Source organism: Panthera pardus, unplaced genomic scaffold, assembly GCF_024362965.1.
Source record: "Panthera pardus isolate Hobbes unplaced genomic scaffold, ASM2436296v1 HiC_scaffold_17, whole genome shotgun sequence".
NCBI classification, from domain to species: Eukaryota; Metazoa; Chordata; class Mammalia; order Carnivora; family Felidae; genus Panthera; species Panthera pardus.
The window spans coordinates 77916371-77988459 of NW_026526732.1; the positions used below are offsets into that span (position 1 = coordinate 77916371).

Below are 72089 nucleotides of genomic sequence, written 5' to 3' on the forward strand. Positions count from 1 at the left end.
CAGACACTTTTCCAAAGAAGACATCCAGATGGCTAACAGACACATGAAAAGATGCTCAACATCACTCATCATCAGGGAAATACAAATCAAAACCACAATGAGATACCACCTCTGACCTGTCAGAATGGCTAAAATGAACAACCCAAGCAACAACAAATGTTGGTGAGAATGTGGAAAAAGGGGAACCATTTTGCACTATTGGTGGGAATGTAAACTGGTGGAGCCACTCTGAAAAACAGTATCAAGGTTCCTCAAAAAATTAAAAACAGAGCTACCCTATGACCCAGCAATTACACTACTAGGTATTTATCCAAAGGATACAAACATGCTGATTTGAAGGGGCACATGAACCCCAATGTTTAAAGAAGAGATGTAGCAACAATAGCCAAATTATGAAAAGAGCCTAAATGTCCATCAACTGATAGAAGCATAAAGGAAATGTGGTATTGGGTTGCCTGGATGGCTCAGTAGGTTAAGCCTCTGACTCTTAGTTTCAGCTCAGGTTATGATCTTACAGTTTGTGGATTTGAGCTCCACATTGGGGTCTGCACTGATGGTGCATAGCGTGCTTTGGATTCTCTCTCCCTCCCTCTCTTTCTCTTGGAAACAACAACAACGCAAAAAAACAAAAGAAGATGTGGTGTGGAATACTACTCAGTGATCAAGAAGAATGAAATCTTGCCATCTGCAATAATGTGGATGGAACTATAGTATATTATGCTAAGTGAAATAAGTCAGTCAGAGAAAGATAAATATATGATTTCACTCATATGTAGAATTTAAGAAACAAAACAGATGAACATAGGGGAAGGGAAGGAAAAATACAATAAAAACAGAGAGGGAGGCGAACCGTAAGAGATTCTTAAATACAGAGAACAAACTGAGGGTTGCTGGAGAGGAGGTGGGAGGAGGGATGGGCTAAATGGGTGATGGGCATTAAGGAAGGCACTTCTTGAGATGAGCACTGGGTGCTATATGTAAGTGTTGAATCACTAAATTCTACTCTTGAAACCATTAATACACTATATGTTAACTAGGTTGGATTTAAATAAAATTAAAAAACAAACAAATAAATGTATGGACATGCAGCATATGCAGTTAGTTACCTGGGTGGTCTGGTTTGAGAAACATTGACAAAGGCATCTCAAGTAGCAACTAGAGCTGCTCCCACTGGAAGTTAATTTTCTACAATTAGGGACTCATTCCTTTGACTCTGTAGATCTTTTAAGAGTTTACTGTTAAAACACAACTATAGTTTTTGCCTGTCACCTACCGCAAAGCAAGACTGGTATCTGACAGAAGGAGGGGAGAGAAACGCATTTTTACAACTGGATCTCAGGAAGAAGAAAGGTGATGAAACAGTAAACTGGCTATCTTTAAATGGCAGAGGAGGTAGGGAGTAAATGCTGGTCTCATCTAGCAATTTGTAAATGGGTGTTTGTACATATGGGTCTTAACATGCTCATAGACTGTGGGTGTGCATATAGGAGTGTGTGAAATAAAAAGTATTATTGGATTCAGCCTTTCGTCAGCAGAGTATAAAGGCTTCCAGTTAAGGGTGTGGCTTATAATTAAAGGATTTCTGGGGCGCCTGGGTGGCTCAGTCGGTTAAGCATCCGACTTTGGCTCAGGTCATGATCTTGCGGTCCGTGAGTTCGAGCCCCAAGTCGGGCTCTGTGCTGACAGCTCAGAGCCTGGAGCCTGTTTCAGATTCTGTGTCTCCCTCTCTCTGACCCTCCCCCGTTCATGCTCTCTGTCTCAAAAATAAAAAAATAAAAAAATAAAAAACAAAAAAACCAAAAAAAAACGTAAAAGGATTTCTGCATCTGCTAATTGCCTATGACATGTACCCTTTCCAAGGCAAGTTGCTGAGTTTCAGTGATTTTAATATAAATCTATTTCTCATCAGGTTAAAAATTTATCCTAAATAGCACTTTAAATCCAAGCTGCTCAAGTAGATATGGTTAGAGATATTTGCTAAGATGATCTTCTGTAAGAGATGTATTATATCTGATATTAGACAAAATAAAACATAAACATGACATCTTACCCAAGGCGCTGTATATTTTTATTACTCACTGTGGTAACAATGCAAGTTTTTGAAGAGTTAGTTGTATCGTGTTGACTTTATATGTTAAACCGAACAGAGATTGGTTGTGTGTTGTGAAGAAGTTCAACAAAGTTAGAATCGTTGCTTCAGAAGACCAAGGGACATTCTCTCTTAGAGGGAATGAAGAATGAATAGATATACTTTACTATTTCCTCCCCCGTATACGTATTTTTTGTAAATATTCTGAATTTGCTTATAATCACTGCTAGAGATATATCGATGACCCCAAAAAGTAATATCCAGAAAAAATGTGAGAGAAAGAACTACTGGTGGCCATCAGGTTACATTCCAATTCTTTTTATATGTAGACTTCCAAAAATAATTTCTGGTTATCTGTCATTTTCCTGTTTTCCTATATTCATGGTACAATCTTTTTATATTTTTACTCTGCATAGGTTGTAAATAATTTTTTAAAGAATAGTCAGAGTACAAATATAGGAATGTAATAGTTAAAATGAAATAAAATATATCACAGAACTCTCTCTTCTATCATTACATCATTTTTAAGATGACCTCTTCTATTTCATGTATCTGGAGACATCTTTATGTTGATGAATCCCCTCTTCTTTTTGCCTCCACTGTTAACACCTTCATTTAGGCCAGTGGCTTCTCTGATCACTATGCAGAGTGGTATGCCACTTTATAGTACAATCTAATATATGCATATCTCTGTGGATATGCATAACAAACTTGATGAAAATGTCATGAAATGATAGGATGGCCTCATATTTTCTATTATACATATATTTCACAGATATTGCTGGCTAAGACTACTAAAATCATTGTGTGATCCTAAAAGGTTGTGACCCACAGATTGGAAAACAGTAATCCAAGCCAGTATCATCATTTGTCCAGATACCTGCAGTAGCCTATTAACTGGTTTCTCTTTTTTCCACTTTTTTCTCTTCGATTCCCTATTCCATATAGTAGTAAGAAAGACCTCAAAAGGTAAATTAGATCATGGTACTCCCCTGCTCAAAGCCTTTAGTGGCTTCTTACACTTATATTAAAAGCCAAACTCCTCACAGTGGCTTTTATGATCTAGCCCTTTACTTTTTCCACAGAATGATCTTCTGTATTTTCTCCCTTCTTCAATATGCCTTGGCCCCACAGAACTTGTTTCAGTTCCTCTAGGACACCAAATCCTTGCCTTTCTGGGTACAAGCTGTTCCCTCTGCCAGAAACCCTCTTTTCCCAACTTCTCATGGCTAGCTGGTGCTTGTCCGTTAGATCTTGCCTTATTTTCTCTACAGGGAAGCTTTCTGGACACTCCAGATGAAGTAAGTCATTCCTTACTATCTATTTCAGCCTATTGTTTAAAAATTTACCACAACTGCAGAAATGCAGAAAAAACATGGCAGCTAGAGAACGTTGGCCAAGTACCAAGCAGGTTGGGGTGGTGGGAAAAAGACCCAGAGCAGGAGATTGCACATTTTTAAGGGCTAGGTTGTATTCGTCTTAAAATCAGGAACTTGGACTTTGGAAATGTGACTTCATGTGAAGCATCTTTTCTGTTATTACTGCCTTTTAATTTTTGTTTAGTATTGAATCACATTACATTTTAAAATGCTACATGTCACTGTTTCACTAAGAAGAATGAAGAAAAGGAAGGCTGTGACTACATGTAAGTCAACAAATTAAAGAGAGGCTGTCTGGTGACAGAGGTAGAGTGAGAGGCCCTAGAGAAAGGCAGTGCTCAGGTACAAGGGTCAGAGGCTGCTGGTGGGGTCAGCTCCTGCCAGTTGAGGGTTATTCTTGACTCAGAACTTATTTACAGGGTTTTATATGCTGTTTTTAATAAGAACGATATTTCTATCCTTGAAATATCTTCCCTAACTTTGGAGACCCTTCCTGTTATGGAAATCATGAATAACTTGCCAGATGTTTTTGAGTAGTCCTGTTGAAGGGGCACTATAACCCTCTTTGTCCTAGGGATTGAAAGTCCCTATTTCTATCCCAGCAGTTCCAAGTCTACAAGCAGATATTTGTACATGGTATAACCCTTCACCAGCAGCCACTTGGGAGGATGGGAATGCAGGATATACCTGCTTTTGAGTTTTTGAGTTCAGGTGGTACTTGGAATCAACTAAATTTCCCTGGGCCTCCAAGTGGATGCCCTGAAAAAGGATTCCCTGAAGGCTGAGACTATCATTTGAACCCCCAGGGGCCTGGTGCTTAGAAGTACCACCTGGTCCCTGGACTCTCCCTCTGCCACTGATGGTTTCCATTTTTAAGAATTAGGTTCCACTCCAGATCTTGGGAAGAGTTAGCTTACAAGGCACCAGGCATGCACTAAGGTATATTTATATGTATTTTCTCATTTAATATTGCCCAGCCTGCTCTCCCAGCCTGGCCCTGTATCACATTCTTCTGTCTATTCCTTTTCACCTCAGTACTAGGGGACCATTTCCCCAAAGCTATGATATGAATGTACATGTTCTGAGGGTGTTATGATACATGTCTTTCCAGTCCCCCATAATTCCTCAACAAAGATTTGTGATAATATTTTACTCACCCCACTTCTCCTCCTAGGCTCAACCTTGAAGAGAGTTCACCATGGCCCACATGAAGCATGGGATGCTTTTAAAGAGACTAGCTCTAAGTTCTAATAGAAAGATTCTATGTCAAGAAGTAGGGGAAAAATATCCATCCCTAGGGTTCCTGCATCCAACTCTCAACCACTTCACTTGAGAATAATCTACTCAGCTGTTTCCATGTTAGCCATTGACTTTCCCAACCAATAAATAATAAGGAAGATGTGCATTAACCAAGGCAGCCTTGCCATAAGGTTAAAAGAACCTGGAAAGATGATCTCCAGTGCTTCTGGACCTTTGGAACAAATCCAGTTTCTTCCTGGGCCAAGTTTCTTTGAATTACAATTTATTAAAAACAAAATGAACTGGCTATTTTGGGCTAGAGTTTGAGGTATTACCTAAATCCTGATTGAAATGGCTTGTGAAGTTCTTTAGGAACAGCCTTTTCTTGTTTTCTTTCTTTCTTCATTGTTTTTGTTTTGTTTAAAATAATTATCTTATTCTTGAATAATGTAATAGATAAGAGCTGCAGGAAACCATTGGAAGTTCAACATCATTTATGGGATTGTGAGGATAATCCATTGACAGTGAGAGCAATAACAAGATAACAGACTTCAACTGGCAAGAAACAGCAGATCACTGCCTGCAGGGGATGACCAAGTCAGAAATTTGACTGTTTCCTGTGTTCGGATAATGTAATCTAACACAATTGTTGAACCAACTTATGCTATAATGATATTATATTTGAAATGTTCTACTTAATTGTAATCAAAGTCCAATTTCCTAGTGCAATTAAATACAGTAAAATATATTGTAGGGATTTATTAGTCAAAATTGACTAAAAACAAAAACAAACAAAATGTGGCATTAGTCCCAAATGAAAGCAAGCTGGACTGAGGTCAAAGAAGAAGAAAACCATACAAATAGGTAAGAAGTCACAGTCAGAGACTTAAAACTGTTTAAAACTACAATGCTCTTTAGTGAGACATCACATTTGTCCACAGACTTTGAGAGAATAACTTACATTTCAGTTTTATAAAACTGATTATTTATATTCAGCACTTTTAAAAAAATTTTTTAATGTTTATTTTTGAGAGAGAGAGCGCACGTGCACAAGTGGGGGAGGAGCAGAGAGAGAGAGAGAGGGAGACACAGAATCTAAATCAGACTCCAGGCTCTGAGCTGTCAGCACAGAGACCGACACAGAGCTCGAACTCATGAGCTGCAAGATCATGAGCTGAGCCAAAGTGGGACGCTTAACTGACTGAGCCACCCAGGCACCGTTTTAGTCTGTACTTTCAACTAAATGTACAAAAGCCTTTAATTTTAAGTGGGAGAGTATGAAGATATCTCTGTGGGTTTGTGAATATTGAATTAAATCCCCTGTATTTCATTTCTATTATACCTTAACAATGGCTAATATGAAATGTCATTGTCAGAGGAAAATAAACTGAAGGAGGAATCTGAATCCTCTACAGTAGATGGATGACCATGCATCTTAGATTTTTTGAAGAACTAAACAGATTTAAAATATATAGTCCTTTTGTCCTCATAAGTTTATTAGTATTTTTATACCACGTAATTTAATTTTTGATTTGAGCACACAGTCATAATGCTTAAATGTTCTAAGAATAAGAACTCAAATTTTAGTCAAAACATTTATTAGTACAGAAATTAAGGGGGCTGGCTCACTCAGTAGAGCATGTGATTTTTTTTTTTAAGACAAATATTGTATGATTTCACTTGATATCAAGTACTAGAATCAGCAAATTTAGTTTTATTTTTTAATGTTTATTTATTTAGTTTTTGAGAGAGAAAGAGCAAGCCAGGGAGGGGCAGAGAAAGAGAGGGAGAGAGAAATCCCAAGCAGGCTCTGCACTGTCAGTGAGAAGCCTGGCACGGGGCTTGAACTCACAAACCAAGACATCATAACCTGAGCCAAAACCAAGAGTCAGAAGTTCAACCAACTGAGCGACCCAGGCTCCCTGAGCATGTGACTCTCAATCTCAGGGTCATGAGTTCAAGCTCCACACTGGGTGTGCAGTCAAAAAATAAGAATTTGAGTAAGTAGTAACATAACATCCTCATCAAAGTAAATGGTATATTTTTAATTTTGTATTACATGTATGAAGGCATAATTTGAAATCTCAAATTGATTAGTCTTCATACCCTACTTGATATAAAACAGAAAAGTGGTCGAAGCTTCTGAAGGATTCCCAGAAGTGTTAAAAAGCAAATAAAAGGGAGAAAAGTTAAATCCCCCATAAAATCCTATCAATCATATATAACTAGGGGTTCAGAAAAATTAGTCATCAAATGATCATAAAACTGGAAACTTAGTTTCATAATAGCATTGAGGATATTTATTAAAACTTTAAAGTTGACCACATTTCAACTGAAAACATCCTCCTAAGTAGAGTATTTTTTACTACAGACACACAGAATATATTTAGACCATTTAATCTAGATTATTTGCCAGTTGAATTTCAGATAGTCATAGTGATCAAAACTAAGGATTCATAAAAGGTAGCTTCATAGTGGCTGATAGCACTAGACTGATTCAATAGCCATGCATCTGTATTAACGAATAGGATATGAGAAAGGATGAGTGAAGGAATAGTCAAGGGAAAAAAATCAGGGGAGATATAAAACCTGTGTACACACACTCTCACCTCCCAGTGCAGCTGCATTGAACGTCCTTCCCTCTCACTGGAACTCAGAGATATGAGTGTACTACATTAGGACCGGAGGGTTGCTGAGTTTAGGCTACCCACGTTTGAGTGCAGCATAAAGTGCAGTTTGTAGAACCTCTGGTTAATTTGATCAATACAGGCATTCAAATTGGTCTTTAATTAAATATAGAAGACAACTGAAATTTCCATTTTGCCCTATTAAAAACAAAAACTTTAGCCAGATATCTGGCTGTTTAATATCATGTAGATAAAACATCTAAATAATTAGCTTGTTTTTCAATTTTTTAGTCCAAATGTTTGCTATCTTTAGACAGAAAGTGGATTATGAGTTAGTCATGATAACTCAATTTCTTTGATTTATGAAGAAAGTGTGACTCAAAATAAGACCTATCCAATAAGCAAAGGGTAATTTGGTGTCAGAAATATTTTGAAGTCATCTCTTCTTGTTGTCTAGAGTAATAACATACAAAATAGAATACATTGCAATGTACTATATAAACATGACACATTTTAAAGTAAAATATAATAGTTATTATTTAAGAGATTTTTAAAAATGTTTTATTTATTTTTCAGACGGAGACAGAGCATGAGCGGGGGAGGGGCAGAGACAGAGGGAGACACAGAATCACAACAGGCTCTGGGCTCTGAGCTGTCAGCACAGAGCCCGACATGGGGCTCAAACCCACAAATCTTGAGATCATGACCTGAGCCGAAGTTGGACACTTAACCAACTGAGCCACCCAGGCGCCCCAAATATAATAGTTATTATTAATGTATTTTTATTATTGTTGATTTTATTTTTTTAAATAATGAATTTAAAATATGGACATACTACTCTGAGTATGAAATGGACTCACCTTGCAGGTATTTCCAGTGCTTAGCAGTGTAAAAGGCACCTGTGTCACTTCTGAGTATGCTGACCTCCTTGACAAGTCCTGTAACCCACAGAAGGACACTGATGATGTTCAAAGAAATGTAAGGAAAAGAGGAAGACAACCAGACAGGTCACAAGTGCTTGCATGAAGCATTTATTTTTTAACACACAGCAAAGCCATACATTCTGAACTACCCTTCATATAGAACTCATGTTAAATAGATGGGAGCAGGATGTGGCAGCCAAATTAATGCCAGTTAAGAAAAAATAAATGTTTTTAGAATTTTAATGGAAACCAGGGATGATATGGGGACAATGAATCCCAGGCACCATATATTTTTTTCCTCTTTTAATATGCTATCTTTCTGCTAAGAAAAATTAAGAATGTCACTTGCTTTATGCTAAACACTTACTCACTTCATTGAGTAATTACAAATTTCAAAACCTGGAGGGCAGTTCTTTTATTGCCCTTCAGAGATATCTTACTTATCTAAACTGTGGCTACTTAATCATGTGTTAGTCCAAACTCCGTTTTAATCCCTAGCACCCCTGCTGGAGTTGTGGCTTATAAGAAACCAATCTTCTCCAGTCAGAAGCTTCTGTTTCAAATGTCAATAACTGTGATAGCTCTTCTTTTCTTCCCCCTACACTTTCTCAAGCAATGCCTAATTCCATCATCTTGAAGCCTTTCTTCTTATTAGGGAATTAAACTTGAATCTATTTTATCCCACGTTGCTAGAGTAAGTTTAGGTGTCTTGGTGTTCCCCCACCTCCTGCAGAGACTCTGCAGCTAGTTTTCTCACTCATATTTCACCTAAGAAACCCAGGACTTTCAAGTCAGATTTCTATTCCTAGAGTCCAGTTTGCACAGTTTAAAAAAAAAAAACCTGTCTCTTAAAAATGATCATGATTCTAGTAGCTTTAAGAAAACATTTTGTGTGTCATTTGTTGTGTTCAGTTTCTCACACTTTCGAAGACAGTGTGTTTTTTGATTAGTAATTTCTCCCAAACATCAAGATAACATTAATTATATTATTTAAATTGTAATTTCTTTCTTTGGCAGCAGAAAATTTTGAGGTAAGGGATGAAGTTAGTAGGAAAAGACTTTAGAACATAGTGATGCCCGAAATACTTAAAAAAAACAAATTATCTCAAACAAGGAGGTATTACTGAATTAATGTATGGTCTATGCATATGAGTAAATATACCTTCTAAAGCTGCTACAAATTCATATGGTAGTTATGCAATTTCTGATTTTGGCATATCAAAATGGTGCTAGCAAAGTAGGTATATAGTATTTTTAAATATCTCTAAAATGCTGAAAGCTCATATAAAAGAAATCAACTGTCAAACTGTTAACATAGGTCCAAGTTAAGAACTGAATGGAAAAAATATCAGAATGAACTAGCTATACCCATAGAAGACGGTCTTTTTTTTCCCTACAATGTACACAGATATTGTTGACCAGATTCCTTTTTATTTTTATTAAAAACATTTTTTTATGTTTATTTATTTTTGAGAGAGAGACAGAGCATGAGTCAGGGAGGGAGAGAGAGAGGGAGACAGAATCTGAAACAGGCTCCAGGCTCTAAATGGTCAGCACAGAGCCTGACGCAGGGCTCAAACCCACAAGCCATGAGATCATGACCTGAGCAGAAGTCGGACCCTTAACTGACTGAGCCAACCAGGCACCCCGACCAAATTCCTTTTTAAAAAGAAAGATAATTTATTATATTTCCCTCCTTGGACCCTTCTCAAAGCTTCACCAGCACCACAAGTAAACATTAACATTTTCTTCTGAGAAGTTAAACATTCTTCTAGTACAAACTTACAGAAGGAAAAACTCATAATACAAATGTTACTTTAGAGAATAAGGGTTTATTCATTGTTTGGTAGTTTTTGAAAATATATGTGTATTTCTAGTTTACAGTTTGCCAAATGAATGCAACTTTTGTATGTCTCTTGTTTGGAGTAAGGAAAATGTCTGGCCCGGGACTTACAACATTGATTTAAACGGCAAGCATTTCACTGCGATGTCAAAACAGGAAGAACTTATGGCATAATTAGCACTGATAGTAGAACAAGAAAATACTGGCTAGTCTTTCTGATGAAGAACTCTATTAAAGGACAATCTATATCAATTGTGATTTTAGGAGTGATGATGTACATCTGTTCACCACATTTTGCTGCTTGCATATTGCATTTCCTAAGCTCACTGATCCATGACAGTGTATAAAATTATTTTTATGAGGTCACAGACTTCAAATAAACATCCTTAAAAATAACACCTAGGAAATTACATTTACAAGATGCTTAAGAGTAGAGCAGTGATGCTTTCATAAGACATTCACAAGTGTGAACATAGTCTACACAAATGACCCTCTGTGTAGAGGATGCCTTCAAACTGAACTGATCATTTAAATCCATTAACACAGATGTAAGATTATACAGTGTGGCCAAGAGAAAGGAGTGCTGGCCTATGATTGATAGTAACTAATAACTTTATAAACTTGGGGAAAATCACCTAGCCTTTCTTCTTTTCTAAAATGAGGATGGCACATTGATCAGAATAATTTTGAAGATAAAATTACATGTTATAGAATAAAAAGGGTTGAAAGGTTTAAAACTACAAAAGTTAACCTGTTGCTTGCTAACAAGTATATAAGTAATAAAAAGTTGAGCTGCTATTCCCAAACTAATCTGTAAGTTTTATGGCTTAGGATATTTCTGGGCTTAAATAGGCCCTGAATAAAAAACATTTATTATTTCCCTGAAGAAACATGGGGAAAGCCATTCACAGCACCATTTCCCTGGGAAAACAGGTAATGTAGGTTCCCAAGTGAGTTTTAGTTTTTACATGAAGCACTCTGATTAGCTGCTGCTCTACTAACACCAGACAGCAGGGAAATCTCCAGTTTACTCTGCAATGTAGACAGGTGCATATGTATGCTTGGAAGAGGATGTCTTTCTGTCCCTTAGTGGCTTCAGGAATCACTGGGATTTGCCCTATGAAGGCAGTGTATCCAAAGAGGTGAGAGGAGGGGGTGGCTAAAATTCCTCACACTGCCACTGCTCTGCCTGGACTGCAAGGTGTTTCCACAGGGTTATGTCACTTTTTGTGGAAGGGATCAAAGAGCAGAAGCAGTGGAAGGGAGAAAACCAATAGAGAGTATGGAGAGGGCTGATATGGAAAGATTAAGAATACGACAAGAATATGGGGAGAGACTGGTTATAGGGCTGAGGGACAGAGAAGTAGTAGTCTTAACAGTAGTTTTCTGGGCTCTTCTCTCTCCTTCTGGGTATGAGCTTGGGGGAATCATGTATTTGTCTTCTTCCTATCTTCTAAGAATGGTTTTCGAAGATAGGAAGCAGACAAGGCAAAATGGGAAAGGTATTATCACTGCTACATGAATTTGGGGGCAGACTCAAACCTCACACTATGTTTCAGTGTGTACAGAGTTACTTGTAAGCTCTGTAAGGCTGCCAGCTTGCTAGCTCTCCACTGCCATAGTCAGGTCACTAGTGACTGTGGAAGAAACTCTCAGCCCATTTAGGCCACTCTGCATTTTGGCAGTTGCTTCAAGACAAAACATCTTATTTCTCAACGTTGTGTCCAATCTGAATGTCCAGTACTTTGAAAGGAGCAGAGTGGAGTTCCAATCAGTTTTAAGTCTATAAGGTAAATGAGAAGACAGGGACAAGGCAGACTCACAGAATGAAAGGAACTAGGAGAGGAGGCACACGTGTGGGTCTGCACCAAGGCTCTGCCACTTTTCACAGTTATTCAACCATCCTCTGCTTTATTTTCCCTACCTGAAAAATGGGTATGCAACATGTAAAGTTTTGAGATTTGCAGAAGGCTTAAAAGAAGATAATGTATATGAAATACTGAGGACACTGCCTGGCACATTGTAACAAACTCAATAATGATAACTATTATCAAGACCAAAATTGAATTTTTTCTTTTCTTATCATTAGACTGATCGTTACTGTCACTTTTAAACCAAGATCAGCTAACTACAAGTGTTTTCAAAAGTATATGTAAAGGTTTCTTTTAAGAATTTCAGATAGGGATTCATAGCATTTTATTGTCGTAGATTTTTTTTTTTTTCGTTTTAAATGGGGGACGGTAAATTATTTACCAAGTAGGTTCAGAAGCTGAAGGCTGGGGGAAAAAAAGCAACTCTGAACCTAAATTTAAACTAAGAGTGTTGAACTATGTTTAAAGACCTCTAAGTTATGAATATATTTGGAAAGTACAGATTTTCTCATGTGATAATTATTTTGGTTATCCAGAAAAAAATAAATGCTTGCAATTGCAAAATTTGCAAATTCGTGGAAGGATGAACATTTTTTCCCCCAGAATGTAAATATTATCTCAGTTTGAAGACAAGGAGAAGACAAACAGAAAACAACAGATGCTTTCATTCAACAGTACCTATAGAGTGGCCACTATGAATCAGGCACATATGAATCCAGTCAAAGCCTCACCAAGTACTTCCAAAAACAAGCTATCCAGATGTCCTAGTACAGGCGGTAGCAAGGTCTAGATTATGGAAATATGGAAGGTTGCTGTGAGAGGGGAATCCAACTGGGGAGTGGGAAATACTTTGATAAAGGCTTAAGGAAGTGTCAGCCACAAAGCCCTGGCAGCTTCGGAAAAGGGCACTTACCCACTGCTACTAAAATTCCTCTTTTCCTCAGTGCGGGGTCTCATGCATAGCAGGCCTCCTATGTCTGGCCTCAAACTCTACTTCTGCCTCTCAGCCATGCCGTCTACTCTTTGAAAAGGCCATGGAGCAGCTGGGCAGAGATGGGCAGCCTCTGATTGGGAGAGGATCCTCACTTAAAGAACTGGACTGCAGTGGCTGTTGTCAGGACAGTGCAAAGTGTGGCTGAGTCCTTGTGTCAGGCTTATGTGGACAACTTGGTAAAACGCACATTCCTTTAGCCCCACGGAACAAAATCCTGGGCATGCCTGAAGTACAGGTGCTTACAGCTCTGAGACTTGTTTTTATTTTTTTTTCCTTCACTTTTTAGACATAGGATTAAAATAAAGCATAAAGTAATAGCAGCAGGGTTAAACCCTTGTTTTTTGGTGCGCTGTACCTAATGCATGATTTACCCCTTTGGCCATATTTTTAGAAGGGGCAGAATTCACACTGGCCTTTGAAAGTAACGTTTTTAACAGGTCTTTTTTTTTTTTTTTTTTTTTTAAGTATTTTTGCTGTTTGTACTTAAGTCTTGGGTTCCAATGAGAAGGTACAGGTAAACTACAAATAATCCTGTTCTTGGAAATGACTAAACAGCACTCACACACAGTCAAATGGGTTGGGTGCAGGGTCTGGCCCAATCAGGTATTAGCCATGAAACTTGGGCAAGTCTCTTTATCTCTCAGTTGCTCTGTTTCTAAATCCCTCGGACATAGAATACCTTCTTTCTAAATTGAAGATTTAATGAAGTTTTTAGGTGTAAAGCCCTGAGTAGAGCCTAGAGGCGCTCAATAAATTCCTGGAACCCCACAAACTTTATCCAAATGCACCACCAATCTCATCCCTTCCACCATGGCAGTCTATAATCCTTTCTCAAACATTCTCTAAGGCTCTCTTTCCTTTATTGATAATGCCTGTCTCCTTACTCAGCTATAGAAGTGAAGTCCACCTTTTAAGATTCAGTCCAAATGATACCTCTCTTCTGGTCTTCTCTCCCAGTCCTCCTGATCCTAGTTAGCACATACTTCTCCCACGATGCAGGTAAGGCTGAACCATAATTACATGCTTGTCTGTCATGCCGGCTAGACTGTGTGAAGTGTAGTCATTCTCACATCCTCAGCACTTAGCTTCGTGCGTGGCACGTAATAACCGGTCAAACCATAAATATACACATATGTAATTTTTCTGAATGCCTGGATAGAATGGATTCACGTGTGGAAGGCTGAACAAGGGAATATACGTCCTTTAGGGAGGCAATGGGCCTGGGAGAATTGTGTGGTGGTCCTAACGTTCCTTCCCCAACCCCCTCTACAGTGCTAGGCTGGACACTGAAGGATAATGGCTTCTAAGGTGCAGTCGGTTTCTGCGCTTTGGGACACGGCTCCGCAGGGCACCGGCAGGGGGCGGCGTTGCCACGCATCTGGGTGCTCCGCGGGTAACCGTCCTCTCCCCGCCCCCACCCCCTCGCCGAGGGCGCGCAGCTTGGGCGAGTAGGACCCAGCTCCCTCAAATCTCGCGGGGCGGACTGTTCTTCCTCCCATGCCAGGCGCCCGAGATTGTGCAGGGTCCAGGGAGAGCCTTCATCTTCTCCAGCATGTTCCCCTTTGCCCTACCTCAGTCTCCCGCAGTCTTTGCATGAAGTAGTTAGTTTGGAAACAGCGTGCGGCCGGAATAGATGGCCACAAGAAAGGAAGCTTTCTAGCAAACTCGGTGGTGAGCGCGTGTGGGAGTAACCATTACACTACTTTCGCACTGCCAAAGTGACTGAAGCAGGTTCGAAAAACTCATCTTTTAGACTCGACCTGTCACATTTTGTGCAAAACTAGACAATTTCACATTGACATCTGTATTCACTTTAGAAAGGCAAACCTTAGCTTGGAACGAACGCGCTTCGCTTCCTCTGTCCGCGGGAGAACGCGCCGCGGTGCGTCCGGGCGCGCGCAGTAGCTCTTTGCGCGACACAGCGGCGGCGCGCTCTCCGCGCCGCACCCCGGGCCCGCGCCGTCCTCGGCTATTGGCCGCTCGCCCGCCCAGCCGCCCGACCCGCCGGGGCGTCCGCTCGGTGACGCGCGCTGGCCCACGCCGCGCTCCCGGCCGCCCGGAGCGGCTCGTGCGCACGAGTTGGACGCAACCTCGCGGCTCCGCCCCCGCGTCTCCTCGGGCTTGCCCGGAGCTCCCAGGCACTTCCCGAGGTTTCGAGAATCGAAACACAGTTAGCAAGCCCTTCCCCTCACTCGCGGAGACTGATTTGCATGGACGAGTGGGCTCAATAGTTCACACCGAGACAGTGTTTCTTGATTAAAAAAAACGGTCTAGCTTTATACCGATACACTGTTTAAGCGGGAGGTCGTGAGGAACCTCTGGAGCCCCATTATTAAGCTATAAGGACGCGCTGAATCAGAGAATTTTATGTTTGGCGACTTTCTGCACTTGCGTGATTTTACTCGTGATTCAGTTTTTAGGGCCACTTACAACTCTTGAGGCATTTTCAGGGTCTTCCCGTTGAGGAAAAAAAGAATAGAGAGGCTTAGGCGCGAAAGACCGTCTCTAAGTTAAGTATATGTACAAATACACGGACATATACGTGTACGTACAAATAGCTACCGGCCTCGCGCTCTACGGACTTCTTGCCGCGCCGCTCAGCCAGTCTCGGTCCGCAGGGCGGGCGGGGGCGGCACCCTATGCAGATGAAGAGGGTGTGGCGAGCGCGCAGCGCCTGGGCCCCGGAAGCGCAGAAAGGCCTGGTATAAAAAAAGTAGTGAAGACATTTCCCCGCACAACTGCTAAAGCTCCAGAGACTGTAGCGTGTGCGGCGGCGACGGCGGCAGCTGGAGCCGCCACCTCCGGGACCACCGCAGCTGAGGCGACAGCGGCGCGGGCGGGGGCGAGGGGCGGGAGTGGCCAGCGCAGGCGGCGGGGTCTAGGAAGGACTAAGTGGCTCGCCGCTGCCGGGAGCGCACTCGCTGCTCCTAGAAGTGTTGCCGCCTCGCGGTTCCTCGCTCGCTGCGCTCCTCGAAGGGGCGGCCGCCTCCAGGTGACACAGAAGGGACTCCCGCTTGCACTTTCCAGATGCATCAGAGATACTTTTGGTGCGGGGCTTCTCTGCGGGGCGCGGCGCGCGGCTGGGGACCGCGGGAGTCTGGGGAGGGAGAGTCTCCCAGAAGCCCTCGAGCCTACGGAGGGACCGGGGAGGGGGCGCGCTTTTTCCTTTTTGGGCCCCTGTCCGGTGCCGCGAGTCCTCACCGCCCTCCTTCCCCCTTTTGGCTTTTAGGACTGACCAGGGCCAAGTGGCGTTCGGAGGGCACTTCATGGCGGAAGGCGAAGCGTACTTTGCCATGGCCGAGGACGAGCTGACCGGCGGCGCTTACATCCCCCTGGGCGGCGACTTCGGCGGCGGTGGCGGCGGCGACTTCGGCGGGCACTGCTTGGACTATTGCGAAAGCCCCACGGCGCACTGCAACGTGCTAAACTGGGAGCAAGTGCAGCGGCTGGACGGCATCCTGAGCGAGACCATCCCGATCCACGGGCGCGGCAACTTCCCGACGCTCGAGCTGCAGCCGAGCCTGATCGTGAAGGTGGTGCGGCGGCGCCTGGCCGAGAAGCGCATCGGCGTCCGCGACGTGCGCCTCAACGGCTCGGCCGCCAGCCACGTTCTGCACCAGGACAGCGGCCTGGGCTACAAGGACCTGGACCTCATCTTCTGCGCCGACCTGCGCGGGGAAGAGGAGTTTCAGACTGTGAAGGACGTCGTGCTGGACTGCCTGTTGGACTTCTTACCCGAAGGGGTGAACAAAGAGAAGATCACACCACTCACCCTCAAGGTAAAGCCACCCGAACTGGGTTTGGGTCCTCGCCCGGACCGGGCTGGGGTGCGGCGGGCAGAGGGGCGTCCGTTTGATGCCACAGACCCGCGGCCGTGACGGGTTTGGGCATGCTTCTATATTTGTTTTGTTTTGTTTTGTTTTGTTTTGTTTTTAATGAGTAAACTAAGGTGCATGGACGATATTGAATGTTTTAGTTCACTTGGTTCTTCAGCGCCACTACTCTTCTGCTTCCTCCTCTGTTCTCCCTTCTCTTCCTTATTTTTTTTTTTTAACTCTTGGCTTTCCTTGCTTCAGTCTTGTCCAGAGTAGATTGATTAAGTGAAAGAATGAAATGATATGTCACTTTTTTGAGTCATTTTACGATCTAGTCTTTGGGGAAAGAGCAGTCTGAAGCAGAATGGAGTCAGTGGGCTTATTGGTGTATTGGAAAATGTGATGAGATTTCCCAGCTGCATGAGGCTGACTCGGTGTGTGAAGGATATGTGTGGTGCTTCTCCTGGTCGGTTCACGTGTGAGGGATATTGTGGGAACCCCCCCCCCACCCCCACACTTTGGTTCAAAGCGTGTTTTATACAATTAAAATTGCATGAGGAATTAGCCTCCCAGAATGTCCTAATTTAGTTCATATTGGGTTTCAGAGTACCCCTGGAGGGACAAGATTCTGGTCGCATCAGTTTCCTTAGGGGAAGTACAACTGGGTTGACTAGGGACAAGGGTAAGGGGCAGACCAACCTTCCACTGTATGCCCTTCTGTCTTTCGAGTATTGTGTGGATGTTGTGTGAATATTGTATCTATAAGACCATTTTCAAAAAATAACATTTCAGAAGTCAGACATGACAACAGAACCTCTTAGTACTGTGCTACGTCTGCCAAAAGCCTCAAACTATTACTTCTAGTTTCTTTCCCAGACGGTAAAACCACTCGTTAAATGCGTTTTTTTCTGCTTTCAGAGGACTGTTTAAGCCTGTAGGTAGTGTTTTGCTGAAACTTGACAAAACAAAAGGGAAGGAGCAAAATAATTTTCAACTGTGAAGAAGATGTATTTATCTACTTATTATTTTTTCTAGGTCTTCTCATCTTGTTTTATCTTTTAAATTGTAGGAAGCTTATGTGCAGAAAATGGTTAAAGTGTGCAATGACTCTGACCGATGGAGTCTTATATCCTTGTCAAACAACAGTGGCAAAAATGTGGAACTGAAATTTGTGGATTCCCTCCGGAGGCAGTTTGAATTTAGTGTAGATTCTTTTCAAATCAAATTAGACTCTCTTCTCCTCTTTTATGAATGTTCAGAGAACCCAATGACTGAAACATTTCACCCCACAATAATTGGTGAGAGCGTCTATGGTGATTTCCATGAAGCCTTTGATCATCTTTGTAACAAGATCATTGCCACCCGGAACCCAGAGGAAATCAGAGGGGGCGGCCTGCTTAAGTACTGCAATCTATTAGTGAGGGGCTTTAGGCCTGCCTCTGATGAAATCAAGACCCTTCAGAGGTATATGTGTTCCAGGTTTTTCATCGACTTCTCAGACATTGGAGAGCAGCAAAGAAAACTGGAGTCCTATCTGCAGAACCACTTCGTGGGATTGGAAGACCGCAAGTATGACTATCTCATGACCCTTCATGGAGTGGTGAATGAGAGTACGGTGTGCCTGATGGGACATGAAAGAAGACAGACTTTAAACCTTATCACTATGCTGGCTATCCGGGTGCTAGCTGACCAAAATGTCATCCCTAATGTGGCTAATGTCACTTGCTATTACCAGCCAGCCCCCTATGTAGCAGATGCCAACTTTAGCAATTACTACATCGCCCAGGTCCAGCCAGTATTCACGTGCCAGCAACAGACATACTCCACTTGGCTACCCTGCAATTAAGAATCATTTAAAAGTGTCCTGTGGGGAAGCTGTTTCAGACAAGATAGGGAAAATAAATTCACAAATAAAAAGGCTGAGTGACGCAGCCCTGATTAAAGATGTGTTTTGTGCAATGATGATCTGCTCCTGGTTTTAAGCTTGGCAAAGCTTGTGGATCTCTTCATAAATATGGGAGCTTGATCTCAAAACCACCCTCCTCACCCACCAACCCTCTCACCTGTTCCTCCTACCCAATTGGATTCTATCTTGAAACAAAAAGACCTGTCATTAAAAGCAACCAGGTTCTCTTAAAATGACAAGGGAAAAAAAATGCTTGATGACAATATGGGTTTGCAGTACCTGCTCCCATAGCTTTGCCATAGGGGGAAAAAATGGAGGGTTTCTTATAGCATGGAATTCACAAAAGGGAAAATGCAGAGGAAAAAAAGGTCTTACCCCAACCTAGTTTTCAATTCAGAAGTTCAGATAGTAACAATAATGGAAGAATAAAGGGTACTCCAACGTTGGGATTACTATCTGAGACTTTTAGCAAGTGCTTTCTGTGGAACCATTCTATTACACTAACAGAAACAGCTTGCTCCTAATGAACAGTAGTAGGTTGGTGCAGCTCTCATAACAAACAGCAGAACTTACGATGACACAATCCATTATTTCCAGCTGCATGCATAGCTTGCATTTTTAAAATGTGAAAATGCAAGCAAAAACAGCTGTAACAAAGAAAGTATGCTCAAGGACCAAAGATTTAACAGATAAAAATACCCAAGTAGAAGAGATATAGTAGAATATATAAAGAGTTACTATATTTGTTACACACCAATAAACATCAAAGTGCCTGTTGCCTTCTGAAAATTTGAAGTGGAAAAATTTTATGGTTTAATGATTATTTTATTTTATCAGGGACTCAAGAAGAAAATAAAACAACATATAAGCTTGTGAATGGTGGAGGAAATGCCCTATTTTTTCTTGGCAAATACTTGTATAAAGTTAACGTTGGTGTGATATTATCATAGGTACATGTGTATGTATGTGTATATTATGTGTATATATATATATATACATCATATATGTATATATATATACACACAGTACATTGACTATGGTCTAGAATAATGTAGCAAATAGAAAATGTTTAAATACTGTGTGCTTTTATGTTTTCAACAGGATGACATGAGACGTGGGCATATTGCAGTGATGAATTAAAACCCACATCTAGAAAATTAAAGCAAATGAAGGAGGAAAACAAGTAATATATTTGATAGGAAGAGCAGAGAGTATACATTTTTAGTGAGTGTGTTTTTGTTTTTTTTTTTTCCTTTTATTGTGAGCCATAGAATTCTACAAATGGGAGAATATTTGTTTGGCAGAGCACTCTTTTTGTACTGAACTGCCATTTTGACAGTAGGAACCCTTTTATTTTGTGTAATACTTGCATGCCTCCATGGTGTATAATCCAGTGGATCATGGATCAGTGATAGTCCATTTAAATCCCTGACTGCTAATAAAATTTCTGGTGATCTGAACACTACTTTATTAATATTTAAATGAATTTTTTAATGAATGCATTCTGCATTCCAGGACCACTAGAATTTAGTAAATGTGAAATTATCCTTTTTAAAGAGTATTTGCACAATTGCTTAAAATTTATATATGAGATATATATTATATATGAAATTTTATAAATTCATGCCAATATGAAACATCTTTGATCTGGTTATCACACTGCATTTAAATATTTAGTACTGTACTTAAAATTCAGTCACTTTGCATTGAATCAGATCCAACTTTATTATCTCTTTCCCAAGAGACCAGTTAAACCTTTGTGAAATGAACTGGCATCCCTATTTCAGTTCAGTGACAGCTAATCCTAAAACCATTCTTTCCCCCACCTCTTAATTCCTCTGGATGCTGGTCTCTGAAAATGCGTTTGTTAAAAACAAAGCTAACACATGCAAACCTTTCCTTTGTGTTGTGAAACAACCGCACAATTCCTCTCAACTCTAGTGGATGACTGCTTACTATGACAATTCCTCTGAAGAACCTACCATATTTTTGTCATCAAGTTCAAGAGGGATTGGGGAAGAAAATAGCATCATCCTATTGGCAGTGTCATTTGTTTGCTATCTAAGCATCACTCATGTTCAATTTTAGGTTAATCCATCTGAAACTACCTTTTGCACATCTTTCTTTGAAGCCTTAAGAGGAACTTGATGGGTCTGCTGTAGCAGCTTCCCTGTGAATTCTGTCTGAGCTGTAACAGCTACTGCACTGCCACTCACTGTTTCCTAGGGAACTCTTTCTTCTCCCATGTTGGCTCAGTCTCCCTCACTCCAGCCCTGGGTTTGAGAATTAATTTTGAATTTCCAGGCAATATTATTCCATTTGCAGATCAAGCCTGATACTTAACTGTCAGAAGCCAGAGCTCCGCCTGCTTACCTGTTTTGGATTTTCTATAAGAAAATGAAGGGAATATTCGGGAACATAGGAGCAGATGGTTATCTGTCTACTTCCTTCTTATCCTAACTATTGAGAAGTGAATCATCCACTGTATGAAAAAGAATCTGGAGATCTCTGGCTCTGCCATAGGAACAGTCTGCTGTTAATTTATGACACAGATTTCTTATTTGGAGGGGCCTTATTTGAAAATACTTTCCATTTATTTTCTGAAATATTTATGTCCTCTTGCTTTACTCCAGGGTTGGTAGCATAGTTGGAAGTGCCAACACCTGCCATTCAGATAGAACAGGCTGTGCTCAAGACAACCTTCAGCAGTTACTTTAAAACTTAGATAATTTATTTCTCTTTTGTATGTACTATAGTCTTGTGCATATGTAGTTGAACAAAACAGTGGAATAGATGTCTCTCTTTGTGGATGTGTAACCTAAGAGTTTGAATGTCTGGTGAGAGAGAGCCGTGTGTATAGGTCAGAGAAAAGAACAGCTCTCAACTCCTGATTAGTGCCTGTGATTTGCTTGCTTTTGTGTTTATCTGGCCTAGTGTGCTGTTAACTTTAAAACAGGAAGAAGTCTTGTCTTCTGGAGGCTCTTCTCACCTGTCCAGTTTGGCATGTCAGAGAAAATTTAACCTGTGACAGTGCCCTTTTAAAAAGTTGACTGGATTTGCAGTAAATCTGGTTGCCTCAAGAAGTCCTACATCAAGATGGACTTTTCCCTTCCTGACGTGGGGTCAGGTATCTGCTCACTTTGGTAGTGGGTGGACTATTTTAACGTGGCTCCAAATGATGCAAGGATGGAAGAATATCTGTGACCCAAGCCACGGAGGAAATGCAAAGAAAAGCAAACATACTGTTTTTGTCATCCCTTTCTGTTAGCGTATTGTTGATTGCTTCACTGTGCATAAAGTTGTTTTCAAAACAGTGCTTGTCAAATAAATATTGTGAACTATTTTGTAAATGAAATGTATTATGTTGAAAGCTGTCAGCAGTTCAAAAATAAGCTTTTTTTGTTGTTTGAAGACAACGTGTATTAGATGAAACCAAAAAGTAAAAAAAAAAAAATTACATATAGCACCTATTTGAATATATTCTTTCTTTAAGATTTCTTATAGCATAGCCTTTTCAGTGCCAAGAAAGAATCTCTGTGTAATATTTTGTTGTAATAATGGCTTGCTAACAAAATATATGGTTAAAAGTACAAAGGTGGAAGATGTCAAGGTAATTTGGCAAAATTTGCTGCAAATCCTTTTGCAGAATGGAGGAGGCTCTGCCCGCTGGCTGTCTCTCTCTCCGACCTCTACAACCATTGCCTGCTCTGAGATGTCCTATTGCAGCAAACTGCACCTTGGGTCACCCTTTGGAATATTTTGACTTTAGACTGTGTCACAGGCAGAAAAGGAGTTGATGGAGAATGGACTCTTAAAAACTGACATGTTTGAATCAGTGCTAGAGGGAACAGATTGTGAATTTTGTTTACAGCATCCAATATTTGGATTTTTTTTTTTCTTGTAAATAAAAAGAAGTTATTTTTTTCTATTGGTTTGTGTCTTTTGTCTTCAGTGTCTGTGCTGGCTAAAGACCATGTCCTCTGAATACCAACTCGATTCCATGAGAAAAGACAAGGCAATATTGGGAGAAGACTAGCCCTCAGCAAATTTTTGGTTAGAGCACACATTAAAATGTTCAGCTTTCAGCCAACCTATCTCTGACTGGCTCAGTTAGCTCCAAAAGAGTCTAGCTAATATGTGCAATTTTTTTTTTTTTCCTGGGTATGAACTTAGCAATGTTAAGCAGCCGCAGAAGTCAGACCTATTTGCCACCAACAGTAGAGACTCATGGATCTGGACTACGGGGCTTTAGTGGGCCTTGGTTTTCATGAGTAGCCCAAGTGGTGCAATTCAGTCATCAGTCGTTGTATATAATTTGAGCCTCTATAGTATTATTCAGACTTCACATTGGGAGAAGGGGAATAAGTATTGGAAGCTGGTAATTGGAATGAGAAGTGGAAGAAAAGCATTCTCATAGGTTACACTTTGCGTGTGTGCAAGTTTTGGGTGCAAATAAACTGCCCTTTTGACTAGCATTTAACATAATCTCACCTATTCGGATGACCAGGGGCATACATTAATTTATTAATTTTTTTCTTTGTGTAATTTTGGAGACTTTCTCAATACTAGTAGCAATGATAATTTGGTAAGCTTTGGCTATTATAGGACATATTGTGGTTTTAAAACCACTTAAAGTCCCGATGTTGGATAGAATGCATACTTGACACTACATCTATGAAAGAGATCCTCCATATTAAAAGCCAGCTTCCCTCACATATACATCATAAAAAATACAAGGTGGTTATTTGGTTTGATAATGGAATTTGTGTGTTACTCGCTTCTTCCTTTGTTGCAACCTCTTCATCCTTCTATAACTAGTCCCTCACATGTCTGTGGCCATCATATAATTCTTTCTAAGCAAAAGTTGAATAAAGACAGTATATGTTAACCTTCTCCTAGACTTAGATACACCCTGCTATTTCTAGTTGAATTACCAGGCTGCACCTAGCTAACCCACCCTTTCTTTCCTTAGGAAGCTCATTACCTAACCATTCTACTCATTTAAGGAAAAAGAAAAATACCCAAAAAAAGCAAAAAACAAGGAAATTAAAATCAGCCCTTAAATATAAAGTAAAATAAGTGCTAAAATCATCAAATACTTCAGAAATTTAGCTAATTGCCTTTTTAGAACCAAATTTGAAAGAAATGATATGAATGTCCTTCAGTCTAATGGCAAATACATTCAGGTAGGAGAGGAAGAAGAGAAATGATTTCAAAATGACAGTAGCCTTCACCTATCAAAGCCCAGTTCTTGGCTTCTAATGCCATGCTCCAAAAAAAAAAAAAAAAAAAAAAAAAAAAGGAACCAGATCTCCTTGGATGAATGGCTGAATCTAGAGATAGAGCAAAGAAGATACCAGAAGAAGCTGGAGAATCCATCTTGTAGTTCCAAAAAGCAATGATCTGCTAAAATAAAATAAAAAAGTTAAAAACCACAACGATGCGGAGCATGTCAAAACAGCACAAGAGCCAACTGAAAAAGTTTCAGTGGCCCAAGCTGGAACAATTACAGCAACAAAATAAGTAGTATTGGATTATAACCCAAAGTATAAAATATCCATGTGTTCACACAGAAATAGAATTGAATGGATAAATGGGGCAAAGAGACAAACTTCCAGTGCAGAATTCCAAATAATCTATGTAGATACTGCCCCCTCAAGGAGATGGAGCTTAAATCCCTACCTCTTAAGTGTGGGCTGTGCATAGTGACTTCCTTCCAAAGTGTACAGTATGGAAAAGGATGAAAAAAGTAACTGTGCTTTGATGTGATGAAAATGGCACTTCATCTCTGTGGTCTTCTCAAAACCCATAATCTCTGTCTTATCATGAGAAAAGCATCAGACAAATATAAATTGAGGGGTATCCTATAAAATATCAGACTAGTACTCCTTAAATCATCAAAACAAGGAAAAATCTGAAAACTGCCAAAGTCAAGAGGAGACTAAGGAGGCATGGCCAATAAATGTAACGTGGTATCCTGCAGAGGATCCTGGAACAGAAAAGGACATTAGGTAAAACCTGAAGAAATTTTAATATAGCATTATTGAAATAATATTTCAATATCAGTTTATTATGACAGATGTATCCTAGAACATTAACAATGGGGAAAGTGGGTTTTGGAAATGGGGGACTGTCTGTACTATCTTCACAAATTGTATATCTAAAACTGTTTTCAAAAGTTTATTAAAAAATGAAGACTGAGTGACCCTTCCTTGCTATTTCTTGGGAAGTGACCTTATTTGTAAAAATAATGGTGAATAGTGAATTTTTTTTTTTTTAATGTCTTCTGCACTTACATTATTAGGAGAGCATGTGAAGGAGTGAAAATAAAATGATGTGTTTTACTTCAAAGTTTTAGAGAAACTTTACCTACTAGTTTTACAGAAAAGAAAGAAGGTTTAAGACAGCTGAGTTATAGGCTGTGTTTTCCTGCAGAATAATAGGAGGAATTCATATTACCTTAGAGTTTCAAGGAAGGGCAATACTAAATATAACAACAAACCATTGTGCAGATGTGTATAAACACGGAGTTCTAAAATGAGCAAGGACTCAACTTTCACAGCCTAAATATATAGAAGACCCTGAAAAGTAGTTTAGCAACTCTTGGCAAAGGAGTAAATGATATATATTTTTTAATGCTAGGCTCCAGAGGCTAATGTTTAGTGGAGTGTGGAAATGAATTATTATTTAATGTAAATAACCACTTCCAAAATTTATCTGCTTACCTAAGCTTCTCTTCCAGCCTATCAGGTTTTCTTAAAGTACAGGGACACCTGTTCTTTTATTTGCTTTCTCAACTCAATCACTGGCATTAGAAATAGTTTAAAAAGTCTTAAAAAGTAGACCTTTAGTAATTAAAAAATTACTAATTCCAGCTTAGTAGTTTATGAAGTTAGGACAAAGCCTGTGCTTTCTTGCCTAGGGATGTGGAGCATCCTGAGTAGGAATTTATGAGTATGGGGCTAAGTTATTTCTAACCTCCATAATGGAAAGTTCCCTTCAGGATCCCCTTCTGAAACTATTGATTTTCCAGCACAGTGTGTACTTATCAGTAATGCCAAGATTTTGTGGCATCATCTGGCCATGTCATTAGAAAACAGCTGAAACCCTATTCTTTTATTTATTTTTTTCTTTTTCTTTTAGCAAAATTCAACATAACAAACTACACTAGGCACCACGGATAATGCCATTCTATGCATTAATATCATATTGCATATGTTCTGGAGTTTCTTCCTCTATATCTTTTTAAATAAGGTCAAGAAGAACATAGTTCATATGTTTTTAATTTTAAAGGGGAATGATTAAAAATGATTAAAATATCTTTTTTTAGGACTTCAATTATCAGAGAAAAGAAGAGAAACAAATTCAATCAGATTCAAGACCTAACAGCTGAAAATAGAGTTGCCAGATTTTGTAAATAAAAAATACAGGATGTGTAGTTAAATTTGAAAATCAGGTAAGCAATGAAAAAAAAAAAAAATTTCAGTATAAGTTTAGTGTTCCATGCAGTATTTTATCTGTGTTTATCTGAAATTCAAATTTAACTGGGAGTCCTGTATTTTGTCAGGCAACCCTATAACCTATATAGAATTACAAAATAAGTCTGAAAAAGATTTTTACTACAATTTGAGTCAAGGACAATTTATAACTTAATATCTAACTTTAGGTACCTGTAAACACTGCATTCCCATAGACTACCCATAGCAGCAAACCCTTTGAGACATGGTTCATTCATTAAATATTTGCTGAATGCCTTTTATGTATTTAGCCTTGTGCTGGATTCTGAGACCCAAAAAGAAGTGAAAGACCTGGTCCATTGCCCTTTAGAAGGCTAGATTCCACTTGTAAGTAGAACTTACTTGCTGAAAATTAATTTTTCAGCCACCCTGGGGTTAATTACTCACAAGGCTTAGCTCTGCATGGAGCACCATAAAGAGCCCTGTGGACTAATGGGGAGTCTAGATAAAGGTAATAGTCCTTGAAATGTGCCTTCTTGGGAGCTCTCCGAAGCAGAACTCCCTACAGGTAGCCCTGTATAGACAGGCACTGGCTATTTGCTTGTTTTGCAGCAAAGAGCAAGTGTAGATGTTTTGCAGTTTCTGCTGAGTGAAGCACAAATTCTCCCTTAAGTTCTGGACACTTGCATTCTCTTTTCAAAACCCCTGCAAAAATCTTTAGGACTTAAGTAGAATACACCTTGAAATTTTATTGCCTATAATCCTGTTTGCTGCAGCACATTAAAATTCCCTTGAATGTTTCTTATGTAACCACTTCTGGTTAACTGTCATCTTGAAGTTATTACAATTTAGTTTTTCCTGCTTTTTCCAGAGCTGTGAAAGTCCCTTTCTCCTATACTTGAAATGCACCAAATGCACCTCGTACCCCAGACTTTATCCCCTCCCCATTTGTATAAAACCAGTTGTGTTGTCATTCTGAGTGCTTATTTATTCAGAGTAGAGCTCTTACTTATAGAGCTCTTACTTAAAGAGCATTTATAACGGTCACTGTTTATGTGTTCCCCTAGACTGCATGGGGTAGGAGAAATCTGTAGCTTTCACCATTATCAAAACATTTAATAAATACTTTCTCATGCCTTTGGCTTGATACTCTATGAAGATTTACAAAGAGTTATACAAAACTGGCTTCTTTTCACTGGCATATTTAATTGAAAAGTGACACAGGGGTATGAGCAAGCAAACAAAACACAAAGCAGCAGTGAAATTAAGAAATTTGCCAAAGTATGAGTGGCCAAGCTCATTTCCACATTAGAGCATCTGCTGATTGTTCCATCTCCTTGGAAATGTCTTCCTCCAGATTTTTACATCACATTATTTTTATTATTACTATTATTATTATTAATTTTGTTGTTGAAATGTTACTTCTTCAGATTTTCCCTGATCTTGCTACTTAAAATAGAATTTCCCTCCAACATTTTTACCAAATTATTCTATAGAGGCTTTATGCTGATTTTAGATGTATATTCCCATTATGCTTGTCACTACCTGAAATTGTAGTATAAATTAATTAATTGTAATTTATTTGTCACCACAGAAAGAAATTCCATAAAGGTGAAGACTTCATCTAATACTACTGTGTTCTTTGTGTCTGAAATAGTGCCGCCTTCATAGGAAGTACTTGTTAAATTTGTATGAGTGAATAAATGAATGAGTCCCATTTGGTTCAGGATGAGAGAGAGCTCGAGTGAAATCTCTAATTGGAAAGTGTTAAAAAAGTTGTAAAAAGAGTGAAGAGTAATCAGGAGCACTGTTAGAATAAGAGAAGGATCTCAGAGATGGTCTGTTCGTTGAAAGAGCATAGAGGAGGACCCAGGTGGAGAAATCCCCATCTTGAAGCAATTTATGAACACTAAACAGTAGGAGAGAGAGAAGGTCTCCTGGGGATGTTTAGGGCAGGAGTGTTCAAACCTCTTCTTGGTTCCTGAGTTTGAGCAACTGAAAACGATGGGCTGGCTGGGGCCTACAATATGTGCGGCACAGGCAATTAAGGACAAGAGTAATAGGAAGGCCATCTTGTAGTGCCAATGGGTCTGTTGTCTTTGTTCCAAACCAAACCTAGCAGTCTTGTAAATCGAAGACTACAGTTGTCCTGGGTAATGACTGCACTCTTTTTTACCATCTGCTGCATCTTAGAAGTAGGGAATCCCTGAGACAAGTTTTCAGGATGGTGGGCACAATGACTGAGGTCTGTCTCATATTCTGAGTAAGGGTAAGGGGCCGTGAGGTGGGAAATTTGCTATTCGAAAAAGGCAAATGTATAAAAGGCAGTCTGTTTATCAGCCTTTTCTAAAAACAGACAATCAGCATTTCCACTGGCATCCTTAGCTGGTCAAGCCTCACAGAACAAACAGTCTTGCCCTGGGGCATGATACCTGCTGTGATCATTTGTTGATTTTTCAGGAGTGTCCCAATTTCAGAGTGCTTCCCTGTTGTTACAAATGGTCACAAGAAGGCTTCAGATTTTAGGTGTCATTTTATAAATACTCAACAAGTTAGCTATCTGGTATAATAAGGATCTTGGACTTCAAAAAATCATTTAAAAGTTAGTTTGAAACCTGAATTATTGAATACATTAAAACTGACTTGATTTCTCTGGATCCTGTCCTAAGTCTCAGCATACTTAAGCCATGGTGATTCTCATGAAGAGGCAGGTTGGGAGGGAGGTTGATCAAGAAAAGTGAAACAGTATGATATATTTCGTAAAAAGTACTGAGCAATTCTGAAAAAGCTCTCATGATAAAGAAGGTAGATTGGGGGCTTCTGATACAGCTTGGAGTTTTAAGAGCCACTTGCGGAAATCTATAAAAGAGGGACATAGAAAGAAATACCTTTTCCTCATTTCTGAAAAAGGACCAGAGTATATGCATACAAGGAGAAGTCCTCACCCCTCCCCCACCCCCACTGCTCCATCTTTTCAGGCCACCTAGAAGAAGGGACCTGGTATTTGTTGTTCTTACTTTGGGTCAGGATGCTTAGCACTTTACATGCACAGTCCTCCTTAATCGCCAAACACAATAATGGTAGCTGTTATTTTCCACACTTTACCGAGTAGGAAATGGAATCCAGGAGGGATGAAGGCCTAGCCATCCAGCTGGAAAGGAGCAGAGGGAGGATTCCAACGCAAGTCTTGAACTTTGCGTTCTTTGCTTTCTTCTTCTAATCTTCCCACACTCTCCACATCTCACCCTTAGCTGTGAATTGTCAGTGCTGCTGCTTCTCCCAATCCTCTATACTTAAGAGCAGGAGGAAGCATAAGCTAAGATGTGTGACCCTGAAGAGAAAGAGTGATTATAGGATGTGAATAGTTCCCTAAAACAGGCCTTCCTTATAATGTGTAATATTGGTAGTACACATTCAATTTGATAAGCTAATTATATTTTCCATTTAATCATCACAATTAGGTAAAAAGGGTATTATGATTATCTCATATTTAAGCTAAGAAAATGAGACCTAGAGAGATGGAGCTTGCACGGAAGACATAAAGGCCTTTGGAACTCATTCAGTGATTACACAGAGGGAGAGTCTGTTTCTGCCTGAGACACACAAGGCAAATTGATCTTCAGGTCCTTCTACAACCCTATCCTTTCAACCATCTTTCCAAAATGCAGGTGCATCACAGCAACACAGCAGGTAGAAGGTTCAGGAAGAGGATCAGAGCTTTTCTTATAGGATGAGATCATGTAAATTGCCTATTGTGAGTGGATTACCTTACAAAAAATAAGCATGATTTAAATTTTCAGTTGGCAGTCAGAACTCAGTAAACTACTTCATTGCTGTCAAAGCTGTTTTCTGTATGTCCTATTACAGAGAATAGGCCACTTAATCTTTAAAAAGTGATCAATTAGCCTGGCTTACGTCACTTCTTACTGACAATGCATGCTACCATCTGGCTGCTGATGAATTTTTTTTTTTTTTTTTTGAAGAAAACATTTGAAAGGAAAGGTAAAGAGTGTAATGAGATGTGCTAACCTCTTACAAAACTCTGAATATCAACTTTCTGTAACTCCTCAAATGTTCATTAGCCTTCTTGTGCTCTAAGCTTATCACACCTGTTTAGTTATGCCACCCAAAGCATGTTCCTTAGCATTTTTCTCCTCATTTTTGGCTTCTGCTTAATGATGTCATACACCTTTCTCAATATACAATGTCAACAAGATTCTTTGTTTCTTGGTAAATACTTTAGGGTCATTGTGGGGGGTGGCAGGGGGTGGGGGAGGGCAAGATCAGATCTGTGGACCTGATCCTAGTTCTGTGCTGGTGCTAATTGATAGATTTCTAAAATGTTACTTAAGGAAATATACATACCTAAGTTCCATCCCATTTGTGGCAATTTTTATTTAGTCAGCCTCAAGTTAGACAAGAACGTATATAATTTTTATAAAGTATTTCTGATGCACAGCTCTGCTCAGAACCCCTGCTTTGCAGATGCTAATACAGTAAAACTTTGGCTTACGAGTAACTTGTTCTGTGAGTGTTCTGCAAGATGAGCAAACATTTCTAATAAATTTTAACTTGATAAACGAGCGACATTTTGCAATATGAGTAGTATGTGATGCGGAACATCACATGATCACAACTGAGCCAGGGGTTCTTAAAATATGCCTTGGATTACAAGCATGTTTCTGGAATGAACTATGCTCACAAACCAAGGTTTTACTGTAGTGCCAAATCTATGTCACTTAATGTAGGCCCTCTAGAAAGAGAATCTGAAGTAGTGATTATATAATGGATTATTTGCCAGATATAATCACAAGATATGAACAAGTGTAATTCATTGAAACACAGTATGTCACCATGCTGGCGACTGACTGCATCACTGAGTGCCATAGAGCAATGCAAAAGGTGATTCAGCAGGCATGTTCAATCAGCAGCAGAGAATTCTCCATAAAGTTTGCAAGGAAGCACTGTACCTTGAAGTAGTACACAAGATAAAGGAAAGGGAGTTTATCTGCCTGGTTTCTCCCTATCTCCCTTTTTCCAGTAGTCAAGGTTCATTCCTTGGGGAACTACCTCTTCCACATTTCCAGTTGCCTTATCTGGCTCCTAAGTGGCTGTGTAGGAGAACAGGTCTCATGTCCTACAGAGTGGCACTTCATTCAATTCCTCAGCAACAAGTGAGGTGCTGACTCAGAAAGAGAGGAAGAAGGTGGTCAAGGTTTGCATCCTACAATGCAATGTTGTCACTGGAGTTAAGGAAGAGACCACTGAGGGGTTATTTCAGCATATCAAGAAGATAGAGTTGAATTGAAAGAGGGAATGGAAAATTGGGAGGATGGCAGCCTCACAGAAAGTATTGAGAAAGGAATGATTGGTGTTGAATATTGTTGATTGGCAATTGACATCTTTTCCCATCTTTCTGTATTTCCCCCTGTATCCCAGGAATTGGAAGACCAGACTCCCTTGCAGGTAGGGGTCTGGCTGCAGTACAGGTTTTGCCAGTAGGAGGCACTTGCATGAGACATTGTAGAGAGGCCTTTTCTTATGTCACTCTGGTGCCATCAAGAATGTTCCTGTAGGTGAGCTGTAGTTTTTTCAAGCTCTAGATTAAAGGTATAGTGGTGTGAGCCCAGTGGGGTCGTCTGACTTCTCCTTCAGCACTTCTAAAGATTTTGTAAGCACCTTCTTTCAGCATTTGAACCCTTTTTGATGGAAATATCTGTTTCCTGCAATGCAGTCAGGCAGAAGCACCGAGAGCAAAGTAGGCTTTGTAGGAGCCTGGTGCGCTGAGCCTCATGTTCTCCTCCTCACTTTCATCTGTCATCAGCCCAGGAATGGGAAGAGTCAGCAGCAGCAAGACTTTATGGTTGAAAAAAACATAGGGGCACCTAGGTGGCTCAGTGGGTTAAGTGTCTGACTTCAGCTCAGGTCATGATGTTATGGTCTGTAAGTTCAAGCCCCGTGTCAGCCTGTGTGCTGACAGCTCAGACCCTGAAGCCTGCTTCAGATTCTGTCTCCCTCTCTCTCTTCCCCTCCCTGCTCATGCTCTTTTTCTCTCTCTCTCAAAAATAAATATTAAAAAATTAAAAAAAAAAAAGAGAGCACAGGATTTGGGGTCAAACCTTCAGGTTTGAATTGTGGTCCCACCACCTACATCTTGTTTAACTTTAGACAAGGTATTTAACCCCTTTAGATTTTTCTTTCTTTAATGTAAAAATGGGCTAATACTAAATATCTGTTAATAATTTAGACCATTGCTATACAGACTTAAGGAGACAATGGATATCAAAGTTCTTTTACCAGCTATACTGTTTTAAATATGAAAACTTTAGAGCATCACTGCTTCAAGTAATGCATGTTGTATGTTGTCACCAGGACTGGAATAAACTTGCCCAGTCACAGAAGCAAGAGCAATTTGTTCACCATTATTTCCCCAGTTCCTAATACAGAAGTTGGCTTATGGCAGGTGCTTGATAAATATTTATGGAATGAATGAATGATAATACCTGGCAGCTTATATTGAGACTGTGATCTGCAGGTGGGAAAGTGAGAGTGGATCAATGTTTGGTCTCACTCATGACCTGCCAGCACTTCACACTGTAGGGCTGGTATAAAGCATTTAAGGAACTCAGTGGTCAGCTCCTGTCCCCTTTTGGTTGGTGATCTAATAAAGTATTTGGGAGTTTTAAGTGCATTTTCCTCAATAGATGTTTGAAGCAGTCCTCAATATATAAAGTTTTCTTAGCAAATCTTACTAATGCAATGGAAATCTAATTGTTAGGAACAAGTAGAGAAAGTAAGAATGTATACCTCTTTTTCTCTCTTGTCTGTCTCATAAAGTGGTACCATGTAGATCTTTCCATATAGCAAGATCGCCCATGGAGCTTCTCACAGAACCTGCTTTCCTTGAAAATCTATATTTCTAACAGGCTCTGTGGGTGATTTTGAGGCCTGGAGAAGTTTGGGAACTACTGATATGGTGGTTTTAAACATTTTGTCTAGTGAGAAAACATTTTTACATGATCACAAATGTATTATTCTATGACAGTTTCACAAAACAAATTTGAAGCTTACTACTAGAAATGTTATTTTTTATTCTATTTAATACTGGTAAAATTTTGGTTGTCACCCACCAAATGGATTCCCTAAGTCATGTGCATAACCACCTATATATAGTTTGAAAAACATTGGCATAAAACATTACAACTAGAATTAAGAACTGTGGCTTCTTTTTAATTGAAATATAGTTGATAGATACTACACTAGTTTCAGGTGTATGATGTAGTGATTTGACAACTCTATACAATAAGCTATGCTAACCATAAGTATAGTTAACATTTGTCACCATACAATGTTATTACAATATTATTGACTATATCCCCCATGTTGTACTTTTCATCCCTTTGACTTTGTTTTATAAATGGAAGTTTGTACCTCTTAATCCCCATCATCTATTTTGCCCATTCCCACACCCCAATCCCCTCTGGCAACCACCAGTTTATTCTCTATATTTATGATTCTATTTGTGTTGTTTGCTTGTTCATTTGTTTTTTTAGATTCCACATATAAATGAAATCATACGGTATTTGTCTCTCTGACTTTTTTTTTTTCTTGAGAGAGAGAAAGGGCGCAGGTGAGTGAAGGGCAGAGAGAGGGAGAATCCCATGAGGGGTAAATAGAGAAGCGGGGCTTATCCAAAGTGGGGCTTGTGTTCACCTGAAGTAGGGCTTGAGCTCCCTTGAAGTGGGGCTCAAGCTTAACAAACTGAAATCATTACCTGAGCTGAAGTCGAATGCTTAACTGACTGAGCCATCCAGGCACCCCTCTCTATCTGACTTATTTAACTTAGCATAATACTGTCTAGGTCTATCCATATTGTTGCAAATGGCAAGATGTCATTTTGCATGGCTGAGTAATATTCCATTGGGTGTATAAATTGTGTGTGTGTCTGTCTGTGTGTGTGTGTATTTATATATCACATCTTCTTTATCCATTCGTCTGTTGATGGACACTTAGGTTACTTCCATATCTTGACTATTGTAAATAACACTGAAATAAACATAGGGGCACATATATCAGTAAATACCCAATAGTGGAATTACTGGACCATATGGTATTTCTATTTTTAAGTTTTTGAGGAAGCTTCATACTGTTTTCCACAGTGGTTGCACCAATTTACATTTTCTGCCAATAGTGCATAGGAGTTCCCTTTTTCCCACATCCTCACCAATACTTTGGATATCTTTTTCATATTAGCCATTCTGATAGGTATCAGATGATATCTCATTGTGGTTTTGATTTGCATTTCTCTGATGATTACTGATGTTGAGCATCTTTTTGTGTGCCTGTTGGCCATTTGTATGTCTTCTTTGGAAAAAATGTCTGTTTGGGTCCCCTGCTCATTTTTAATTGGACTAGTTTTTGGTGTTAAGTTGTATGAGTTCTCTATATATTTTGGATATTAACCCCTTATTAGATCTATCAGTTGCAAATGTCTTCTCCCTTTCAGCAGGTTGCCTTTTTGTTTATGGTTTTTTTCCACTGTGCAAAAGCTTTTTATTGTGGTGTAGTTTTAGTTTAACTTTGCTTTGTTTACCTTGACTAAAAATTTTGCTAAGACCAATGTCCGAGAGATTACTGCCTATATTTTCTTTTAGGAGTTTCATGGTTTCAGGTCATGTTTAGATCTTTAATCTGTTTTAAGTTTATTTCTGTTCTTGGTGTAAAAAAATAGTCCAGTTTCCTTATTTTGCTATCCAGTTAGTTTTCCTAGCACAATTTATTGAGGAGACTATCTTTTCCTCATTATATATTTTTGCCTCTTTTGTCATAGATTAATTAACCATATAAGCATGGGTTTATTTATGGACACTCTATCCTGTTCCATGATATATGTGTCTATTTGTGTGCCTATACCATACTGTTTTGATTACTATAGCTTTGTAGTATATCTTGAAATTTGGGATTGTGATACCTCCAGCTTTGTTCTTTTTTTCATTATGGCTTTGCCTATTCAAGGTCTTTTGTGGCTCCATACAAATTTTAGGTTAATTATTTTAGTTCTGTGAAGAATACTATTGGTATCTTGATAGGGATTGCATTGACTCTGTAGATTACTCTGGCCATTGTGACATTTTGGCAATATTAATTCTTCCAATCCATGAGCATGGCATATCTTTTTATTTGTGTCATCTTTAATTTCTTTCAACAGCGTCTTATAGTTTTCAAAGTGTAAGGTTTTCACCTCCTTGGTTATATCAGTTCTTAGGTATTGTAATCTTTTGGTACAATAATAGTTGGGATTGTTAATTTTTTTTTTCAGTTACTTCATTATTAGTGTAGAAATGTAACATATTTTTGTGTATTAGTTTTTGTATCCTGCAACTTTACTGAACTCATTTATTAGTTCTAATAGATTTTTGGTGGAGTTTCTAGGGTTTTCTATGTAGTATTATGTTATCTGCAAATAGTGACAGTTTTATTTCTTTTTTACAAATTTGGATGTCTTTTGTCTTTTTTTTTCCTTGTCTGATTACTGTAGGTAGGACTTCTAGTGCTATATTAAATAAAAGTGGCAAGAGTGGACATCTTTCTCTTGTTCCTTATTTTAGAGGAAAGGCTTTTAGCTTTTCCCCATTTGGTATGATGTTAGCTGTGGGTTTTTCATATATGGCCTTTATTATGTTGAGGAATGTCTCCTTAAACCCACTTTTTGAGAGTTTTTATTATGAGCAGATACTGAATTTTGTCAAATGAATTTTCTGCATCTATTAAGATGATCATATGGTTTTTATCTTTCATTTTGTTAATGTGATGTATTATGTTGATTGAGTTAAAGATATTGAACCATCTTTGTATCCTTGGAATAAATCCAACTTGCTTGTGGTGAATAATTATTGTAACATATTATTCAATTTGTTTTGCTAATATTTTGTTGAGGATTTTTACATCAATGTTCATTAGGCATAATGAACTTTGTTCTGTGACTTTCTTTCTTTATAGTGTCTTTGTGTGGTTTTGGTACCAGGGTAATGCTAGCCTCATAGAATAAACTTGGAATCTTTCCCTCTTTTTCTGTTTTTTTGAAATAGATTGAGGAGAATAGGTATTAGCTTTTCTTTAAGAACTATGGCTTATAATAGTGTTTCTACCTTACATTTGTGTAAGAAGCAGTATATTACACATATTTTTACTTTGCTGAACACAAGAGCCTCAAGATATATATTACAGTTCCCAGTGAATGACTCTAAAATTCATTGGTATTTCTGTTATACATTTAGTTCTGTTACACATTGACACAGCTTTTGTCACTAATTAACTTTATTATTTGAGATAAGACATTTTTCTGCCCTCTACTTCAGTTGCCTCGTTTATAAATAATTTGAGGTTGAGCTGGGGTGGAGGAGTGGGGGACTGCATGAACAGAAGATTTGGTTAGTTTTATGTCTTGATCTTGACTTAAGCAATAATATTTACAGGCAGGATATATATGTTCTCAATTCCTCAAATTTAAAATTTAATTCTTTTCCTTCTGAAACAATAATAATAACAAAAATCAGTGGTTAATATTTATTGAGCACTCATTTCAGTTTAGGCATGGTGCTTAGAGCTTTATATCCTTTGTTGAATCCTCATAACAACTTTATGAGTTGGATTTCATTATTATCCCCATTTGCAGAAGTGGAAACTGCACAAATAAATGAAGTAGTTGACTAAGGATACACAATCTTTAAGTGGAGAGCAGTGGGCTTCCTCAGAGCATTGAACCACTAAGCTACACTGTCTTTGCAAGATAGTGATTCTGACCATTGCACAATGCTGTCTGCTTTCAGGAATCACCACTGAACGTGAACAACTGGGTAGATCTTATTATGGGGACTTGCTTGGACCCAGTTGAATTTCTTAAAAAGAGAATGCCTTATAAATTACTGTATTTTAACTGATACTTGTAACAAATAATTTGCATAGCTGATACCAGATTTGAGAAATTTTCATTTAAAATTTCAAGACATCTGTTTATTCTAAAAGTCTCCATTGTTTGTTAAAGTGACTTAAAAAAAGATTATATAAATAACATGCTTCCTCAAACCTTGGCACTTTTAATCCGTTCCTGACTAGTGGGTTGTCTAATCACCTGGAGCTTCAGAGCTATTATCTAAACAATTCACATACTGACTCCGGAAGTTTTCAAAGTTGGGTGAGCATGATAATCCTTTTGGGGCAGGGAGAAAATATTAGAATTACTGATTTTAGCTGAACCTTCTAAAGGGCTATATTTATATGTAATACATTAGTGTAGTCATACATTAGTGTAGTCTTACAATAAATAAGTAAGCCAACTTATTGTGTGTCATCAAAGAAGTTTGGAGACTACCCATTTAGCCATTTTTCTATGTGAAACTGATTTTCTCTACAGGTAGAAGTAAGGTCTGTGTTCCACTTATCTTTTGCTATGTAACAAACCATCCCCCAAATTGGTAGTTTAAGACAATATCAATATTTAATTTTCTCACAAAGCTGAAGTTTAGGCAGGGTTCAGCAGGGACAGCTTGTCTCTGCTCTAACACAGTGGTTGAAAGGTGGGCTGGAGCCATCTGAATGCTGTTCACTCACAGGTCTGGCAGTTGATTCTGGTTGTTATCTGGGAAGACTCAAACACTTGGAGGCAAAAATAGCTGGAGTGGGGGAAGGCAGCTAGGAAGGCAGTTGGATTCCTTTCTCTATTCTGGTAGGCCTGAGAGGAAAGGGTTAAGGATCCTCTTGCCAAAATATCATGTATGTCCAAATGTCATCATAGGTATGTGTGTTAATAAAAAATGTGTGCACCTCTCTTCAAATGTCATGTCAATAAAGATATGTATGCTAGTAAAAATATGTACCCCTCCCACCAAAATGCCATATCATTTATGATGTGTGCTCTCATAAAAATATGTACTTGTGCCATAAGCATTTTCCTACTCCTGAGTTAATTGATTTTCCTAAAACAAGAGTGTAGCCAATGGATATTTAAAATCACTTTCTTCTTTGCTCCTCCCCAACATTTCAAATAAATAAATTTATGACATATATTGGAGTAAAAACTCTTTCCTATGAATAATATAACACTAGTAAAATAATTCCCTCTTAGTAACCTATTCCACTGAGGTGGTAGAGCTACATTCTTTGATTTATGTAGCTATCATTTAAGTCATGATTTCTAAGAGTTGCTCCTGAAATTATGCTAAATTCTAGTCTCAAGACTAATAAAAGCCTTCTTTGACAGTTGATCAAGTAACTTAAAACTCAAAAGCCAGAGGGGAATGATGAACATTTGGAAGTTGTTCACAGGAGAGTCTTAAAGATGATGGAAGGGTGGAGAAATAAGATGCAAGAAAGTGGAACTTCCTGAGATGATTTAATTTTGATAGGGCAGAGTTTGCAGAGATGACTCATTTTGACTTCTGTTGACCAGAACTCTCTCCTATGCTCCACCATACACTACACACACTATCCCAAGAGATGTCCATAATTGGGTTTCTGGAGTAATGAAACTTCTTTAATGGTTTTGATTCCATCTTTGTCCCCTGCTCCCATGTTTAAATTTCATTAAATGTAGTGTTAGTGCCTTCTAGTACTTTGAAGTGTAATGCATGGGAAGCTTATTCTCAGACCAAGCCAGGAAATAGAGGTTTTATCTTCTAAACTCTTAAATAGGAAGGCACCTTGATATTCATCTTCATCTATTTAAATTGGGAGCTTAATTTTAGTTAGTTTTAGTAAAAAAAAAAAAGCATCAGGCTGTAAAAATCAAGTTTATAATTAATAATTTCGGTAGAGTTTCAAGGCTGGTTGTTAAATAATTTTTGTCATGGTTGCCAAATGATTTTTTCCATTCCTAGAATGACTTAAATATCATAATACCTTAAGACACTAAAGTTAGAAGTGATGCACATATTCCTTTGGAGCCTAAGATGCTATGAATTTAGTGGGGTTTTTTTTAGTCTTTTTTTCCATTTATTATAAGGACTTTTTAATATTCTAATTTAAAAAATGCTTATTTGCAAATGTATAGATTGTCTATAAATATACCACAATGCGCATGTGTGTGGCTTAAGTCCATAAAAGACACATTTAGTACTGTTGTATTCGCAGAGAATTTGTTGCATAGGTTCCTAATTACTACACTAGGAAGCATTCTCTTTAGGATTTGTTCCTATAATGGATTAGCTTACTATTTTGATAAAGATAGCTACTAACATAAATATTTAACTTGTGTTCTACAATATATATTATTGCCCCAGATAAATTTTCTTGAAACCATAAGTCTCTGTTGTAAACACATTTTACATAGAAAATACCTTAAATCCTACTCTTTCTTCTTATAAATCAGTTTAATTTTGTGAGTTTCTAGTTGTGACCTTATTATACAGTTGACCGTTTAACAACACGGGGCACTGACTCCCCACACAGTTGAAAATTAATGTATAACCTTGTGACTCCCCTAAAATTTAACTAATAGCCTAGTGTTGAGCAGAAGCCTTACCAATAACATAAACATATTTTTATGCTACATGTACTGTATACTGTATTGTTACAATAAAAACCTAGAGAAAAGACAGTGTTGTTAAGAAAATCATATGAAGAGAAAATCATTTACAGTACTATTCTGTAAAAAATACTGCATGTACTGAATGTATAAATGGACCCATGCAGTTCAAACCTGTGTTGTTCAAGGTCCGTTGTCATTTGGCATTGGGAGAAATTTTTATTTGGTTGGATTTCAAAAAAGTATTCCATCCAGCTGTGGTGTAGAGGCATTTGCTTAAGGTATCTTGAGTATATCTTGGGGCGCCTGGGTAGCTCAGTCAGTTGAGCATCTGTCTTCAACTCAGGTCATGATCTCACATTTTGTGAGTTCAAGCCCCACATCAGGTCACTGCTGTCGGTGCAGAGCAAGCTTCAGATTCTCTGTCCCCGTCTTTCTCTGCCCTTCCCTTGGTTGTGTGCACTCTCTCTCTCTCTCTCTCTTTCTCTCTCTTTCTCAATAACAAAAAATAAAACATTTTTAAAAAAGGTATATTGAGTATATCTTGTAGGCCCAGATTTTCTAATTCTTAGAGTCATCAAATCGGATAAATTTTGTATCTTCACAGGCCAAAGAATGTCTCACAAGTAGACACAAGGACTATACTCAGCAAAAATGTTGGATGTTTGTATCTGCTTCGTTGGGGTGCATTTAAGAGGAAAAATGCCAGTATCTAACCCAGGCACATTAATAGTTTATAAGCCACTGGAAATAATGTGGAGATGTCACAAACCATGAATACAAATCACATTCCTAGAATGTTTAGCAGAGATATCTCTCTTTGATAATACTCTAGGAATTTTTTTTTTTTTTTTTTTTTAGTTTACCATTATAGCTTGTTTTCTTTTGTTTCAGTTACTTACTTTTAAAATTATTTGGAGGTGCCTGAGTGACTCAGTCAGTTAAGTGTTCAACTTCTGCTCAGGTCATGATCTCACGGTTGGGGAGTTCAAGCCCCACATCAGGCTCTGTGCTGACCGTACGGAGCCTGCTTGGGATTCTCTCTCTCTCTCTCTCTCTCTCTCTCTGTCTCTCTCTCTGTCTCTCTCTCTGTCTCTCTGTCTCTCTCTCTCTCCTTCCTTCTCTGCCCCTCCTCCACTCTCACTCTCTTTCTCTCTTTCTCAAAATAAATAAATAAACTTTAAAAATAAAATAATATGAATTAACTTCATTAATGATCAGTTTCCTTTTTTTCTATAGCACTTAATACTCACATGGTGGTCAACCCCCAGGCAGTCATCTTGGGCACTAAGTTTTATAAAAATCTAAAGTAAGATGCCAAATAAAACAACTAACACAACCAGTTAAAACAACAGGAGAGTCCTTTGGCCATGCTCTCTATACAAGCCTTTGTGGGAGCCTTCTTTCTTCCATTTCTCAGTCTTGTGAAGTGCAAGCCATAACGATGCTCAGCTCCCAGGAAGAGTAAAGTCATAGCACCTGGGAATACAATAGATTGTCTCTATGATTCAACAAAGCTTATCCATTTCAGGCTCTGCTTCTGCTGGGACCTGTATACTGTATAATGAACTCAATGAAATCCTCCACCTGACCCTTTGGACTGTAAGATGAGACACTACTAAGGTTTTCTCTCCTAGGGCAGAAAATTGACAGAAGTACAGGTTGCTTGTAAGACCAATCTGCCTGCAGCCTACAGGCAGGTAATTCATTGAAAATTGTTAGAATTTAATGGAATAACTTTTGCATTTTACCCAGCTAATTATTTTTTTTTTATTATTTGCCCTTTCTCCTTCCTGTTTCTTTTTATTTTCCTTGAGTGGTTTTGTTGTTGTTGTTTGTTTTGTTTTGTTTTTTTAAATATACCGACCTTTTTGGGTGATTGGATTTGTTCAAAGTAGGCCTGGATGCTTTAAAAGACTGGTAAATCCTCTCAAACTGAAACAAAACAAATTACACACACACAAACTTAAAACCAAAATATGTATGAAGAAGAAAAGTAAACTATTCTGTTATACAACTATTTTTGGACCTCAGAATTATGTTCATAAAAGCTTATGGCAAAATGAGGGATGAAATCCAGATGACTGATACTAATGGAACACTTGCTTTATGCCTTAAGAATTTATCTGAAATGTTATGGGTACATTGGACTGCATTTTAAAATTTGGTACTAGGAGAATTATATTCAGTGGAAATCTGCAGTGCATCTTTTTTTGCCGAATGAAGTGTTTCAGAGGGAAGGAGACCATGCTTAATAGATCTCATTGTATCTTAACCTATCTTTCTTCTAAATCTTTTTGAGCATCAAGTTTATAATCTGTAAAATAGAGACATTAATTTATGCCTGATAGGGTAGTCAGGAGAATTAAAAGAGTGCTAGTGTAAGTTTGCTTTTTGATTATAAAAGGTCTATATAAATATTAGGAGGCTTATGTTTCAGACTGGTACCTATATTATCTCAAAGTCTTTTGAACACGCTACTGTCATATTATTTTTTGTAAAGGAGATGTCAGAAAAATTCGTGTCTAGTCCTGCTCAGTTACTAAATTCCAGGGCATGACTCTGTGAAAATTATTAGCGACTTTGAACATGGGTTGTTCACTCATTTATTCATGCAATATGTATTGGGTGCCTATTGTATGCCAGATAGTACTGTTGGCTCTGGGAATATAGCAGTGAAAGATAGAGATGGAGCTCATGGAGCAGGCATTCTGGTGGGGAAAGGCAAGCATCTAATATAATGAATACATAATAGGGTATGTGAAAAGGTGGTAAGGGGTCTGCAAAAAATAAAACAGAAGAGATGGAAAATGCAGAGGGTAGATTTTTGCTTTTTGGTTTTAACTAGGGTGGTCAGGGAAAAGCCTCACTGGTAACTTGGAGAAAGATCTCAAAAGATAAGAGCATGCCCCCTGTGCAGATGGTGGGGGCAGGGAGTTCCAGGTAGAGAGAGAGCACTGTTCATGCAGACATCTCCCAGTAGAAGTACGTCTTGTCCAGGAGGCTGATGTGGCTAGAGGCACATCAGTGTGCAAAAGTAACAGAAAATGAGGCCAAAGGTTGAGGTGGAGATGACAGCATAGGGCCTTGTAGGCCATTTTCTGAGAGGGAAAAGGGAATATTTGGAAGATTTCATGTAATTTAGGTTTTTACCCAGTCTTTTGACTGGAGAATGAAAAACAGGTGTCAGGCTTTATTCTTTAAAATCTCTTACAGTCAGGGTCCAAGATCCTGTGATGTTTGATGGTTTCTCTCCCAAGTTGCCTACTATTATTCCAGGAAGAATAAAATCTTGTTCTATCTCTTCTTGGCCCACTACTGGAACCAGCTGTTTGGCAGACCATAGAAATTAGGTCTCCATAACTGTGGGGTCAGTGGGGCCAGTTGAACCTTCGCTTTCCCATGGCTTTCTAAAAATAATTTAAGAAATTATTTTTCTTAAATAATTTTTAGTATTTCTCAGAAATACTAAAGAAATAATGATGGTATATATAAAAGACCATGGTGTATGGATGCATTATGTATTTTTTACTTCAGCGCAAGTGAAAAGTCCAGTCCAAAGAAACTTAGGAACCTATCAGAAGATTCTCTCCCCTATTCTTCCAGTTCTTCACCAAGCCACAAAAGGCTTCCCTCTGAATGTTTACATGAGCTGCCTGCCCACTAATAGGTGAAAAATTTGTCTCAATGTGGTATAATCACACGGAATTCCAAAGTGAGGAACGTGTTAGTTGGTAAATCCCATAATACTTATGAATTCTTCAAAAAGTGTTTAAAAAAAATTCTAGAGCTAAAATTATTTGCAGTGCTAGTTTTGTGAATTTATTTTTACCTGCTAACTCTATAAATTCCCCAATATATTGTTATTTGGGCAGTAAATATTTTATGTGTGTGATGGGCTTCCAGGACACAAAACTTTTAGAAGGATAGAATCTAGGATGGAGTGAAACAGCTGTTTATTGTACAATCTGATAATTGCTGATGATATTGGTTTTTTAAGGAGAATAAGATCATTTTGCCTTTAAAAAAACGTAATTAAATCAAAGCTTCCTTACTTGGATGTGAAATTTCTATATTTAGCAAGTCATTAAGTTGGGTAGAAAAATAGAAACTATACCTCAAATTGATTTACATTCTTTAAGAAAGAGAAACAGATAACTAATGTTCTCTGCAATGAATTTTTATACTTACAAAAGAAGACATTAACCAAAAGTACCAACATTATAGAAGAAGATATGTGTGGCAGTCACCAAAGGGCATTTGGATCATCTGTAAAAAGCTTTGAAATTCCCAAGAGCTAAGTTTAATAAAGGAAAGATAAGAATGTCATATTGAAATTCATAAAACTGATTGATATTCATAGTTCATCTTGTGCACATGTATAAGACAATTTCCCTGCATCATAATGGATTGAAAAGGACATGTAAGTCAGTATTAAGCCTTGAGACAAAGTAAAAACTAATCATGACATAGCTAAAGGAGCTATTAAAAATAATATTGTTGATTAAACACTATGGAGTACCAGGGACTTCTGGCCAAAAATAATCACTGTATTTATGCTGCTGGTCTGAGGACACCAGGAATCTGGGACTACTGAATATTATGAACATATTCATAAAATTATCTCCCAGGTTTATGTCTGAATTGTTCACTTTGAGAGGTTGCTTATATGTGATTAATAGAAGTAAAGATTATAACCAGACTCTTGGGAAGACTAAAAGTGATGATCAAACAGTTGGTTTTCCTGATCCTTTACTTTATACAATTTTAATTTCCTCCACCTAGCCAATTAGTGAGTGAATTTGAAGCTATTTAGACAAGCATTATTTTTCTGATGCAAATCACTTGTACAGAAAGTTAGGAGACCCCAAAGATCTGAGCCTGACTGCTAAATGTCATGTTCACAGCCACCGTGCCACTGTCCATCACCAGCATGCAAAGCCAACAAGAAGTGCAGCTGGCTTTGATTTAGAGGTCCTTTGGCAAATTGTCTCAGTTTTGAAATTCATCTCCTTTATAACAATAGTAAGTACATACATAGTGCTGTTATATCAGGCGCTGTTTGAATTTACTTAATCCTCACATTGACGCTATCTGAGGTGTTTCAGTTACCTTTTGAAGTGTTTGAAACCATCCTGAAACCTAGTAGCTTCAAGCCGTAATCATTTAATATCAATCACTATTTTGTGGATCAGCTGGGCAGTTCTGCTGTTCTAGGCTGGGCTAGTGTGTCTTCTGTCAGCTGTGGGTCAGGTAGGGAGCTTTAATACTTTCTGCTGAGTTCTGCTATATCTCTGCAGTCTCAGCTGGGACCACTGGGGCTGACTTCACTCGTTCTAGCCCATGTGATTGCTCATCATCCAGCATCATGTTCACGTGAGGGTAGCATTGTGTTCACAAGGAGGATGCAGGGACTTGGAAAAGAGTACTGGAGAGCAAAGTCCCTTGAGGCTTGTCCTTGGAACTTATGCAGTATCACTGTCAGTGAATTCTATTGGCCAAAGTGGACAGAAAGCCGGTTTGTAATTAAGGGGAAGGGAACTAGACTTTTCTTTTTGATAGGCAGAGCCAAAATGGGTGTGGATATATGGAGGAATAAAGGACTGAGCCCATTTTTCCAATGTGCCACAGGTGGTCACAGCTCTTTGCATTTTATAGGTGAGGGAACTGAGATACAGAGTTTATATGATTCAGGGTTGTGTAGATTCTGAGTGTCCAAGTCAACATTCAGACAGGGAGTCTGACTCCAGAATCCGTGTTCCTAACCCATGTGCTACATATTTATTTTGTGCGTTTCCTAGATGTCACTACTGCATGTGTCATGGATCATGGGAAATCATGCTTACTGCCTTCTTTCACATAAAGAACCTCTGACTTTCATGGCACCACCCATTTGACCCCATGCCCTGGACCAAAAGCCTGCAATAAGTAACACTTCTTTCCTCTTTAGTATTTTCTCCTGGTCTTTACTCTTAGAAAAATTATTAAGGTTTTTTAAAAGTGGGTTTTAGCAAAGTATTGCATGTTAATGTGTTATTGTCATTTAGAATACTTATACCTAAGGGTAGGAAATGTTTATTTATAGTTTGATTTGATACATTTTTTTAGCAAATTGTAAAGTACTTTTTTAAATTCTAAAACGAGCTCTTTTACTGCCAGTACATTCCATTAAGGTAGGGACCTCAACTTCACATTACTGTTATTTCCCTAGCAGTTAGCAAGTAGAAGGTGTCCAATAATTTTAAATTGAATGGAGGAATGAAGGAAGCCAGAATATTAAAGATTATTAATAAATGTTTTCTAATCATTGATTTCATCAAGGAGATTATAATAATGTTATACTATGTTTATTCAAGTAATTTTCTGTGTTTTTGCTTAGCCAGTGTCATTTCCTTTTCTCATTATGCCTGTTACATTTTATGTATGTACATGTTTGTGTGTGATGCCCTAATACCATATCCAGATTTTTAAAAAATTCTTTGTTAATTTTGAATTGTTTTTCTCTATAATTTCATATTATGACTCTCTTGATCTACATACACAGAATCTTTCTAGTGCTTGTATTAAAGCTTTCGAGACTAAGGAAACTTTCAACTCACATAGGCCTTTACAAAGATGGAGCTCACTGCCCACCCCTGCTATTGCTCTGTTGCTCTTTTGAAATTGGATCCTTGGGTTCAACCTAGTGCTATGCATTAATAAGAACCCATGCAAATATGAGTGTTGCACACCCCTTGAAGTTCTTTATTGGAAACTCTTCTCAGTTACTTGGTGAGTTGTTTGAGATGCTTTTCTCACTTTACCAATGGGAATTGAGATACAGCCTGGGTAGGCAGCTTGTCAAATACAAAATCAAGGCCAAGGGATTAGGTAGCCAAGATAAGAACTGAAGGAACCTCATTTTATAGCCCATTGTTCATGAAACTAAGTAATGTAGTTTGTAAGGAAAGAATAATATGGAAAACAAATCCTACCCCTCTTAATCATGAATTGTGTGCGTGTGAAGACTATTGATTAGAACATACTAAAAGGTTGGTATGTGGTTAGTTTGTAGAATTGAGAGTGGATCTGAATGATTATTAATAGGAGAAATGTGTCATGATTCATCTCATTAACATGTATAATTGCTAGCCAGAGGCAAATCTTACAGTTAGAAGACAAAGCGCAAAATGAGGTTACATTGATTTCTTTCTTTTAGAGATTAGAATATAAGTCATCAGAACATATGAGAAGAGCCCCAAGTGAGAAAGCTGCTTAACTATGGTTCTTCCTTTGTTGCAAAACCCATTTTAACCCCAGAATCTGTCTAATCCAGCCATTAGTCTCAAAATGTTTTCCACTAATATATTTCATTACAATGACATTTCTTGTCAGTGAAGATTCTGGGGTTTTATCAAACCAGAAGTAGTGGGATTTATTCTTGAATCTCACCAGCTTAAAAGTTCATGGTCTTTTTAACACAACGAATGCTTTCTTCTTTGACTGTTATTTTAATTATATTTTTACACAATTACACAAAAATTATATTTTACACATGTGTTCATACAGTTAGCTGTGTATTTTGCCAATTTCTTTATTTCTCTCCACAGTAAGGAAAGGAACTGAGTCAGTGTGAAGGCCACAGACCTTTCATCAGCCTTTCTATGTATGCTTCATCATCTGTGGCTCAGAGCTGAGAGCTACAGCCCTCCATGTATCTCACTGCCTGATGCCTCGATGAGAGATCAGGGTGCATACACAAAGAAGGTAAGAAAAGGCGCACATGATGTAAACAACTTCTGTAAAAAACTTAACTAATTTAGAATCCTTTTCTTTCTTTTCAGTTACAGTTTTGAGTATCATGTTAGTAAAGGCCCTAATAGGAGGGAGTGAAATGTGCTAGAAGAACTTGTTGACTGTCACTCATAGAGAAAATAAATAAAATTTAAATACAACAACAAACACACACCTGTGATGACCAGTTGTACCAGTTGTATCTGTTGACAAGGGCTTTCATCTTGATTAGCAGGGGTGAGTGTAGGGAGCACTCTAGAAATCAGCAGTTCTCTTTGTCATTTTCAATTTGTAATTATCAAACTCCTGACTGAGAGGCAGAATAATTAATGTAGTCTTTCTCAGACTTATGACAAGAAATGCCTGGAGCTCTTGTTAAAGACACAGATTCCCAGCTCCACCCAGATCCTGATGAATGGCAGCCTCCAGGGATGTGCCCTGGAAATTAATATTTTTAATAAGTTTGAAGGTTATTTGTATTAGCTGATACCTAAGCGAACTTACAGAGTTCCAAGTCTGTCATTTACTGTGTTGAGATGAAGAGTTATTTCACCAAATCTAAGTATCTGTTTCCCATTCTGCAAAATCAGGGTGATGATGGTACTTCCCTTTGGGTGCTGTTATGAACTCCAAATGACATAATGTGTGCAAAATATATATCTCAGTGCTTGGCACAAATATTGATTGTGCATTAGTTGCTCTGATCCTCTAGGTCCGCCCAGTTGGAGGATGTAATGTATATAAATGATCTAGGGAATGTTTGAGGGAAAAGTAGGTGAAGGGAGAGAAGCTCTGACAGGTTAGATGAGGGCTGAGGCATTCTAGCTTAGAGATAATGGAGAGAGTAGACTTACTCACTGGGTGGCTCAGCCAGTTAAACACCTGACTCTTGGTTTTGGCTCAGGTCACTATCTCATGGTTTCATGGGTTCGAGCCCCACATCAGGCTCCACGCTGATGGTGCGGAGCCTGCTTGGGATTCTCTGTCTCCCTCTCTCTCTTCCCCTCCCCAACTCACACTGTCTCTGTCTCTCCCAAAATAAATGAATAAATGTTTAAAAAATTGCCTTTTAAAAAGAAGAAATATTTTTGGAAGCATAAGACATGATACAGTTTAATTGGTCAATAATATTTTCATTTTATAAAGTTTCATTTGGGATGTGCTGATAAGAGGATATTAATGCTTTGTATGACCAGGTGTATCAGATATGCAAATATGTAGAATCCTCATAACATGAAATTGATTCATCTATTCATTAATTTAATACATATTTGTTGAGTACCCACTGTGTGCCAGGCACTGTTTTAAGCACAAAAGGTATATCAGTGAATAGAACAGCTAAACACTCCTGCCCCTACAAAGTTTATATTCTTGTGTATGTTGAGAGGAGGGAGGCAGACACTAAATGGAATAAATATGAAAATTATATAATGATAAGGAGAAATAAAAACAAGGGGTAGTATAGGGAATATGGAGTGTGTGTGTGTGTGTGTGTGTGTGTGTGCATGCGCATATAGTGTGTGCATGTATGCATGCAAAGTAGGGCCTTGATAAAGACTTTGACTTTAAGTGCTATAGGAAGTTTCTAAAGGGTTTCAAGCAAACCACATTTAAAAAGGATCCCTCTGGGGGCACATGGGTGGCTCAGTCAGTTAAGCGTTGGACTGTTGGTTTCGGCTCAGGTCATGATCTCACTGTTCGTGGGTTTGAGCCCTGCATCCGGCTCTGCTAACATCTCTCTCAAAATAAAGAAATAAACATTAAAAAAAAATAAAAAGGATCACTCTGGCTTCTGGACAATACCTCCCAGGAACGCAAGGAACTGGAAAGGAGGTTATGAAAGTATGAGAGGGATGATGACAGCATGGGCCTGGATGGTAGCAATGGAAGCAGTCAGGAATGGTCAGATTCTGGATGTATCTAGAAGGTGGAACCAACAAGACTTGCTTATGGATTGGATGAAAGGAATGAGAGCCAGAGAGGAGTCAAGGAGGACTCATCCTGATCAACTACATGTTGGAATTGTCATTTCCCTGAGATGACATAAACTGTAGAGAAGCAAGGGTTTAGCCTACCAGAGGTTAGGCTTTAGTCATGTTAAGTCAGAGTTACCTATTAGCCATCCAAGTGGGGAGGCTAGAAGCAGGCATTTGGATATAAAAGATCTGGATCTCATGGGAAGAATTTGGGTCAGAGAGATAAATTTGGAGTTATAAATCTGTATATGACATTTAATGCCAAAAATAAATGGTATCACCAATGGAAGGCACAGGATTCCAACAGAATCCTGAGACTTGTAAACTGTAAGAGGATGGGGAGATGAGGAGAAACCAAATCAGAAGACTGAAAGCAGCTGGTGACAGGGAAGAAAACTGGGAGAGTGTGTCCTGAAAGTCAAAGGAAGGGAGAAATCAACTGTGTCAAATGTTACCAAGACCAAGATGAGTATGTGAATTACCACAGTATTTTGCAAAGTAACAATCATTTGTGACTCCCCTGAGAACAGTTTAGGTGGAGTAGTAGCACAATGGCCTGATTAGCATGAATTCAAAAGAGAATGAGAGTAGAGGAATTAGAGAGAGTGTACAACAAAGCTAAGGGGGAAGAGTTTGGCCATAAAGGGGAACTTAGAAATAGGCAATCGCTAGAGTGGGAAGAGTTGTTTTTTTAAGATATGAAAAACAACAGGGTGTTTGTAAACTGAGGAGAGTGATCCAGGGGCAAGAAAATTAATGCCATAGGAAAGAGAGAGGTTCTAAAAGTACCGTCCATGCCCTCCTTCTGCTCAGGGCACACCCAAACATTTGTAATCTTCTCCAGTCTCTCTGTCCGTATCCTAGGCAGCAAAGCAAAGATCTTAGTTCTTAGACAAACCAGACCACTTATGATTCTCTGAAGCCCTTAGAATCCTCAATATATCTAGTCTCATAGATTTCTGTTTTGATTTTTGCTTTAGAAAAAGGAGAAAGGAAAGAAGGAAGGAAGGGGAGATAAATCATACTATATATATTTTTGGCAACTGGCTTTTTTTAACCCTCTTCTTTCTTTAATCACATTTAATTTTCATAACAACGCTTTCAGATAGGTATTATTTTCTTTTTCTAGATGAGTAAAGTAAGTTCCTAGTCATTAACTTCTTGAAGATCTCAGAGGTCGTTATGAGGAGGAATCATTTCAAACTCAGATCTATCAGACCCCAAAATATCAATTTCACAAATTTTTCTTAAATAGGAAACTTATGATAGATTCATGGTCTGATTCAACCTTGAAAACATAGGTTCTGGCCCATACTCATTTGCCTACATGATCTCATCATCCATGTAACAGATCCAGCTTTAATTATGTGTGCTTATTAAGCACTCTATGTTCCTTTTACTGAAGACATTTCTTTTAAAATTGAATATGTTTTTCTGTAAAAATTACCATCCTCATTATTCAGTAAAAAAAGATGTAATCCTATGTAGAATGTCATCTAAAGTTACCCTACATTTACTGGAAACATCTAGAAACAAGCCATTTTCTGAGACACAGAGGGAGTCATGTAATTCTGCCTTTAAGATGAGATTAGCAGAAGGGTCTCATCCTGCGTAGGCATTTTGAATATGTGTGGGACAGAAACTGTAAGAGACTGATAAGGGGCTTCTGAGACCAACAAAACTTGAGTTTACTTTTGTGTGCACTCAGATCTCCTCTTAGACAGTTCAGCCCCAGATCCCTTGGCTCCTTCCTGTTGGGATAACTCATTTCTCCATACCAATCTGCAAACTGTTAGATATGGGAATTTCTCTACTGTGTTTCGTCTCCTGAAACTCTAAACTTCTTAGAGAAGTGCTGAATCTGCTTCCTCAGGAAGAATTCTCCCAATAGTACATCTACCACTTTCTTTGTAGAGGGAGAAGTCTTTTAGGGTATCCTTGCAACAAAAACGATATGCGCTGAAATTGTTTGGTTCAATAGGTTGGTGGAGCATAGGTAAGTCTTGAAAATCAAACATATATGTCAGCTACCGATTCTTCACAAATGGTGTGTGATAGAAAAGAATGGTTGGGAAAAATTGGGCAAATGATAAGTGCTTTGGAACACACTGATTTTTTTACAGTGAAATAATGAGAGCCATGTTAGGTAGGAAAATAAAGGTATAAGTAGTCAACAGACATTTCTTTAGTACCTACCAGTTAAAGAATACAAAGAAGTTAAATGAGTGTCCTAGAATTCCCAGCCTAGTGGAGGAGATTGATATTTGGGTGATAACATAAAGGACGTAATTCTTACCAAGAGACATTACTAAATGATTATCTCCTCTAATCCCACCCCTAAAGATTCAGGGATGCTCCTGTTTAACAGTTTCACTATCAACATGATGAGATATGCTTTCATGGAGAAAAGAGACAATAGAATCATATTGATGCTTTGTTTTTACAAAAATGGAAATCAGATGAAAAGAAATCAGCAAAATTAAATGTAAAATTGAAAGTTATTTGAGCCAATCCATAGGTTAATGCCTGGAAGGATAGCAGTAGACTAAGGAACATGAGAAGAATATAAAAAAGTTTAATTAGGTAGTCTTATTTATAAGGCATTTGTGTAAAATATAAACAAATTGCTTTTACTAGAAGAAAGGAAAAAAAATCCTTACAACTGAAATTCGGCTCCATGACTCAGGTTTTGCAAGTCTTTCTTTTTTCCTAAATCAGTTTTTTCCTTCCATTGTCTCCCAGAGGTTGGGTAAAGAGGTCATCCAAGATATGTGGTTTTCTTTTCCTATTTTTTACCTTGTTTGGGAACGAGGTTTATTGGGTAGTATTCACATATTGATAAACTACTAATCTTTCCTTTGTGATGTCCTCTTCAGAGAATTCAAGATATTTTTATAAAGGTTAAAAAATTACTTTTCCTTAGACTCCTAAGAAATATATAATAAAAAATAAGAGTTAAGAAAAAAATTAATGACTTTGTCATCCCAGCTTCCAAGCTTTCATAATGTATTAACCAAAAATGTATTCCACATATTTTATGGTTACACAGTCATTGACCTGATAATTACATGAATCAATAAGTTCTTATTGTTCAAAGAGACATTTGCTTTCTTTTGATGCTTGTTTTAAACTGTTATTTCCATGTTGAATCACTATATTGCACACCTGAAATTAATATTACACTGCACGTTAACTAACTGGAATTTAAATAAACTTAAAAAATAAATAAACTGTTACTTCCACTTTCATATTGGAATGAATATATATATGTTGTATATATGTATATACACAAATGTCACCTATCTAGTAGTAGTAACATTATTATTTATTTTTTAAGGCTTCTTTTGGATGCTTAGTTTCTAATATTTTACAAGCTGGAGACTGGTCTTGTGCAATTGTTTTTTACCTGTTAAGTCATTATTTCCACATTAATAATAGGGCAAAGATATCAGGCTTCAGTTTAGATTATGACAGTACCTAATGTCTTTTCCACATTTGCTTCGACCAAGGAGAAGACTTCCTTTCTTGTTTTCCTGGGAATTTTATGAATTCAATATGTATATTTTTCCAGCTGTAGTATTTTAATTGCAATTGGAAATTACCAGTTGAGGTATCACTTTTCTTATGAAAGTTTCCTAATACTAAATCCTAGCAGTTAAAGCTGACTTCAGCTACTCAAATGGCATGATTTCTTTATGCTTAACTTAGAATTTTTAAAAAATATTTTCTTTAGTTATTTACTTTGATACTTCTGGGTCAATGAAACATTAAATTCTATATTTTTATATTAGCCACCTTTTCATAAGTGTAATTACCTTTGTGTGTGTGTGTGTGTGCATGTGTGTGCGCGCGCTATAACCCTAAATAAATGATTAAGATAAATGGAAACTGTCTTGGTTAATATTGTGAAAGTGAAACCATTTGATTTGATACCTGTTTCAGACCACAAGTGAGACTCCTAGGTTGCAAATGTTTATGTGTCCAGAAAATTCATGTTGGTAATCCATTATAGCAGCAAGTCTTCATCTTTGTTTCCTTCCAGTTAAATTGTTTTCCTATTATACATTTAATAGACTAGCTCAAACAGAAATGTAGGGCTAAATGAAGGTTGAATGCTCATATGGAATCTCTTGTTGCTTCCAAGGACATTAGCAGGGAGCATGTGTAAGTAGGACTGAGGGTATTTGTATGGGTGAACTCTGCCTTGAAGTTAGGGGAGTCACTCAGTTGCCTTAGTTCAAGTTCTTCACTGGTAAAATGGGAAGCAGGATGAAAGGAGCCTGAAGTCCTTTCTAGCTAGGGTTGGAAATGGCCTTAGTTTCTCTACCTTTCCCTACAAATAATCCATTTATTCTTCACTGACTTTGTAGTTAATAAAATCCTTTAGAGCAGCTTCTTCAAAACTAGGAGGGTGAGAGTATTCCCACCTCCAGGGAGCCAGACTTTTAAATCATCCCCATTCTGAGTATTATCTTCTTTGATGGGACTTACTGAGTAGGTCTGAGGGCAGCTATTAGATTGTAAAGTAGGCTGTAGGAGTTAATTATGGATGCTCTCACCTAGATCCTAGAAAAGAATCACCTCCATGAGTATATAGCAGTACCAACTGGTATAGCAGTACCAATTTAATTGATCCCCAAAGGAAGTTACACTTAGCATCTCTACAAAATGATGAAAAGCTGACTGAAATAGAATTTCATTGTGTCACCACTTTATTTTAAATATTGTTTGTTTCCCCAACCATGTCTGTTTATATTGTGCTTCAAAATAAGGTTGATAGACTGTTATGAGCAGTTATCAATCATGCTACACAGGCCATCCAATTTCTGTTTAGCAAAGACAACAGCTAGTAGTAGCATACACAGAATGGGTCACTATCAAGTGTGCTTTCATTTAAATTTGAGAACTGAAGAGTCCTGATGACTGTCCCCAAGGGACACAGTGAGCCAGTGGCACAGATAGGAAAGGCTCCCAGCTGTCAGTTCTAGGAGTTAAAGATGTCACTGTCTCTAAAGAAAAAGTTCTCATGATTTCTGCAGAAGACATCAAATGCACTTACTCCTTTTCTTGTGTGTCATGAAAACTGTGAACATTTTTCTTATCCATCTTTCTTAGTACATGGGTCACTTAGATGATAATGAAATTTTGCTTGCTGTCCTATGATCCTTATAAAATGCTATTTTTCTAAATGGGGATATCTAAGGTTGTGAGAGAGAAACATGGAAAATATTTAAATACTGAGAAATATTAGTCCTCAGTTCTAAAATTTAGTCCTTAAACAAGTAGCTCATTGCATGAAGGTAATCTTTGTGGTCTTCTATATGCAACAAAATATATTTTGAGCATAAAATATAAACATGAAGTAATATGAACTCATTAAGAAGAATAATCATAAGAGAAAGTTATATGGTGTTTATATGTGGTTATATAAGATTGATCATGTTGTGCATCTGGCTACATATCTGAGATATACAGAAATTAATGAACAGGGTTCTCTATTACAATTAGAAGAAAGGGACTAACTTTGTATTTAGAAATAGTACTCAAATTATACTCTAGAATAGTTTCAGGAGTATTATACCATGAATATATTAGTGTATCAAAAGTTTTGAAGAAACTTTGAGGGAAAATGTACTCAACTTCTATTTAATTTAATTTAATTTAATTATTTTTTCTCACATACAATTTTAATTTTTTCTGTTTTTTGTTAGTTATATAACAATTTCTTCTCCCTCAAATGAATCTGAAAAGTTGGATAGAAAAAGAGTAAGTTATAAGAAAATTCTATAGAATTTTGGAAAAGATAAAAAAAACTGCTTTACCTTCCAACTTTAATTAACGGTAGCATATGATTTTAAGCTTATCATGTACTAATAATGAGGTTTTTAAAAACTTCATCTTGTGGGAAATCCAGTCCAAAAAGAAAATAACAGTTTTAAAATCCAGTTCAATGGTAAGTGCATATTACATTATTGCTCAGTAGTTGGAGAGTTCAGACCTTCCTCTTGTGCTGTCATTGGCTTTACATCTCCATGCTAATGCATCCTCTGAAAATCTGCTTGCTTCATTTCTGCTTCAAACATTATCATCAAGGACAAGAAGTTTAGAGTCTGCAATTTCAGGTGATTATGTTTATACAGTTGGGAGAATAGTGGAATAATCTAAAAAACAGCACACTGTGTATGTGCGTTGACTCTTACTTCCGTAGTGAATGGATTTTTATGCTCCTAAGATGTCATATTACTGTCGTCAGACCCTAGTCATCCATTGATAATGACAATTGCATTGATTGCTTTAGCATCAGCTGACCTCCTATGACTAAATACCTTCATATAGCAGACAGTTCATTCAAAAAAAAAAAAAATCAGACATAGAAGTGCTGATATTCTATTTTCTTTCAATGCCCAAAGTCCCCACAAATTTTAGATTGAAATGTTGTCTTGAGATAGAGCTTTGCTTGAGATAGAGAAATGGAACTTTGTTCCAGATGTTTAAATAGTCTTTTTAGGCCTCATGATTCTTTCCGTAGACACTTATTTTTATAAGAGCCACTTAAGCAGTTTATGATTGCAAGTATAGCTTCTCCCAGCTCAAATTTAAGGCCTGTCTTTCCCCCAGGACTTTTATCTAAGACTGATTGATATTCCCTGTTTCTCTCCCTCTAGCCCACTCCCCTTCTACTCTAAGCAGTTCTCATTTCAGGAAGTTAATCATGAAATCTATTAATTATAAATTGAACCAACTCATGTGATCTCCATGTTGATATGAAAAAGTAAGTAAAGCCTATATAGATCACAGCACCAAGTCAATTGAAGGGCAAGGTAGTGATGTCTGTAACAGTTGAGACTGCGGAATAAAGCAAATGTGGATTTGTTTGAATTGTAAATTTGTCACATTGTTATGTGATGTTGGTCAAGGGATTTCTTTTCTTCAAGTCCATTTCCCACATTCATAAAATGGTGTTGATAATGCTTCCTTCATAGCATTTTTATGATAAACAAATGAGATATTTTTAAAAGGCTCTTATAGTACCTGACACATTGTATGTATATTATTATTAATTATTATTACTGTTATGCCATTATGCTAAGTCGGTGAAAAAAATTAGTCAAAATAGATTGTTAGATTCTGTTTCTGAATATGCTAAGAGAAGACAGACTTCTCCTGCTATAAACAACTAAAAAAAAAAAAGGAGTAAAATATATGAAATAATTGTCTTAAAACATTGAGCCACAGGCAGTGTAAAAATGTGATTCCTGAGAAAAGAGGACAAAATGATATAAATCCTACCCTAGATCTACCCTGGCTTTCTGCCTGGAGGCATATTTTGGAATGTGGTATATGGACAGGTATCTCAAGCAGAACAATTTAGTCTTATTGAGTTGAGGAGAGCAATATGAGAATTCAATGAGGCTGTGTTACTTGGAAGTTGAAAAGCAGAATTCTGAAAAGGAGTAAGCCAAGCCAAGAAAGACAAAAACAAAACAAAACAAAAAAAGTTTTAAATCTGTATAAGAGTTCACTTGACCCTTTGCTAAATCCTAAAATGTGCACAAATTTGGTGAAACTATACAGGTGGCACAAAGAACAATGAGAAAGGTATAACCTGAACATTGACAGGGAATTTTTGAGCTCTGGCCAGCCAGAATGGAGTGTTTATTGATCACTGGGAAATCATAAGCAACTCAGAAAGGTCATGCCTTTAGTAGTAAAGTTAAACTACATCTAGAGTAAGTACTGCTCTTGACACACCCTAACTAAGAATAGGAACCATTCTTAAAGAATCAAGCAATCCACAAATAACTAAACTGCTTGCTAGAGCAAATCTCAATCTTCTTAAAAAAAAAAAAAGATAATATTGAGATACTCACTGGCATTACTCACAATCCATCATCCAATCAAAAACTACTATATGTGACAAGAACCAGAATAGGGTGATCTGTAACCAGGAGAAAAAAGTTTACAGAGATAATAGAATTAGCAAAGACTTTTAAATGGATTTTGTGAATAGTTCAAGAACTTAATGCAAATGATAATAATCCAAAATGAAGAACACAGAGGGAAAAAAACTGAAAAAAGTAGTAAAGAATAGTTAGATCCCAGGAGGTGGGGCCTGAAAAAAAGTGGGAAGACCCTGAAGCCAGATAAATGCAACGAAAACCATGCTAAAGCACATCATAATCAAATTGCTGAAAACTAGTGATGATGAGAAGACATTAAAAGCCATCAAAGAAAAAAGACAGGAGAAAAATAATTAAGGGTGATCTGAAACTTTGTTTTCAGAAGAAGACAGAAAAACATCTCTAGAATGCTGAGAGAAAAAAGTATCCAGTGAAGGTATATTTTAAACATGGAGTGGTGTCTGGCTGGCTCAGTCAGTAGAGCATGCGACTCATGATCTCGGGGTTGTAAGTTCGAGCACCATGTTGGGTGTAGAAATTACTTAAAAATAAAATATTAAAAAAAAAATCCATGGAGATAAAGGAGTTTTTCAGACCCACTGAAGCTGGTAGAGTTTATTTCCAGCACATCTGCACTACAAGAAATGTTTTAGGAAGTTCTTCAGATGGAAAGAGAGGACACCAGATGGAAACTTGCATGTACATAAAGGAATAAAGAGTGCCAGAAATGTTAAATATGTGAGTAAATAAGAAAGGTATTTTTTCCGATCCAATTTAAAGCACTTCTTTAAGACATAATTGGCTGTTTAATAAAGTTTATAACAATGTATTGAGAGATTTTGAACATATGTGGAAGTAAAATGTATGGTAACAATAGCATAAAAGACAGAAGTTAAAAAAATGGAAGTATACTGTTCTACATTATATGGTTCTTACATTATATGTGAAGCAATGTAATATCACTTGAAGATAGACTGTTAGAAGTTAAAGTTAACATATGTAAGCTTAAAGCAATTCATAAAAAATAAAACTAACTTATAAGGCAATAGGGATGATAACATGGATAATTAATTAAATTCAAAAAAAGGGGAAAAAAGGGAAAGAAGAGGAAAAAGGAAGAACAAAAAAATAGAAACAAATAGCAAGAGAGTAGATTTAAATTCAACCATAACAATCATTACATTAAATGTAAGTGGTTTAACTAGTCTGATTAAAAGAGAGAGTATTAGATTGGTAAAAACAAACAAAAAACTATTATTTGTTTTTAGTAGTTTAAGCAGCTATTTTAAATTCATTGTCTGATCTTTCCAACATTTGTATCATATCTGAGTGAGATTCTGCTTCTTTGTCTTTCATACAGTGTTTTATCTCACCTTTGATATATCTTACAATTTTTTGTTGTTGTTGAAATAATATCTGATGTATCAGTCAGTAACAAGAATTGAAGTAAATAGACCTTTATTTTGAAATTTTATGTTGACTTGGCTAGGAGTTGAGCAGTATTTAATGTTTGCTTTATCTTTTGGTGCCAGAAGCTTCAAATTCCTCTATGTCCCTGTTTTTGTTTGCCCTGTTGACTTTCAGATTCTCTAACTGCTCCCTCCTTCTCAGATAGAGACTGTGTCTTCCAGGTCTTTTAGCTGCAATCCAATTATACTGGAGCTCTGTTGAGGCAGTGGTGTGGGGGAGGGAAGCATTCTATAATCTTCTGATTAAATTTTAGTCTTATAGTGAGCCCATATCCTTGGGCTGTGACCTACACAAGTGTTTCTTCCACACTCCCCCACACACTTAGGTGATACAAGAAGACTTGAAAGGGATGGAGTGGGGGATATTTTCTCTTCCTCTTGGTTGGATGAGTCTCAGGTAAAGTCCTCTTCCCTGGAGAATAGGTCTTGTGAAAAATGCTCTGGACTTATTTCAGAATGATTACTCTTCTTTTCTGCCAGAACCGAGAGGTAATCTTTCTCAGGTCTTCACTATGAGAACATGATGGGATTCCTGGAGGCAAAAGTCTGGAGGCCTCCCCTAAAACTACAGTGCCCAAGAGTTTCTCCTTATCAAGTTAATCCACATTCAGCCTCCAGTATTACTTTAAAATTATAACTTAAGCATGCATACTAGTTTATGGCTGTAGTGGCTATGCTATGCATAAGTAGATCTTAGCTGTGAATCTCTAAATTCACCTAACTCTTGAGGGACGCCTTGGTGGCTCAGTCGGTTAAGCTTCCAACTTTGGCTCAGGTCATGATCTCATGGTTTGTGAGTTCAAGCCCCGCGTTGGGCTCTGTGCTGACAGCTCAGAGCCTGGACCCTGCTTCAGATTCTGTGTCTCCCTCTTTCTCTGCTCCTCCCCTGCTCATGCTCGGTCTCTCTCTCAGAAATGAATAAACTTTTAAAAAAATTAAAAAAAAATAAATTCACATAACTCTTGAGATTTTGGGGTAGTAGTTGTCATGCAAACTCTGTTGGGTCCAGGAAAAGTTGTTAATTTTCAATTCATTTTTTTCTTATTTTAAGGATAGAAGTGACTTCCAAGTACCTTACATGTTAGGTCTGAAACCAAAAGTCTATACTTTCTCTATAAGGAACATACTTAAATATAAAGGCAGATAGGTTTAAAGTAAAAGAATTAAAAAAGATAGCTTGTACACTAGTGCTAAGAAAGTTGAAATACTTATGTTAATAGCAAACAAATGGACCTTAGAACAAAGAATATTACCAGGAATGAAGAGAGAAATTTCATAATGATAAAGGAATAAATTCAAGATATATAGTTCCTAAATGTCTATGCACCAAATAACAGAGTTTCAAAATATCAAAGCAAAACTTGAAAAGAAAAATAAACCACAATTTGGTTTCAGCACTCTTTTCTTGGTTTTTGATAAAAAAGAAGATAGAAAATGAATAAGGAAGTAGAAAACTCCTTCCTCCCCAAATTGAAGTACAGATTCAGTATAATCCCAATTAAAATCTCAATAGGCTTTCTTTTTCTTTTATAGAAATTGGAAAACTGATTCTAAAATTGATATGAGAATGCAAACAATCTAGAGTAACCAATGCAATTTTGAGTAAGAACAAAGACTATGGACTTAAAATACTTGATTTCGGGGTGCCTGGGTGGCTCAGTTGGTTGAGCATCTGATTTCAACTCAGGTCATGATCTCACAGCTCCTGAGTTTGAGCCCTGCATCAGACTCTGTGCTGACAGCTCAGAGCCTGGAGCCTGCTTCGGATTCTGTGTCTCCATCTCTCTCTGCTCACCCCCGCTCACATTCTGTCTGTCTCAAAAATAAATAAACATTAAAAATTTTTTTAAAAAAAGTTTGATTTCAAGACTTACTACTAAGCTACATTATTATGAGTATTGGCAAAAGGATAGATATATAAAACAATAGAACAGAATAGAGAGTCTAGAAATAAACCTATGCACAGAAGATCATTTGATTTTTGACAAGGTGCCAAGGTGACAATAGGGAATATATAGTCTCTTCAACAAACGGTGGTGGACTAATTGAATAGCCATATGAAAACACATATACTTGGTATAAATATGTATTTATCATATACATAAATCAATCCAAAAGGGAATCATAGACCTAAAGGTATAACACTTCTAGAAAAAATCATAGGGGAAAGTCCTCATAAAACTGGGACAGGTAAAGATTTCCTATATTGAACATTTAAAAGAATGAATCATAAAAGTAATTGATAAATTAAAAAAAAGTAATTGATTAATTAGACTTCATCAAAATTATTAAATTCTGTTCTTATAAAATAAGAAAGCCAAGCTACAGACAAATGAAAATATTCACTATGTATGTGTGTGTATATATATATATATATATATACATATATATACACACACACACACACACACACACACGCACACACATATGTTACAAAAACTTGTATCTAGGATGTATAAAGAATTATTACAACTCAGTCATAAAGAAACTGATAACCTAATGAAAAGTAGCAAAAGCGGCGCCTGGGTGGCTCAGTCAGTTAAGCGGCCAATTTTGGCTCAGGTTATGATCTTATGGTTCATGATTTTGAGCCCTGTGTCTGGCTCTGCACTGACAGTTCAGAGCCTGGAGCCTGCTTCAGATTCTGTGTCTCCCTCTCTCTCTGCCCCTCCACCCCCTCTCACTCTCTCTCAAAAATAAATTTAAAAAACCATTAAAAAATTAAAAATTTTTTAAGAAGTAGCAAAATACTTGAACAGACACTTTAGTAAAGAATATATGGGAATTGTCAACTAGCACTGGAAAAGTCATTCAGAAAATGCAAATTAAAATCACACTGTGATGCCATTATATACCTACTAGAATTAAAAATACTAAAATTAAACAGATTAACACCACCAAGTGTTGGTAAGGATGTGGACCAAGTGGAAGTTTCATATAAGAATATAAAATAGAGCAATAGATTAAAATAGAGTAAAATTCAAGAAATTATTTTTGACTGATCCTATTCCTAACTTTCAACAGATTAGCAGTGGTGGGATTCTGGGCTTCTGTGTGTCTATCTGTCTACCTACCTACCTACCTACCTACCTACTTATCTACCTATCCATCTACTACCTATCTACGTATCTATTTTACTTAATCCTAAGAACCTGGTAGTATACTATTATTATCCTGAGTTTACAAGTGAGAAAAATGAAGTTTAGTGTAAATACATTTACTGCTTATTTGTATTTTCTAGTTTTCTGTAATGAAATACTTGCTGATTATATAATAACAACATTCTTACTTTGGGATGCCTGGGTGGCTCAGTTGGTTAAGAGCCCAACTTCAGCTCAGGTCATGATCTTGTGAGTCCTGAGTTTAAGCCCTGCATCCGGTTCTGTGCTGACAGCTCAGAGCCTGGAGCCTGCTTCAGAATCTGTGACTCCCTCTCTCTCTGCCCCTCCCCCTCTCATGCTCTGTCTCTGTCTCAAAAAATAAACTTAAAAAAATTTTTTTAAAATATACTTACTTAGTTTCTACTAAATATTTATTTTTTAAAAATTTATTTTTAAGAGAGTAATTTCTAACAGTGAATTTTTTTTTGCTTCTATTTTGAGCATATTTCACTTCAGAGATGGGAGTAATTTTTATCAGGCTAATTGCAAAACAACTTTCTATAAATAGAATTCTATTTTTACCTTCAAGTTTTTTTGTTTTTTTGTTTTTAGATGTTTATTTATTTTTGAGACAGAGAGAGAAAGAGCATGAACAGGGGAGGAGCAGAGAGAGAGAGGGAAACACAGAATCCAAAGCAGGCTCCAGGCTCTGAGCTGTCAGCACAGAGCCCGACGCCGGGCTCGAACTCACAGACCATGAGATCGTGACCTGAACTGAATTCCGATGCTTAACCGACTGAGCCACCCAGGGGCCCCAACCTTCAAGTTTTAATATTAAATTAGAATTTGTTTTGTAAAATGTTTGGGGTATGAAAAAGTAACAATAGTGTTAGTGAATAATAGTGTTAGTGAACAAAGGAGGCTTCAATATTGTGAAGGATGGTGCTGGAATTTTATAGAGGTTAACTTTCTCAGAGTCCCACAGCAGGCTACTAAGGGCTAAACCTTTCTATTGGCCACACCACATGCATGATACTAATAAAATCATCAAACTTGCAGAATGGGGATGTGATCCTCCTTGTTTTGTTTCTTTGCCCACGGTAGCATAAACGTCTAAAAGTACAACCAGTGATGTCCAAGGAACAAGATGCACAGAATCTAAACAGGTGGTCTGCTTATTACTAACTGCCCGCATCCCTGTCTCACCTCCAATAAACTGTGACAAAGCAGTGCTCAAATCTACTTAGCTGGATCTGTTCTTATCACTCTGGACACTGCTATCTTACAGAAATACACAGGTTGATGTAGACTGAAGTAAGGAGCAGGCACCAGCAAAGTTACCAAAAATTGAAAATGCTGCAGTAAATGAACTGATTGAGGGAGTCACCGACTGACACGGTCAGAACGTATAATTAGATTCTGGGCAGGTAGGATGGGGGTAGGGGGGTGGAGTAACTTACTAAAACTCCTTCTGAAGGTCTCTGAAAAATCAGGTCTATTTTCATTAAAAATGTTTAAATTTGTTCTGTGGTACATTCTGTAACTGTTAATACCTACCTTACCCACCTGTATTAGTGAGATAAATATTGAATCTGAAACATAATATGTAAGATTAGAGTTTCCTTTCTGAAATGTGTCAGATGTTCTTCATTTGAACAAGTTCCTAAAATATATTGAAAATATTTTTCACTGAAAAATATTGCTAGGAACTGGCTTTGGAAGTTAACTTCCTTGCTCTCCCCAGCTAAGCCACTTCATCTTCAGAAACATCTATTTCTGAATACTAATTTGATGAAAACCATTCTAACAATGTAAAATAAAATCACACCAAAGGTTTTCTTTAAACATATGGCTGTGCTACCTCATGTGAGTGTTTTTCATGAAACTACGTAAGGTGATTCTAGCAGATATTTGAGTCTGAACACAATTTTCATTAGGGTTTTTAACATTCTTGAAGGTTAGATAAATCTCAGGAAATCTGTACGTGACACATCCAACTATTTCCTTGCTGTGGTTTACAATGACCAGGGCTGATGTCAATCTTTCCTCACAGACAAGGGGGAGCTTAACAATGAGTAGATATACAAATAGAATGTAAAATTTAATGTGGGATTTAGTCCTCATGAGCTTATGAGTTATACTTGAATTATTTGCGGTCAAGAAGAAATAATAGTATTCTGGAAGTTTCTCTGCCTCCAAAGGAAGCCCCAGGCAGCATATCCTAGTGGTTAATAATTAAATTATTAATCTGATGTTATCATATGCAAAAGGACCAGAAAGAAGACTAGGCTTTCTTCACTGTAGTACAATCCTTAATTATACCAGAATTCAAATAAACATAACTTTCTCTTTCTTTCACTTTCTTCCTTCCTCTCACCCTCTTTTGCTTCTTCTTTCCCACATTTTCCTCTCTACTCTTTCCTTTTTCCCTTTTTGCTCCCTCCCTCTCTTCCTTCCTTCTATTGTTTCTTTTTTTCTTTTCTTATAAAATACTTGAATGAAGACAGAAAACAAAATGGGAATATTAGGGACTTAACTGAAAAAATAGTTATACTAATATTGTCTCCATGCAATGTCCTGAGGTTAGTAAATTCTGAAAAAGACTTTTTACCCGGCCTTTCTTTAACGCTGTCCCAGGAATAACAATTTTCTTTCTTTTTTTATTTTTTTTTTTATTTTGTAAATGTTTATTTATTTTTGAGAGAGAGAGAGAGAGAGACAGAGCATGAGCAGGGGAGGGGCAGAGAGGGAGACACACATAGAATCTGAAGCAAGCAGGCTACAGGTTCCAAGCTGTCAGAATAGAGCCTGACACAGGGCTTGAACCCACGAATCATGAGATCATGACCTGAGCCAAAGTTAGATGCTTAACTGACTGAGCCACCCAGGCACCCAAAACAATTTTCAAATAAAAACTTTAGGGCCTTATGGGTCCAGAATCATACAAGACTTTTTGATCCTCACAAGAGACTTACATGATGGATCAGAGTTTCATTACCTGAGCATTTTTAAAAAATAAGTTTTTAGCTGTAATTCACATCAGATCACATCTCATGCTGATCTTTAGAGAGAAACATATTCTGGGAAGAAGAAAGCCCACTGGTTTGCAAAAGAAGCTTTTTCCTAGAGTGCAGATAATCTTCTTTTCTGATAGGAGGGAAAAATACACTTTAGATTTATTTGATTTGTATCTTATATTTAACATTCCTTAAGTCGTTTCCACAGTGTTGTCAAGGACAGGCTGGATTCAATTGTCATTACAATTTGATTTGTAAGGGACTTTATAAAGAAGAGTGACCCCACGAGGAAGTGGAGGTGTAGCATTGGGCTGAAGGTGACAGACAGCTACGGATGGGTGTTGGGGGACTCATAGGTTAGGAATGTCCCAGGGAGGGGAAAGCTTCAAAAGAACTCATCACTGAAAGAAATTAAGTTAGCACAAAGTGGATTGTTGAATGTACCTTTTTTGGATTGGAGGATGGGGGTATGGCCATTCACATTCAGGGGACTGTAAAAGAGAAGCCAGCTCAGGTTTCTAGAAAGTAGTCAGAATGATACATTTCTGATGAGTGCATTGTAACTGAAGTGAAGTCAGTGGTTCTTGGCTCTTTCTTAGCCTCAATTCACCTGAAATATATTCTTAATGGTTAAGGGGCCTACAATGGTGGAGACCGTTGGCAGGGTAGAGCAGGGGTAGGGAGCTTCAAATGAATCAGAATCTTGGAACAGTCTCATGTTGATTCAGATATGTCCTTTTTTGGGGATGGAGGTGGCTGTCATTAAGCTTTGTTTAAATCAGACGAGGAATTTCATCATTCTGCTCTGGAAAGGGATTGCATATAAAAAAGGCACTTTGATTAAGCTGCTTAGCTGGCAGGAGAAGACTTGTATCCAATACCTGGTCACTAAACTACCTTTAAAGAGTGTGGCTTGTTGTTCATCAAAAAGAGTTCTGTATACAAGTTTAGGGGCAGAGAAGAATTGCTGCACTAAACGGAGGGGAATGGTTGGGAACCTGTGTGACACAATGAAGAGAGCCAGGATTGGTGTTGAGGGGAGAGCAAAACCAGAGAGAACACAGTTAACAGAGTAATTTTTGAAATGATTTTCAAGAATTTACTGAGTTTCTCCTATAAACTCCTTAGTAAATTTTTCATTGCTCACTAATATTTTGGTGCAAATGGGGAAAGTGCTGGGGGATGATGACAAGCACTTAATTTCTCTGGACCCATTATCTCATTTAAAAAATCAAGATATCATGGGTTGCCTGGGTGGCTCAGTCGGTTAAGCGTCCGACTTCGGCTCAAGACATGATCTCATGGCTGGTGGGTTTGAGCTCCGTGTTGGGCTCTGCTGACAGAGCAGAGCCTGGAGCCTGCTTTGGATTCTGTATTTCCCTCTCTCTCTCTGCCCCTTCCTTGCTCGCACTCTGTCTCTCTCTCTCTCTCTCTCAAAAATAAATAAACATTAAAAACAAAGCAGGATATCATGATTCTAACCACTTAACCTCTCTCCAAAGCAAAGTTAATCTATCCTTTAATTCTATGGGCATATAGCCAATGGGAAAAAGGTTACAACTATAAGGGTTGAACTGATGAAGTACATGGGAGAAAGGAGTTCTTCCTTTTTGTAAAAAATTACTTTTTTGCCATAAAAATAATCCTTCTGCCCTATTATAACCATTGTTATTCTTTTTAAAAACCTTTTAAAGATTTAAAAAACATTTTTTAATGGTTATATTTGAGGTGGAGGAAAGGGAGTGGGGGAGGGGCAGAGAGAGAGGGAGACGCAGAATCCAAAACAGGCTTCAGGCTCTGACCTGTCAGCACAGAGCCAGACACAGGGCTTGAACTCCTGAACTGCTAGATCATGACTGGAGCTGAAGTCAGATGCTTAGCTGACCAAGCCACCCAGGCACCCCACAACCATTATTATCGTTTAGTGTATTTTCCCAGTATGCTGTTTTTACTTTATACAATTATAACTATAATGAATAAATGATATTGTGTCTTCCTTTTTCAATTTCCATGTGCAATACTTATGATAGTATCTATATTTACATGTATCTCGGTCTCTATGATTTATCATCTATTTATCTAAGTATCAGTCCATCAATGTTTTTTCTATTATCTATCAATAATCTCTGAACTTAGCTTTCTAGCTCTCTAGAAAATTTACCTGAGGTCCGCCTCCTAGTTCTTATTTAATGACCTTTTATTTGCTTTGGTTCTGATACAGTTTGTTCTAAAGACCATGTTAATAAATATATTTGCTGGTGCATGATCTTTATAACCATCAGTTAAAAATACTTTATGTAAATCTGGAAGATTTTCCAAAATGTATCCACTTACTATCACTGAATATAAAGTTGTTTGCAAATCTTCACTATTTTAAATAACTCTGTAGTGTACAACTTTATAATATAACTTTGCTTATCTTTTGGATTATTTCCTCGGGATAGTCATAAAGATGAAATCAACTGCTATAAATTTTTAAGTGAATCTTTATGATATGTGGTGCTGAATTAAAGGCAATAAACATTCACGTTTTTATTGAATCAAGTCAAAGACATTGTTTATCTGTGCTCCAGTTTTTCTTTGAATCCAAAAGTTTCTCAGTGTATTTTTTATAGCTGAAGGAACTTTCAGACATATATTTTGTGGTAAAGAATGGTTTTGTTGTTTGTATTCTCTCCTTGCTTTCCCCACCAATACCCAGAAATGCATGGAATGTGAAGATTTATTCCAAATTTTAAGTACTTCAAATCTTACTTGACCCTGAAGGTATAAGTGAAATGACAGTTTTCTATTTAACTGGATAGCCAAACTCTAATGGGATAATACCTAACCCTGATAATGCTTGCCTGGCTGCCTGACTAGATGAATGAATAACATCACCTGCAAACATAACAGATTTTCTTTATTAAAAAGAAAAAAAGGAGTTGCAACACTGATTCTCCTTGCTGTTTGGAGCCTTCTTCCCTTGCCCCTAGTAAATCCTCTTTCTGGGACTAAGATGTCAGTTTAGAGGAATGAAGTTTCATATGGCCCAAAGGGACAAGCTGGACTGGCAGAGGGGATTGGCTCAGGTGATAGTAGGTTACATTTAAAGGAACCAATCAGAGAAGTTTAATCATTAGACTTGTCCTTTTTCCTTTTAGCTGCTGAATAAATATGATTATTTCATTGTATAACAAGAGAAATTGCAATATTAAAACTATTGATTTTGAGGATATAAAAGTTTCTATTGGATATAGGCTCCTCTCTGGAAAACAACAACAACAACAACAACAACAACAACAACAACCACCCTGCAACTTATTTTTCTAAGCAAAACAATATAAATTGAGACAAACACTCCCCTTCCCAATTACTGTCCCTAAACAGAACACACTCATGTACATAATAATTATTTTCTTTGTACTAAAAATTATCCATGTTGTAATTCTGAGCTCATTGCTATTTTATAATTTTTTTAATGTTTATTTATTTATTTTGAGAGAGAGAGAGAGAGAGAGAGAGAGAATCCCAAGTAGGCTCATTGCTATTTTAGAATACATATTTTATTATCAGAAAAGTAATTTTGAAGCTATATATTAATGCTTAAAATTTACTCAAAATCTGTCATTTATAAGGCACTATAATTAGTCACATTGATGAAAACAGATTATAATTTCAAGAATAAATTTTAGGATGATATTAAATGATAATGCTAAAAGGACGTAGATGATACATATGAATATCAATATATTAAATTATACAGTATATTATATTATATATATATTATATTATACTGTATTTAAATATAAAGGATGCTTTAATAGTTCATCAACTTGCGATACAGAATACACTTTCTTTTGGAATTCTTTTGAAATTGCAGGTAGTGATTTTTGATTAATGTTCTTAAAAAAATAAGGTTCCTCGCACTCATGGAACTTGGATAAAGGTGGTATTTGATTCTTAGCCTATAAAATGTGTGGCAAGAACCCTGCCAAGCATATTGCAAACTTAGCTACAGGCTGTAGAGAAAGAAGACAGTAATTGCTGCCAAGAAGGTATACTGCCTCCTAATCTGCCACTAAATTTTTACATCCTGAACAAAAAATTTCAAGTGTGTGTGTGTGTGTGTGTGTGTGTGTGTGTGTGTGGTGTGACAGGGAATATAATCCTTACTCATTCCATTGTTAGGTTAGAGAGAGTTGCTTACTTGTAAAAATCCCTATATGATTAAACATTTGGAAGATTAATATTGCCTTTTTCCTCAGTATTTATTCTCCATTTTTCTATAGGGATAATTCCTTGGAAAATTCGCACTTTTGAGACTAGTTAGACTTATACTAGGCTGTCCAGTATAGTAGCCACTAGCCATATGTGTCTATTTATATTTAAATTTAAATGAATTAAAATTAAATAAAATTGAAAATCCAGTTGCTTGGTCCCACTAGACACATTTCAAGTGCTGTCAATAGCCACAAATGGTTAGTGGCTACTGTATTGGACAGTGCAGGTCTGGGGCTGTAGAATATTTTTGTCATGGCAGAGAGCTCTGTTAGTGCTGAGAAAGACTAAATATTTTACAAAATATCCCCTTTTTAATTAGAATCCTATATCTTGCTTGATTTTTCAAATTACAAAGAGTAAATAACATAGTAAAAAAATAAAATAGTAAATAATAAATTACTTTAAATGTTACTTTAAATGCATGAATTGCATTTATTTAGTGTGGCATATGTGGATTTATAGTAAAATGAAGACAACTTTTATATGGACTGGTAAAGCACTCTCAAAAGAAAATTTGATGATGTGTACAAGCTGGGCTTGGGGCAGCATTTTGTAGGTACAGATGACACTCACACAATTCACAGAGACAGCACAATCTCAAGATGAACTCTAAATTATTTTTTCCAGTGCATTTCTTTCTGCCATCTTAAAATTATAATTTTTTTCTGCTTCATTTCTTCAAAAGAAATTATAGAACTAGAAAGGAAAATATAGTTCTCCACTTGAATAATGATAATATTTTACCCATTTTTTTGGAATTAGATGTTAACTAATCATAGTTTGTATATTACAGAGATGCTTTTCTAGTCCAGATACTACCAAACAATGACCAATTGAGGCTTTACCTGGATGACCCCTTTTAAATTTCAAAAGTTATACAAAAAATATTTTTTAAAAAGAATGTCAATCTCAGTTGATAACAACAGATCATAACATATTTTGAATATTACCTCACAGCATAAAAAATCAATAATTATGAAAGAATAAAAATATTTTGGAAGAGAACATAAGAATATCTTTGTGACTCTTGGGGTAGACAAAACTTTCTAACTGGAAAGCAAAAAAAATGATAAAGCATATTATGTTGAAATTAAGGACTTCTGTTCATTAAGACATCAGGAAGAGATTGAGAGGGCAAGACACAGACTGGGAAAAAAATATTTGTAATATACACAATAGACAAAGGATTTATAACTAAAATATGGAACTCTTGCGAGTCAATAAAAAAAGAAGCAGAAACCCCAATAGAAAAATGGGCAAAAGTTATAAACATGACCTTCAAAAAAGAGGATATCTAATATATGTTACCTATATATGAAAAGCTGGATCAGCTTTATTAGTCATCAGGAAATGCAGAGTAAAACTGTAACATTAGGGGCGCCTGGGTGGCTCAGTCGGTTGAGTATCCGACTTGGGTCAGATCTGATTTCACCGTTTGTGGGTTTGAGCTGTGCTGACAGCCCAAAGCCTGGAGCCTGCTTCGGATTCTGTGTCTCCCTCTCTCTCTGCCCCTTCCCTGCTCACACTCTGTTTCTCTCTCTCTCCCTCTCTCTCTCTCTCTCTCTCTCTCAAAAATAAACATTTAAAAAATTTTAAAAAAAGCTGTAATATGATCTTATGACATATCCATCAAAATGGCAATGATGAGAAACACTGAAAATACCAACACTGAAAATACCTGCTGGTTGAAGTGTAAATTTGATCCAACCTATTGGAAAACTGTTTGGTATTAAAAGTGATCATATGCATAGCCTATTACCAGTAGTTCCACTTGTAGGTTTACACCCAACAGAAATATGTACACATGTTCACCCAAGGGCATTCACCAAAAGGCATGCACAAGAATGTTCATAGAAGCATTCTTCACAAGCACACCAAACTGGAAACAACCCAGGTGCTCATCAAAGAATAAAATGGATTTATCCTGATCTATTTCTGCAGAGGAATACTGCACACTAGTGAGAATGGTAGTGCAAGTATGCAATAGCGTAGGATACGTCTCATAAATATAATATTAACTAAAGGAAACAAGACACATTAAGGTGCACACTTAAGAGTCCACTTATATAAAATTCAAAAGTCATATAAATGAATCTATGGTATTAGCTAAATCAGGATGGTGGTTACTCTTGGAGGAATAGTGATTAAAGGGGAGTTTGCATGGTGTGTTCACTTCGTATAAACTTACCATGAGCACTTTGCTATGTGTGTGTAATTTTTCCACACATCCAATTCAATAAAGTATTTATATTTAAAAAAATGAATAACAGGTCATCAATTTATGACTTTGTTACAGAGAAGATATGCATTTGGACAAAGGGCCTTTGGCAAAGTTCCTGTGCTGCTTGCTAATAAGTATGTCAAAAAAGATACAGGTAGAAATTCTAATTATTAATATTCACTTTTCTCTTGTGAGAGGACCTGTATTAGATAAGAACATGTCACATAAATCTATAGGAAAAAAAGCTTCCTGGGACTTTAGAAAGCAATTAAGGAAAACTTAACTGACTATACCTGGGACTCCTCAGCAGGACTTTTATTTTCTGAGCCTACCAGAGGCTCATGGAAAGTCTTCTCGTTGCCTCAGTACCAGGACAAGGCCTTCTGATGTCACGAAATCAACAGCTTGAGCAGGGGGAGAAAGAAGAGCCTGACTTATTAAATAAATGTTTTCTGTTATCACATATGGACTTCAATAACCTCTCGAGGGCTGTCAGAATTATGGTCTGAGAAAGGATTGGTGCGTCTGCTTACTCATGATACATCAGTGTCAGTTCAGAGAACTCAGAGCAGTGGTACAAAATGTACTCAGATCACCGTGGGCCTCTTCCCAGTGAAATGTCAAGCTGCATGTCCCTGAGCATTTTGCACTTATACATGCTCATACATGCATTCATTTGGTTAGTTAATTCATTCAAAAGATG

General features: G+C 37.5%; 1 protein-coding gene across 2 annotated transcripts; it reads left to right on the forward strand.

Annotated features, from left to right (window-relative positions):
- Window positions 1-15653: 15653 nt before the first annotated feature.
- Window positions 15654-22614, forward strand: TENT5A (terminal nucleotidyltransferase 5A). Of its 2 annotated transcripts, none has more exons than XM_019442721.2 (3): window positions 15654-16012; window positions 16195-16744; window positions 17850-22614. In XM_019442721.2, the coding sequence occupies exons 1-3, from the start codon at window positions 15993-15995 to the stop codon at window positions 18624-18626; spliced, it is 1347 nt and encodes a 448-aa protein (XP_019298266.1). In that variant the 5' UTR covers window positions 15654-15992; the 3' UTR covers window positions 18627-22614. The 2 variants fall into 2 exon arrangements, with proteins under 2 accessions (XP_019298266.1, XP_019298267.1); XM_019442722.2 differs by having other exon boundaries at window positions 15654-15957.
- Window positions 22615-72089: the final 49475 nt, after the last annotated feature.

What these genes read in the sequence shown, in the direction of transcription:
- TENT5A (XM_019442721.2), top strand. Translation starts at nt 15,993, where the DNA reads ATGCATCAGAGATACTTTTG. An exon ending in ATGCATCAGAGATACTTTTG is followed by an intron (nt 16,013 to 16,194) that starts GTGCGGGGCTTC and finishes TTTGGCTTTTAG; the next exon opens with GACTGACCAGGGCCAAGTGG. An exon ending in TCACACCACTCACCCTCAAG is followed by an intron (nt 16,745 to 17,849) that starts GTAAAGCCACCC and finishes TTTAAATTGTAG; the next exon opens with GAAGCTTATGTGCAGAAAAT.